This window comes from Bombina bombina, chromosome 1 (assembly GCF_027579735.1).
Source record: "Bombina bombina isolate aBomBom1 chromosome 1, aBomBom1.pri, whole genome shotgun sequence".
Lineage (NCBI taxonomy): Eukaryota > Metazoa > Chordata > Amphibia > Anura > Bombinatoridae > Bombina > Bombina bombina.
In genome coordinates, this window is record NC_069499.1 from 210,767,397 (window position 1) to 210,839,485 (window position 72,089).

The following is a 72,089-nucleotide window of genomic DNA, read 5'->3' on the forward strand; positions in this document are numbered from 1 at the left end:
TAGCTATATTAGGATTTATTTTACAGGTAAGTATTAATCTTTAAATAGGAATAATTTATTTAATAAGAGTTAATTAATTTCGTTAGATGTAAATTATATTTAATTTAGGGGGGTGTTAGTGTTAGGGTTAGACTTAGCTTTAGGGGTTAATACATTTATTAGAGTAGCGGTGAGCTCCAGTCGGCAGATTAGGGGCTAATAATTGAAGTTAGGTGTCGGCGATGTTAGGGAGGGCAGATTAGGGGTTAATACTATTTATTATAGGGTTAGTGAGGCGGATTAGGGGTTAATAACTTTATTATAGTAGCGGTGCGGTCCGCTCGGCAGATTATGGGTTAATAAGTGTAGGCAGATGGAGGCGACATTGAGGGGGGCAGATTAGGGGTTAATAAATATAATATAGGGGTCGGCGGTGTTAGGGGCAGCAGATTAGGGGTACATAAGGATAACGTAGGTGGCGGCGCTTTGCGGTCGGCAGATTAGGGGTTAATAAGTGTAGGCAGATGGAGGCGACGTTGAGGGGGGCAGATTAGAGGTTAATAAATATAATACAGGGGTCGGCGGTGTTAGGGGGAGCAGATTAGGGGTACATAAGGATAACGTAGGTGGCGGTCGGCAGATTAGGGGTTAAAAAAATGTATTCGAGTGTCGGCGATGTGGGGGGACCTCGGTTTAGGGGTACATACATAGTTTATGGGTGTTAGTGTACTTTAGAGTACAGTAGTTAAGAGCTTTAGAAACCGGCGTTAGCCCAGAAAGCTCTTAACTACTGACTTTTTTCCTGCGGCTGGAGTTTTGTCGTTAGATGTCTAACGCTCACTTCAGAAACGACTCTAAATACCGGAGTTAGAAAAATCCCATTGAAAAGATAGGATACGCAATTGACGTAAGGGGATCTGCGGTATGGAAAAGTCGCGGCTGAAAAGTGAGCGTTAGACCCTATTTTGAGTGACTCCAAATACCGGCGGTAGCCTAAAACCAGCGTTAGGAGCCTCTAACGCTGGTTTTCACGGCTAACGCCAAACTCCAAATCTAGGTCATAATGCGCAAATCAAGTTTAGTACATGAACATAATGGAACATTATGTCAATTACTCATAGAATGATATACACGAGATTTGTAGGAAATTAATTGTTAAAGATAGGATCAGACATAGAGGCAGCTACACAACATCATTGGTATGATATTTTCATGGGATATTCACCATCAGCTACTAAGATGCTAAATTGTATATTTCACCCTGTGTTGGTGATAGCAATTCTAATTTGTGTGTTAACTATATGGAATTAATACATGGCTTATCAAATGTTCTGCAGACCTTTGAAAGTCATGTCATATTCATATGGTCAGGAAAATATTGGTTCAAGTACCAAATGTGATACAAATATGATATGGCAGGCCATATATGAGTGAATTGTTGGATGAACCATTGTTTTAACTTATCTATATGTTAGTTGAAGACCTTAACTAGGTGTTATAATGCCCCATGCTTATATAATTATTAATGCTGACTGCTGACAAGAATTAAGTGCCTAACAGGAAACCACAAACACGTAAACTATTAAGATGCCAAGAACATTTGTCTGAATAAACTTGCAGTACAAATAATGACACATACACAGCTATGAAAAGAACTATATACACAGTATTATCTCAGCAACAGTATAAAGGAGAGCTGTGCCTTCCTCTTTTCTGATTCTCTGTTCATGGGCAAAGGTACCTCTTGGATATTAAGCTGAAACTCTCAGATCTCCTATATTGTTCGGGCTGCAGTGACGGGAATCCCCAGCCAAAGTGGTAAATATATGATACATGATCTGGTGATGTAGTATTTTATTTTATTTTTATGTTAACATGTTGTTATTATACATTATTGTTTAAGATTGTTTTTTTCTTTTGTGAATAAACTATTATATTTATTAACAATAGCAAACAGTTCAATTATTGCTTTTAGCATATGTATTAAGGTATACATTTTATTAGGCAATGCAATAGGAAACCGAAACTATCATCTGGGGTTGTCATGTTTCTTGTTCAGAGGAGAATTGTCTGGAATTTCGGGACTGGACTGACCTTACTTGAGGGATCAGACTGATACACTACAGGAAAGTTTTCCTATGTGAACAGCACACTGGTCTAAAATAGGCTGCTCCTGGATGTTAAATCGCCACAAAATAGTTGATGAGCTGTTGTTCGTTCCTGGCAGAGCGCTTCTCTCTTTGTATGCAGTATAATTACATATATATATATATATATATATATATATATATTAAAAAAGTTCATAATAGAGCGCACTCCCACCTTGACAGACAGCTACCAGGGTGCAGGCAAGCACAAATTACAGAATTAAAAAAAGGCATGCACTCGCTGAATTTGGGCAAATATGGTGCTTTATTGGCACATCAAAAACAAAAAGGTAACGTTTCGGGGATCAATCACCCCTTCATCAGACCAAGTGAAAAGTGAACAAAACACAGGTGTATATAACAGGTGTTAGCTCCACCCCCAATCAGAGAAGAACAGCCCCCAATTGACAAGGAAGTGACACATATGTAAACAAAACATCAAACTGGAATAAACCAAATTGTTTAAGATTAAATACTATAAAAAATAAAAATAAAAATTATATAGGAGGAAATAACATGATCGGAAGGAGCAGAGTCAAATATAAACATGTACAATATATGCTCAGTATTGGTAATACCTTTAACCACAGAACAGCACCTATAATCAATATAAACAACTCACACTGCAGCTACACACCATCATAGTTCACCCAAGACGTCACATATGTAAATCAAGTTGGCTACAACACTCTACTCTAAACCGACTGACAAGAATTCTATTCTATTCGCCAAAAGCGCTCACCCAAAAAGTTTGATAGATTCTATCCCCAAGGCTCAGCTGCTGAGAACAGTGTGCAATAACACTGACCGACTAAAAAACAGGCCCAGGTAGAGGACATGGGAAGATGTTTTATCCAAAGAGGATATTCCAGCACAGAGATTAATAAACTCTGTTAATAAATGCGGCATTTTACTCAAGCTGATGTTCTAACAACACAAAAGAGGAATAAAGATGTAAGTGCTGAAACCAAGAGAGTACTGTTTACTTCTGAATACTCTCCTGATAAAAGGCATTTTTATGAGGATCTTAAATGCCATTGGATGGTTGTTAACACTGATCCAACATTACCTTTTAAAGAATATGGTCCACCAAGGGTAGCTTTCAGGAAGGGCAGCTCTTTGAGGGACCAGCTGATGTTGACTCACCTGGTGCATTGTTATTAAAAAAACTGGCTGCGTAGTAAGAAGAAGGGTTGTTACAGGTGGTTAGGTTGCACCACATGCAACTCTATGATCCAGAAGACCCATTTTAGACACTCTCACACAAACCAGCGTTTTGACATCAAGTTTTATCTGATGTGCACAACTACTCATGTTGTATATCTCCTGAATTGCACGTGTGGTAGGTTTTATGTGGGGAAAACCAGTGATACCATCCGCACTAGGATGGCTAATCATAGACATTCTATTTGGGAGGCTATTGATAAACAGACGACTGAACTACCTGTAGCTAAACATTTTATGAAGCATAAACATATAGTCAGTGACTTGAGATTCATTTTGATCGACCACATACCGCCCCTGAAGAGGGGAGCGGACAGAAATCTACACCTGCTTCAAATTGAATCAAAGTGGATTTTCAAACTCAGAACTCTATATCCTAATGGCCTGAAATCTCAGTTGGATTGGCAATGTTACTTGTAATTTCTGTTTGCTGTATCGTTCCAGTTGGTGGGCCTCTTGTTGCCCTCTGACATTTGTTTACAGGTCTCACATACCCATTTCTGTCATGATCTGTCTTGTCTTCCTTGTTACGGGTCCAGGTCCCGGGATCCCCAGGCAGTACTGATAGATGCTCTAGCAGTGCCCTGGTCCTTCAACCTGGCCTATGTATTTCCACCGTTTCCTCTCCTTCCACGTCTGGTTGCCAGAATCAAGCAGGAGATAGCTTCAGTGATTTTGATAGCGCCTGCGTGGCCACACAGGACTTGGTATGCAGATCTGGTGGACATGTCATCTGTTCCACCGTGGACTCTGCCGATGAGGCAGGACCTTCTAATCCAGGGTCCATTTAAGCATCCAAATCTAATTTCTCTGCGTCTGACTGCTTGGAGATTGAACGCTTGATTTTATCAAAGCGTGGGTTTTCTGAGTCGGTCACCAGGAAAATCTATCATAAGATATGGCGAAAATATCTTTATTGGTGTGAATCCAAGGGTTACTCATGGAGTAAGATTAGGATTCCTAGGATATTGTCTTTTCTCCAAGAAGGATTGGAGAAGGGATTATCAGCTAGTTCCTTGAAAGGACAGATATCTGCTTTGTCTATTCTTTTACACAAACGTCTGGCAGATGTCCCAGATGTTCAGGCTTTTAGTCAGGTTTTAGTCAGGATCAAGCTTGTATTCAAACCTGTTGCTCCACCTTGGAGCTTAAACTTAGTTCTTAAAGTTCTTCAAGGGGTTCCGTTTGAACCTATGCATTCCATAGATATTAAGCTTCTATCTTGGAAAGTTCTGTTTTTAGTAGCTATCTCTTCGGCTCGAAGAGTTTCTGAGTTATCTGCTTTACAGTGTGACTCACCTTATCTTGTTTTCCATGCTGATAAGGTGGTTTTGCGTACCAAACCTGGATTCCTTCCTAAGGTTGTTTCCAATAGGAATATCAATCAGGAAATTGTTGTTCCTTCTCTGTGTCCTAATCCTTCTTCGTTGTTTGTTGTCTATTCTGGTAAGCGGAGAGGTCAAATGGCTACGGCTACCTCTCTTTCTTTTTGGCTGAAAAGCATCATCCGTTTGGCTTATGAGACTGCTGGCCAGCAGCCTTCTGAAAGGATTACTGCTCATTCTACTAGAGCAGTGGCTTCCACATGGGCTTTTAATCTGTTGAACAGATTTGTAAGGTGGCGACTTGGTCTTCGCTTCATACTTTTTCCAAATTTTCCAAATTTGATACTTTTGCTTCTTTGGAGGCTATTTTTAGGAGAAAGGTTCTACAAGCATTGGTGCCTTCTGTTTAGGTACCTGTCTTGTCCCTCCCTTCATCCGTGTCCTAAAGCTTTGGTATTTGTATCCCACAAGTATTGGATGAATCCGTGGACTCAATACATCTTGCAAGAGAAAACAAAATTTATGCTTACCTGATAAATTTCTTTCTCTTGCGATGTATCGAGTCCACTGCCCCCCGTGTCTATTTAAGACAGGTAGTATAATTTTATTTTAAAAACTTCAGTCTCCATTGCACCCTATAGTTTCTCCTTTTTCTTCCTAGCCTTCGGTCGAATGACTGGGGGGTGGAGCTAAGGGAGGAGCTATATAGACAGCTCTGCTGTGGGTGCTCTCTTTGCCACTTCCTGTTGGGAAGGAGAATGTCCCACAAGTATTGGATGAATCCGTGGACTCAATACATCGCAAGAGAAAGAAATTTATCAGGTAAGCATAAATTTTGTTTTCTGAATATATAGAACATATTCTCTTATGTAAAGAACATTGGAATATAAAATATTAATAGTTTCATGTTTGGTTAGAGCACATTAGAATATGCTATCAGGTTTGCGTGCGGGTTGGGTGTTCTCCATTGACTTCTATGGGGGAATACGTGAACGAGCATGCAATATTATAAGTTCGGCTTTCTGTGCTCATCAGGTTAACACAAGAGCGAAAACAGTTTATTTTCAACTCATAATACAAGCTCAACACAACAAACGCAAAACAAAAATGATTTCTAGCGCGGATAACGCTCAAGTGGGAGCGTTAATTAGCACCACAAAAATGTGTCAGAGATTAGATAAAAATATTCCTCCCACTGCAAAGGCATTTAATATAATTATGGTCTCATTAACTCTTTTTTTTATGTGCTCTAAAAAGGAGAATGTTGTGTTCTATATTTGATACATGTTTTCATTTCACATAACCAGGCATCTGCATAAGAGCACCTGGGATGCAGGGAGCCATTCTAGAGCAGTGTTTTACAACTCCAGTCCTCAGAGCATGGCCCCTATTTTCATGCTCGATTAGATGAGAGATATAAGTTAGGTAACACACATATCTTAAGAAGAGTAGATAATGCTTTTAGGGAGTATTGCACTAACAAAGTATACTTATTTGTGATTCCTATATAAGACACCAAAGACACAATTTACAGAAGAAAATATGTTATCCTTGTCCACTGCACCTTTAACAGATTATGGGATAGATTACAAATGGTGCAGTATTTTTTTTTTTTTTGCGTATTTGAAAACTCTGCTAGGATTTTCATTTTTGATCTTTTCTGGTTGAGTTCGTATTACAAGTTCACAAAAAATGTATTTCTTTTACAAGATATGACGAGTCCCCGGATTTCATCCTTACTTATGGGATATCGCCTCCTGGTCAGCAGGAGGAGGCAAAGAGCTCCACAGCAGAGCTGCATAAATAGCTCCTCCCTTCCCCTCCAACCCAGTCATTCTCTTTGCCTGTGTTAGTGATAGGAGTGAGGTAAAGTGAGGTGTTAGTTTAGATTCTTCAATCAAGAGTTTTTTTATTTTAAATGGTGCCAAAGTGTACTATTTTTCTTTGGAGCAGCTTCTGCAGTTATAGAATTTTGTCTATGGGAACTGGTGGGGTTTTATTCTCACTGTGTCTCCCATTCTTCTGCTGCTCTGCTGTGATGGCCTTAGATGAAACATAACTAAGACCCTTCTATTTTCACAGGACCTCAGGAGGATAAAGAGGACCTCTTGACAATGTGAATTATCATGCTATTCCTCAGCATGGAGGTAAGTGCAGTCTTTTATTCTGGGACAAAAATATCAGAATGACTGTACTTTGACTTTTTCTTATTTATTCTCTATCAGAGATTAGGGGCTAAAAGGCTTCTCTTTAACAATATGCTGATTCTCATTAATTAAAACGAGAACCGACACATTGCTTTTTTCCTGCAGACATTCTAGATGGAGTAAACTAGAAGTGCTGGGGAATGGATGGTGTTTAGGCACTGTAATCGTTATTGGGCACTTTATGTTTAATATAGGTGTAAAACATAAGAGGTGGCTGACGCGGGAGATTATGGCATATGTATTGGGGACTTGGCTTCAGTTAGACTCTGATTAATGGCGGTTCAGTTTGTAAATACGCCACAGAGCTGAGGGGTTATGTTTATGCCCACGAAGGCGGGGCTTCTTGTTTGCGCACTTGCTGCGCAGTATCCCTTCTGTTCAGGCACCGGATGGCAGCAGGTTTTACGGGCCCTATGTTCGCTTATGGCAATATTTAGGTGCACCGCATAAGAAGTGTCAGTGTCACGCAAGGCAGGTAGGAGCCGCAGCTGAGCTGCAGCGAGGTGACTTTTCTTTTTGATTAAAAGCTAACTACTCAGGGGCAATACATAGTTAAGCTACTTGTTTGCTAATAATTCAGAGGCAAGCGTAGTGATCATTCTTATTTGCTCACAGCTCAGGAGCGTGGTCAATCTACTCAGTTGCTTATCGCATAGTAGCAGACTTATTATTTAAAGACACAGTATTTTATTCTGATTTTTATATATCTGTGAATTGACCGAGTTTGCCTTGTTTGTTCTGTTATCATGGATGAACTTGAACAAAGCACGTGCCTTATGTGTTTAGATGCCATTGTGGAACCCCCAGTTACACTCTGTCCCCCATGTATTGAGAGGGCCTTAGAGTGTAGAGAGAATTTTTTTTTTAATAAAGATATGTCTAATGATTGTCCTCAGACTGATGAGACTCAGGGTATGCCGCTACTTTCTCCCAAAGCGTCAAAGCCTTTAACGCCCACGCAAGTAACACCATGTTCTTCCACGGCGTCTGTGTCATTTACTCTGCAGGATATGACGGCAGTTATGTCATCCACTCTTACAGAAGTTTTATCTAAGTTGCCTGTATTACAGGGCAAACGTAGTAGAAAAGAGACCCAGGTGGGCCATGCAACTTCTGATTCTTTGATGGCGATATCCGATGTACCCTCCCAGGGATCTGAGGGAGGGGGTAGGGAGGCTCTGTCTGAAGGGGAGCTGTCTGACTCAGGTAGTACTTTACCCCAGACAGATTCAGACGTGATGTCCTTCAGATTCAAGCTTGAACACCTTCGCCTGTTACTACGGGAGGTTCTGATGACTCTGGACGACTGTGACTCTATTGTGGTCCCTCCAGAAAAATTGTGTAAGATGGACAAGTATTTAGAGGTTCCATCTTATTCTGATGTTTTTCCTGTTCCTAAGAGAATTTCAGAAATTATTACTAGGGAATGGGAGAGGCCGGGTATCCCGTTCTCACCTTCCCCTATTTTTAAGAAAATGTACCCTATACCTGACATCGTTCGGGATTCTTGTCAAGCGGTCCCTAAGGTGGAGGGAGCTATTTCTACCCTGGCTAAGCGTACGACTATCCCTATTGAGGACAGTTGTGCTTTCAAAGACCCTATGGATTAAAAGTTGGAGGGTCTTCTAAAAAAGCTATTTGTTCACCAAAGGTTTCTATTATAACCGACGGCCTGCATTGTACCAGTCACAACTGGGGCTGCCTTTTGGTTTGATGCCTTAGAAGATTCTCTTAAGACCGAGACTTCTTTAGAGGAAATAATGGATAGAATTAAGGCCCTTAAGATGGCTAATTATTTTGTTATGGATGCCACCTTTCAGATAGCCAAATTGGCGGCCAAGAATGCAGGATTTACCATTCTAGCGCGCAGAGCCTTATGGTTAAAATCTTGGTCTGGGAGGTGGAGCCAACAGCCGAAGAGACCAGACATACTTATCAGTAGCTCCTGGCTTTCAGAATTAATTTTAAAGATCTTAAGTTAATTACAGATCTCCAACTTGGCTCAGAAGATCATAACTAAAACAATTGTGCGACCACCGATTGAGCCTGCCTTGGGATCACACTACCGGCTCATTTTTTTTTTTTTTCAGCTTCTCCGCAAGAGTAGTGAACCCCCTTATACAAGCATGGCAGAGATTACTATGGCATTGGTGCAATTGCAGGCTAAAATGGAGGAACAACTTTTGGACCTTAGGCAGGAGATAGCATACTTACTCCCGCTAACGCCTACAGCTGTTAAACAACTCCCTACGAATGATACCTCTATACAGGAGCAGATCACTTTACCGACATCACCTGATGAAGGCTCTCAATTGCGGGAAACAATTCAGACGGCTGCCTTGGACACCAATGGAACTTGGGGTATGTTTGAGTGCCTGGCCGCTCTTAGCCCATTGATCACAATACCTAGCGGAGAAGGCTTAGAGTCCCACTCTATTGCTGAGAAGCTCCAGTCCGATCCTGTGACGCAATCACCGGTGTTCAGTGATATACCAGTATATCCTAAACCACTTACTCATGCAACTGTGGGCCGTATACCCACCTCAGACTCGGACATCTACACTTTTGCTACAGTTAGCCTCCTACCGGATGATATGTCGACCGACGGAAGACGGCCAGAACCCAGAAGGGATTGCGATCTTTATCAGGCCGATCCTATGCAGCAGGGTGGTAATTCGGTCCCCTTTGGGGAAGGAGCCATGGGAGACCAGCATTTACTAACTTGGCTAAAAAGAAATAACACCGGATACAACAGATGCCTGAGATCTCTGGAGTCACTATTCTACATTGGAGCTCTGATGCCTTATAACCTCTTATTTAGTCTGATATGTGAACTGCTCCTGCTCTACTCCATACAACGCCAGAGGTGTTCGGGGGTTGGTTAAAATAGGAAACCATACAGGTTCACCATTACCAGTCTCTTTGGTTCACTAAGAGGACTGTTTGGGTTATGACTCTTGACTTGTTTACTGTTTGAACTTTTAGTGTGATTGGTTTTTGTCAGAGTTCCATGTTTGCCAAGATATGGTGTTACTTTCTCTCCCACATATTTGTCATTTATAGCACGCTACTATAACAAAGTACTATTAGTATAAAGGAGGCCTGATTCTAAACCAGCTATAGCGAAGAGCTTTGCTTAGGGGAGCTTTTGAGGATGTCATGTGAAATTTCCCTTTAGACAAATTACTATATCTCCTATTCAGCCCCTCCTGGATAAGACACTTTAACCCCTAATGCTTGCATATAATTTACAGTCTTCTATGTTAAACCTAGTAAAAGAGTAGGTGTGACATGGTACTTATCATTACTTGTTTGGTTGCTTGTGATCCCCCTGTTGGCGGACGAGCTAGTGAAGTTTATTGTGATTAGTTTTGAATACCTATAGTTAAACTGTAACTAACCTCTACCAAAAAATGTTAAATGATGAGCAGGCTCCTTCTAAAACTAACATGATATCCATTATAAATGTCTCTCTCAAATAGGAAATCCTGTCAGTAGTAGTATACTCCTTTGTCATCTTTCATGAGAGTACAGCTATGAAGTGACTAATTACCTATATAACTGTTCATCTACCTCTCAGAACTTAGTGTTAAGGTCATTTATACATCGGTATTTAGGCTATATAGTAATATATAGTGCTCTGCATAAAACTTATATAACTCTTATAGGGTGGCTCTACCTTTGAGATCTTAATTGGACTTACCCTATAATTTAGCAATTTACCCCCCCCCAAAAAAAATGGGACCAGCAGCCCACATCTAGGGTAGTAAACATTGTAGGAAATCATGGTCTAAGGTATATATATATTAGAGGGATCTACTTTATAGAATGTTATATTTTATGCAACCCTCATCTACCACACTAGTGGCTGTTTATATTATTTTCTCTTGTAATTAACATACTGATCTGAGAAAACTAGACTACTTTCCTATATAATGACACAGGATACATGAGTAAGGTCTGAAGACCCTGTCTAGCCCATAGTCTTTGAAATGTCTAAGGTATATCAGCACCTCACAGGGAGAAGCCTTCCTAATAGCCTTTATGTCATAACCTTGCAATGCCTTAATATACTTTGTTCACTACCCACTGCATCACACAATGTCCTAATTGTTTTTTTTTCTTTAGGTAATTAGGTCCAGGAGCACCAACCTCAAACAATAATGTTCCTCCTTTAGTTTACATAATTTTTGGTTACTCCTAAAACCATTCCCCTTGGTTAATGAGGGAATTATTGCATTCTGCTATATAAATTAGAGGACCCAGATTTTTCCCCATGATAGATAACTTGGCTGACATATTTTTTTTTTTATTTTTTTTTATATGATTTGGGTTAGATTTAATCTTCAGTAGATATGCTTCATACTCTCTACACTATTATAAGAAATTATAGGTTTTCCATTTCTAAGACCAGCACTATTATAACACATATTTGCACGTACTGCTCTTACTTTGATATAAACTATAACATAGGTAAAGTATCTGCAGGGCCTTCCCTTTCCACAAATAGCTACCTCATTGCAAAGCTACTCCTGCATCCTTACTACATGTCCTATTTTTACTCCCCTCATTGATCCACTTGACCATCTTAGTTGGCTCCGCCTCCTCCTCTTCCCTTTAATAATTAGAGTGGCTCGTGACCACTGTATCCACACCCCCTTTATATATTGTGGCCCGAGAGTGGCCACCTTAATGCTACCTCCTCGCGTAATAAATTAATTAGATTTGATGGGCCCAAGAGTAGCCCCTATTGCATCGCGAGGAGCAAATGATATATGATATAATATTAAAATGAAGTCCCATATCTCCTAGTCCAGACCGTTTGTCGCACAGTAACTAAGCTTCTCTGAAGATTCCACTTCTATACATCTACCCCTTATGGCACATTTTGATATATTTTTATAAATTCTCACTAGTTACAGCTCTACATACCACGATGGTGTCACTATCGCAGATCAAGCTATTTTTTTTATGGGTAACAAATGGCCCCATTGCCTAAGCTATTACTGTTTTATTGTCTAATTCTTTATGTTTGTGTGACAACAATGCTTATTAGATCGATGTGTTACTACAGCTCATGGACAATTCTTGTTTGTATTATTTCCTCTTGACTTCAATAAAAAAATATTTAAAAAAAAAAAAAAAATCTTGGTCTGCAGATGTGTCCTCTAAATCTAAATCTAAACCCATTCGGGCCTGATTTGAAAGAGATAATTTCTGACATTACGGGAGGTAAGAGTCACCTCCTACCGCAGGATAAAACATCTAAGCAGAGGGGTAGATAGAGTAATTTTCGTTCCTTTTGAAATTTCAAGGGAGTACCCTCTTCCTCTTCCGCTAAACAGGAAGGGAATTTTGCACAAGCCAAGTCCGTCTGGAGACCCAACCAGGCTTGGAACAAGGGTAAGCAACCCAAGAAGCCTGCTGCTGCTCCAAAGACAGCATGAAGGGGCGGCCCCCGATCCGGGACCGGATCTGGTAGGGGGCAGACTTTCTCTCTTTGTCCAGGATCCGTGGACACTGGATCTCTTTGTTCAAGATCCCTGGACACTGAAAATTGTGCCTCAAGGGTATTAGTTGGAGTTCAAAAATTCTTTCCCAAGAGGAAGGTTCCTTCTTTCACGATTGTCTGTAGACCAGACAAAAAGAGAGGCGTTCTTACATTGTGTAAAAGACCTCTCCACTATGGGAGTAATTTGTCCTGTTCCAAATCAGGAACAGGGGCAGGGCTTTTACTCAAACCTTTTCATGGTTCCCAAAAAAGAGGGAATGTTCCGTCCCATTTTAGATCTAAAGAGTCTGAACAAGTTTCTCAGATTCCCATCCTTCAAGATGGAGACTATTCGGACAATTCTCCTATTAATCCAGGAGGGTCAATATATGACTACCGTGGACTTAAAGGATGCATATCTTCATATTCCTATCCACAAGGATCATCACCAGTTCCTAAGGTTTGCCTACCTGGACAAACAGTTTCAGTTCGTGGCTCTTCCTTTCGGGCTGGCCACAACACCCAGAATCTTCACCAAGGTTCTAGGGTCTCTGCTATCAGTTCTCAGGCCGCGGGGCATTGCAGTGGCGCCTTATCTGGACGATATTCTGATCCAGGCGTCGTCTTATCAGCTGGCAAAGTCTCATACCGACATTGTTCTATCCTTTCTAAGGACTCACGGGTGGAAGGTGAATCTAGAAAAGAGTTCACTAATTCCACAGACAAGGGTTCCCTTCCTGGGAACTCTAATAGACTCTGTATCCATGAAGATCTTTTTGACAGAGATCAGAAAGCTAAAGATTCTGAATACATGCCGATCCCTTCAGTCCAATCCTCAGCCATCAGTGTCTCAGTGCATGGAGGTAATTGGATTGATGGTGGCGGCAATGGACATCATTCCGTTTGCTCGTTTTCATCTCAGACCTCTACAACTGAGCATGCTCAGACAGTGGAATGGAGATTATGCAAATTTGTCTCCTCAGATATATCTGGATCAGGAGACAAGAGACTCTCTTCTTTGGTGGTTGTCGCTGGATCATCTGTCCCAAGGGACGTGCTTCCGCAGACCTTCATGGGTGATAGTGACAACGGACGCCAGTCTACTAGGATGGTGTGCCGTCTGGAATTCCCTGAAGGCTCAGGGTGTATGGACTCGGTTGGAATCTCTTCTTCCAATCAATATTCTGGAATTGAGAGCAATATTCAATGAGCTTCAGGCTTGGCCTCAGTTGGCGCCAAAATCATCCGATTTCAGTCAGACAACATCACGACTGTAGCTTACATCTATCATCAGGGAGGAACAAGGAGTTCCTTAGCGATGACAGAAGTATCCAAGATAATTTGGTGGGCAGAGGTTCACTCATGTTATCTGTCGGCAATCTACATCCCAGGAGTGGACAACTGGGAGGAGGATTATTTGAGCAGACAGACGTTTCATCCAGGGGAATGGGAACTCCATCCGGAGGTCTTTGCCACCCTGATTCTCAGGTGGGACAGACCGGAATTGGATCTGATGGCATCTCATCAGAATGCCAAGCTCCCAAGATATGGATCCAGGTCCAGGGATTCTCAGGCCGAAATAATAGATGCCTTGGCAGTGCCTTGGTCGTTCAGCCTAGCTTATGTGTTTCCACCGTTTGCTCTCCTTCCTGGGTTGATTGCACGGATCAAACAGGAGAGGGCTTTGGTGATTCTAATCGCTCCTGCATGGCCTCGCAGGACTTGGTATGCCGAACTGGTGGACATGTCCTCTCTGCCGCCATGGAAGCTTCCATTGAGGCAGGACCTTCTCATTCAAGGACCCTTCCATCATCCGAATCTGGTTTCTCTGCAGCTGACTGCTTGGAGATTGAACGCTTGATTTTATCTAAGCGGGGGTTCTCTGATGCGGTCATTGATACCTTGATTCAGGCACACAAGCCTGTTACTAGAAAAATTTACCATAAGATATGGCGTGAATATCTTTATTGGTGCGAATCCAAGGGTTACTCATGGAGTAGGGTTAGGATTCCCAGGATTTTATCATTTCTCCAAGAAGGCTTGGAGAAAGGGTTGTCAGCAAGTTCCTTAAAGGGACAGATTTCTGCTTTGTCTATTTTGCTACACTAGAGTCTGGCAGATGTGCCAGATGTTCAATCTTTTTGTCAGGCCCTGACTAGAATCCGGCCTGTGTTTAGACCATTTGCTCCTCCTTGGAGTTTGAATTTATTTCTTAAAGTTCTTCAAGGGGTTCCGTTTGAACCTATGCATTCCATAGATATTAAGTTATTATGTTGGAAAGTTTTATTTTTGGTTGCTATTTCTTCTGCTCACAGAGTTTCTGAGCTTTCGGCATTACAATGTGATTCTCCTTATCTTATTTTAAATTCTGATAAGGTGGTGTTACGTACCAAACCTGGTTTTCTTCCTAAGGTTGTTTCTAACAAAAATATTAATCAGGAAATTGTTGTTCCTTCCTTGTGTCCTAACCCTTCTTCTAAGAAGGAGCGTCTGTTACACAATTTGGACGTAGTCCGTGCCTTGAAGTTCTACTTGCAGGCGACTAAGGGTTTTCGTCAAACATCTTCATTATTTGTTGTTTTTGCTGGGAAACGTAGGGGTCAGAAAGCTATGGCTATCTTTCTTTCTTTTTGGCTGAAGAGTATCATCCGTGTTGCTTATGAGACTGCTGGACAGCAGCCTCCAGAACAAATTACTGCTCATTCTACTAGGGCTGTGGCTTCCTCATGGGCATTTAAAAATGATGCTTCTGTTGAACAGATTTGCAAGGCTGCAACTTTGTTGTCTCTTCACACTTTTTGCAAATTTTCCAAATTTGATACCTTTGCTCCGTCAGATGCTGTTTTTGGGAGAAAGGTTCTTCAAGCAGTGGTGCCTTCTGTTTAGGTTCCTGTCTTGTCCCTCCCTTTCATCCGTGTCCTATAGCTTTGGTATTGTATCCCATAAGTAAGGATGAAATCTGTGGACTCGTCATATCTTGTAAAAGAAAAGGAAATTTATGCTTACCTGATAAATTTAATTCTTTTACGATATGACGAGTCCACGGCCCTCCCTGTGATTTTTAAGACAGGTATTTATTTTTTATTAAACTTCAGTCACCTCTGCTCCTTGGCTTTTCCTTTCTCTTCCTAACTTCGGTCAAATGACTGGGTTGGGGGGGAAGGGAGGAGCTATTTATGCAGCTCTGCTGTGGAGCTCTTTGCCTCCTCCTGCTGACCAGGAGGCAATATCCCATTAGTAAGGATGAAATCCGTGGACTCATCATATCGTAAAAGAAAGAAATTTATCAGGTAAGCATAAATTTCCTTTTTGCACTGGCGTTAACCCGAATACCGTGAAAAACCTAACTTAAAGGGCCATAATACCCAAATGTTTAAACACTTGAAAGTGATGCAGCATAGCTGTAAAAAGCTGATTAGAAAATATCTCCTGAACATCTCTATGTAAAAAAGAAAGATATTTTACATCAAAAGTTCCTCAGTAGCCACCTCCCATTGTAAAGGATTTCTAAGCAGCATATTAGTGTGTCTGTCCCGGGACAACTGAAAGGATGAGCTTCGTGCACTCTCATATTATTTCACCAATCAGGTAAAGGAAGCTTACTATGAAATCTCATGAGAGTTAAGTCAAATCTCATGAGATCACAGTAAGAGTTCATAACCTCAGCACTGCTGATGCTGATTGGCTGCAGTTCATTTCTTCATTTTTTTTATTTTTTTACCTGCAGCTGGGAGCAGCTGAGTATAACTTTTTACACAGAACTTACTCTGGTGAGCTGAAGAAATTGTGAGGTAAAATATCTTCCTTTTTTACATAGAGATACTCAGGTGATATTTTCCTGTCAGCTTTTTACAGTTATACTGCATCAGTTTCAAGTGATTTGGCATATGAGTATTATGTCCCTTTAAGTTTTCGTGTGCATGTATTGCCCATAGAGATCAATGGGGGGAAAACATTGTTGAAAAAAAACACCAATAGCGCAAACATCATAGCATATTCATATTAGTAAAATATTTACAGTAAATTCATATCATGTTTTATCTACTTAATGGCAAAGGGATATAATGCATATATATATACTGTATATATATACTTATATATATATGTGTACATATATATTAATGTTTTTTATGTGTATACATATGACTGTAAATACATTTATACAATTATAAATAAATTAATATATATGTACATACATATAAATATATATATATATATATATATATATATATATACATAGATACATACATGCATACAAATACATCTTTAGCATTGTATATGTATGTTTCTCAATGTTAAAGCCATTTGCCTGTTTTTTTTTCCTAACACCCGAGATCTCCTATCTTTGAGCCCTTATAACTTTTTTTGTAATATTTTGTTGAATAATTTATATTAGTGTTAAAGTGAAGGTCAATTTTTGCATATTGCAATACACCATAGTAAACCTTAATATACAAATAATACAGTCGCTAAGTTTATATTTTTATAAAACTCTTCTTTTTCAAACAAAATATATATATAAAATACCTCCGTTATTCTATTCGCTCTGCCCCTACCACACTTCCTTATTTAGCTGTAGTTCCTACAAGCGGACTACGCTCGTGCACAACAGTATCTTCTAAATGCGCATGCGTATCGTACACTCAGTAGCGCAGAACAGTAGCTCAGTAGCGCAGTTTTTTTAACGCATGCGCAGAACGTTGTAGTGACGCGAGAGAAAAGGGGCTGGACGCCACGGGGTTAGACGATATATTGGATACCAGAAATGTCAATCAATAACGGGAGTATGGCGGGCGGTTAATACGACGAAAACGGAGATGAATTAAAAGGTGAAAATTAATAATGATAACAATATTTATAAATAAATTGATGAATGAACATAATACTTAATTTTAGTCAGCTATTGAAAAATGTTAAGCAATGCGCCAGACTTGACCTTCACTTTAATATGAGTGTAACTGTACTTTGTAATGTATTTTTTAAGTGTTTTGTTCAACTTTTTAGTTTTGGAAAACATTTAACCACAGCTCTGAGATAGCGATAAGGATTGAAGCGTAAAAGGGTGATTGTGCTAGCAATTGCGATTTCGAAATGAAAATGGCTCGCAAAAACACGGTTGCTCCAGCACAAAACCGTTTGCGTCTCACTTTTAATCTAGCCCTAACTGTTATACCAGCAAATCAATGCAAGTAACTACATTATTTAAAAAAAAAAAAAAACTACAGTTAAGAAATATTTATACAGGAATATAAAGCATCACTTTGTTTGGTATTATCTTTTTTGCCATTAAAATAAGCACATTTTTAATTTCTATACTTTTTCCTCCTTGAAATGTTGTGCAGTTTATTTAACCTCACTTGGTGTCACCAATATGGTATCTTTCTTGCTATAAAATTAAATTTAAATCACATATTATTCAGTTGTGCCTTTCCAATTTTTACATTTTCTACAGTAGGATAGTTTTGATAGTATATACTCACACTTATAATGACTATCAGGAGGATGTCGGCTTCCACTCAGGTATTTTTTTTTTTAAAGAACTTTACTATTTCTCTAATAAATCCTCTTACTGTTTTGAGCCTCCAACTTCACTGTGGTTAGCACAGGATTCATGACCTTGTGTTCTTTTCTGTGTCAATCTTCCTATATCTAATTCTGCAAAATGTTTACTGATCTTAATCTCAAAATATAGTCTGTGCCCTTTTTATATTTATAGTTGGATAATACAGAATGCTGATTTAACATGTATTATTTAGATATATCTTAAAGCAATTTCTGTTTTCTCTGTGGATTTAATAAAAGACAGAATGAAGTGGTTTCCATTGATTTTGCAATCTGATCACTGTGACATTTTCAGTGAGATAAACCAGCCATCACACACAGGAAGCAGACAGTACTGAAGATATAACTGTATTGGAAAGATAACGTGAAGATCAACTTTGAAGTGATCAACAGAGCAGACAGTTACATCTAACCTTCTGATAACAGTTATGCCACTGGACTTATTAAAGGGACATTACCCATTAAATAAATGCAAGACGTATTTAAAGCAAATATAAGCCTTAGAATAATATAGAGATGCTATTCTTTAAATATATAAGTTGTTTAGTTGTTGAATAAATAAGTGCAAAATATAATAAACAATGTTAGTGTCTATGCAGTTTCATTATGTGTATTATATGTGCAAATCCTCAAATCCGGAATTCCAAAATCTAAACTTATACTGAAAGCCAGACTTTTTAATTTATATATATATATATATATATATATATATATATATATATATATATATATATATATATATATATATATATATATATATACATATATATTATATAGTATATATATGTATATATATATATATATATATATATATATATATATACACAATTATTTTATATATATATATAAATTTATGAAAAGTTACAATCTTCTATGCCAGTATCTTTGGGTCTTTGGGGTTTTTTTGTGTTCCAAAATGAAAATAATGGTCTATATAATGTTTAAATACAACAAATATTACCTTCCTTTTTAAAGTGCTGTACTATCTTTCTGAGGGTACTACTATGTATTCAAAAGTATTAAACATTATATAAAACTACCTTTATGCTAGATTTATAAGATGTATTATGAGATGTAAATATTGCCTAAATGGCATAATATACTGTTTGTTTATACTTGGTTCCATCCAAACTGTCCCATTTTACAGGTGCAAATATTCCAAAATCCAAACTATTCCGAATCCCAAACCTTTTCCAGTCTCAAGCAGTTTGGATAAAGGGTTTTCTACCTGTAAACAACTTTGCAGCATATTTGCAATATTTATTTAGCTCCTTTTAATCCTGTAATGTATGTTAGAAAATTGAGAATCTTTCAATTCTAAAAACCATTGTACGTGACAGGCTTCACAAACATAACCCTGCAACATCTCTGTCACTAATGGCTTCAGCAGAGATAATCTTATAAATCACTGCAAAACAATGGTTATTTTGCTACAATAATGACCATGGCTAGATGTGTCTATTTCAGTAACACGTCCTGATTAGATTTTCCAACTAAGGCAAGTGATGAATTGAGTTTGGTTTTTGAAAACCAGTGGCTGAAAACTTGGTGATATACATTTCATATGTTTTAAAATGTTTTAAAATTGCCCAATAAATTAGCTTATTCCAAGATTGCAGAAAGCTGTTATAACTACAAGGTGCTAACTGTTCTTTAAGGGGCCACTGTTAATTAGAATTAAGGGATTGAGGTTAATATTGATTATAGAGAACTAGGCTATTCCCAGTTAGGGGCCAGTGATAATTCTAATTCTAATCACATTGAAATGGTACAGGGTTACTTGAGGTCATATTGGTTAGACATGATAACTATTATTACAATTGTTGGGTGATTGTTTAGTCCCACTGGGGTCAATCACAATAATTTAAATAAAAATATCAAGGGCAAGATTACAAGTGGAGCATTATTTATTGCTCCTGCACGAGCATTAACTGTGCTAGAAGCTTTTTGCGCCTGTTGGGTTGCACTTGTAAAACAAGATAAAAGTAAAATGTTTTTGCTTGTGTGCTGATGAGTGTAAAAAGCTGAACATTGAATATCACACAACCTAAAAAACCTAAACCTCCACCTAAAAAAGTGGAAAAAAACCCTAACATCCTACTGCCACACAGACATTTGTTGATTGCATAAGTGTTCACCCTATTGCTGTAAATCCTTTAAAAGGACAGTAAAGTTAAAATTAAACATTCATGATTCAGATAGGGCATGTAACTTTAAACAAATTTCCAATTTACTTTTATCACCAACTTGGCTTTGTTCTCTTGGTTTTTCTTTGTTGAAAGTGTAGGCTCAAAATAATTTCTTAACGGTTTAAAACTACCTATTTTCTTAGTAAATATTACAGTTTTTCGCAGTTAGACAGTAAAAGTTCATGTGTGCCATAGAGCTATCATTGTGTTCAGGCCTGAGGAGTTATTTAAGAGTAAGCACAACATAGTACTAAATGCAAGTCAATAAATAAAAAGTTATGTGATCAGGGGGCTGTAAGAAGATGCTTAGATACAAGTTAATCAGAGAGGTAAAAAGTATATTAATATAACTGTGCTGGTTATGCAAAACTGGGGAATGGGTAATAAAGGGATTATTTATCTTTTTAAATGATAACAATTTTCAAGTAGACTGTTCCTTTAAAAGGACACTGAACCCATATTTTTTTCTTTTATGATTCAGATAGAGCATGACATTTTAAGCAACTTTCTAATTTACTCCCATTATCAATTATTTGTCGTTCTCTTGCTATCTTTATTTTAAAAGCAGGAATATAAATCTTAGCAGCCAGCCCATTTTAGGTTCAGCACCATGGATAGTGCTTGCTTATTGGAAGCTTACATCTACCCACCAATAAGCAAGCATAACCCAAGTTCTCAACCTAAAATGGGCCAGGTCCTATGCATCACATTCCTGCTTTTTTTTAAAAAAGATAGCAAGTGAACAGAGAAAAATAGATAATAGGAGTAAATTACAAACCGCTAGATTTAGAGTTCTGCGTTTGCCATCAAAACCAGCGTTAGGGGCTCCTAACGCTGTTTTTTTCCGCCCGCTGGTATTTAGAGTCAGTCAGGAAAGGGTCTAATGCTCACTTTCCAGCCGCAACTTTTCCATACCGCAGATCCCCCTACTCCATTTGCGTATCCTATCTTTTCAATGGGATCTTTCTAACGCTGGTATTTAGAGTCTTGGCTGAAGTGAGCATTAGAAATCTAACGACAAGACTCCAGCCGCAGTAAAAAGCCAGGAGTTAAGAGCTTTCTGGGCTAACGCCGGTTCATAAAGCTCTTAACTACTGTGCTCTAAAGTACACTAACACCCATAAACTACCTATGTACCCCTAAACCGAGGCCCCCCCCACATCGCCGCCACTCTATTAAAATTTTTTAACCCCTAATCTGCCGACCGCACACCGCCGCAACCTACGTTATCCCTATGTACCTTTAATCTGCTGCCCCTAACATCGCCGACCCCTATATTATATTTATTAACCCCTAATCTGCCCCCCCCAACGTCGCCGCCACCTACCTACAATTATTAACCCCTAATCTGCCGACCGGACCTCACCGCTACTCTAATAAATGTATTAACCCCTAAAGCTAAGTCTAACCCTAACACTAACACCCCCCTAAGTTAAATATAATTTTTATCTAACAAAATAAATTAACTCTTATTAAATAAATTATTCCTATTTAAAGCTAAATACTTACCTGTAAAATAAACCCTAATATAGCTACAATATAAATAATAATTATATTGTAGCTTTTTTAGGATTAATATTTATTTTACAGGTAACTTTGTATTTATTTTAACCAGGTACAATAGCTATTAAATAGTTAATAACTATTTAATAGCTACCTAGTTAAAATAATTACAAAATTACCTGTAAAATAAATCCTAACCTAAGTTATAATTAAACTTAACACTACACTATCAATAAATTAATTACATAAAATACCTACAAATAAATACAATTAAATAAACTAACTAAAGTACAAAAAATAAAAAAAGAACTAAGTTACAAAAAATAAAAAAATAATTTACAAACATTATAAAAATATTACAACAATTTTAAGCTAATTACACCTACTCTAAGCCCCCTAATAAAATAACAAAGCCCCCAAAATAAAAAAATGCCCTACCCTATTCTAAAATACAAATAGAAAAGCTCTCCCTACCTTATCTTCACCATGCCGGGTATCACCAATCCGTCCAGAGGAGCCTCCGAAGTCTTCATCCAAGCCCAAGCGGGGGCTGAAGAAGTCCATCATCGGGCTGAAGAAGTCCATCATCGGGCTGAAGTCTTGATCCAAGCGGGCGCTGAAAAGGTCCATCATCGGGCTGAAGTCTTGATCCAAGCGGGCGCTGAAGAGGTCCATCATCGGGCGGAAGTCTTCTATCAAGTGGCATCTTCAATCTTCTTTCTTCTGAATCCATCTTCATCCCGCTGGCGCGGAACATCCATCCTGGCTGACGACTTCCCGACGAATGACGGTTCCTTTAAGGGATGTCATTCAAGATGGCTTCCCTCGAATTCCGATTGGCTGATAGGATTATATCAGCCAATCGGAATTAAGGTAGGAAAATTCTGATTGGCTGAAGGAATCAGCCAATCAGATTCAAGTTCAATCCGATTGGCTGATCCAATCAGCCAATCAGATTGAGCTCTGATTGGCTGATTGGATCCTTAATTCCGATTGGCTGATAGAATCCTATCAGCCAATCGGAATTCAAGGGACGCCATCTTGGATGAAGTCCCTTAAAGGAACCGTCATTCGTTGGGAAGTCGTCGGCCAGGATGGATGTTCCGCGTCGGCGGGATGAAGATGGATTCGGAAGAAAGAAGATTGAAGATGCCGCTTGATAGAATACTTCAGCCCGATGATGGTCCTCTTCAGTGCCCGCTTGGATCAAGACTTCAGCCCGATGATGGACCTCTTCAGCGCCCGCTTGGATCAAGACTTCAGCCCGATGATGGACCTCTTCAGCCCGATGATGGACCTCTTCAGCCCGATGATGGACTTCTTCAGCCCCCGCTTGGGCTTGGATGAAGACTTCGGAGGCTCCTCTGGACGGATCGGTGATACCCGGCGTGGTGAAGATAAGGTAGGGAGATCTTCAGGGGCTTAGTGTTAGGTTTATTTAAGGGGGGTTTGGGTTAGATTAGGGGTATGTGGGTGGTGGGTTGTAATGTTGGGGGGGTATTGTATGTTTTTTTTTACAGGCAAAAGAGCTGAATTCTTTGGGGCATGCCCCGCAAAAGGCACTTTTAAGGGCTGGTAAGGTAAAATAGCTTTTCTATTTGTATTTTAGAATAAGGTAGGGCATTTTTTTATTTTGGGGGGCTTTGTTATTGTTACAAAAGCATTAGTTATTTTGTTGTGAAGAGCTTATTTCCCAGCAGCAATGCCTGAAACAGCCAAGCCAGCGCCTAAGAAGGGCTCCAAGAAAACCGTAACAAGTATCATTTCATAAAGAGTTAACTTTTTTTCAGCTTTTAGAAACTATTCTCTAAATACAAGTTTGCTGGCCTCAGCTCTAATTAAGTTTAGTGATAAAACATTCCCATTGTCTAATCACCTCCGGAGTCAGACTGCTAATTGATAAGATGGACTGCATTGTTTTTTTATGTGTAACTTGTTATCTGAAGTACTGTAATCCTATTGCAATGCCTGAACCAGCCAAGCCAGCGCCTAAGAAGGGCTCCAAGAAAACCGTAACAAGTATCATTTCATAAAGAGTTAACTTTTTTTCAGCTTTTAGAAACTATTCTCTAAATACAAGTTTGCTGGCCTCAGCTCTATTTAAGTTTAGTGATAAAACATTCCCATTGTCTAATCACCTCCGGAGTCAGACTGCTAATTGATAAGATGGACTGCATTGTTTTTTTATGTGTAACTTGTTATCTGAAGTACTGTAATCCTATTGTGGCCTGTCAAAGGACATTGTCTCTCTATCTAAATGTGTGATGGGGGATTTTATGCTTCCCCCCCTGGGAGTGCCCTGTGTGCATGTAACCTCAATAAAAAGCAGGCTGGGCATCCCAGTCCTGAGTTCTTGGTTGACCCTCAATCGCAGTGTTGACTCGTTTTTGTGGGCAGAAGGGTATCCTAGCTGTACTACAGCTAAGGGGGATTATTCTACATTTGCGAGACTCATATAGAATACTATGGAAAGCAGCTTCTCCCCTCTTCAGCAATAGGGATCCAGGCTACTAAGCGGTCCATCTCTCAGCAAGACTAAGGGTAACCGTAACATTTGGCGGCAGCGGTGGGATTTTCCTGGATTTCCTAGGAGAGGTACAGAACGGATGGAGAGCGCTTACGAAAAATTGAAGCGTACAACCCTAAAGGATTTACTTGAAAGCAGAGGGGGGTACACCAGCAACCGGCCGAGGAGAGAGCTGATCGCAGAATTGACCGAACTGGATCAGAGCTTCACAATGGCGGAAACACCGACCACGATTAGTGATGAAAAAAACAGGATTGTTCGGGAGAGGCTCTCACTGTACGGGCCGAACCCCTCCATGGAATTGGTACAGCAGTTGATGGCGGAAGCGGACAAGGATATACGAGAGACTCCAGCCCGCAAACTCAACCTAGCGAATGCACACCGCAATGCTGAAGCCCCGCAGGTAATCATCCCTGTCGAAAATGCTGGGAGGCCCAAGATACCCTATGCAGCATTTCGACCCTTCCTAGAGAGCGAGACAGGGATTGATGAATATTTGGCGGACTTCGAAAGGCAATGTGCCCTGCACCAGATTCCCAACAGAGAGTGGTGCACGATATTGTCTGGGAAACTATCCGGGCGAGCCCTGGAAGCCTTTCGTACTCTGGGTGCTGAGGAAGTGACACAGTATGAGCTAGTTAAGGAGACACTGTTGCGACGGTACGCGGTAACTCCGGACACGTATTGCCGACAGTTTCGGGGCACGAAAAAGAAGCCTAACGATACCCATATGGAATGGGCGCACCGAATGCGGAGAGCGGCAAATCACTGGATGAGCGGAAGTAAAGCGGTGACTGGTGAGGAAATTTTACAATTGTTTCTCTTAGAACATTTTTATAATGGCATGGAACAGCAAGGGAAGGAATGGCTGCGAGACAGGCAGCCTTCTACCTTAGAAGAAGCCGCCAAATTGGCCGATGAACATTATGACTCCCGTCTTCACGAACCCACGAACTACCGAGCTCCAGCACGGGTCGAACCCAGAGAGGTTTACCGTGCACCCCCTCGTGCTGAATTCCGAGCCCCGGTGCCCACAGGGCCCGCCCGACACTCAGGATCAGCCAATAACAGCTCTGAGCGTCCCAGACCGACTTGCCACCGATGCAAGCAACCAGGGCATTTCATGGCTAGTTGCCCCCTTAATACGCACCAGACACCCAGGAATTACAATTACCCCTCTGGGTCATATCGTCCGGCCCGGGCCCTCTGTGTTAACCAAGAGGCCCCTATGGAGGAATATTTGGGGCCGCTTCATGAGGCGGACCCTGTATATGCTGCCTCAGATAACCGCCAGCACCATCGGCAGAAGGTATGGCTCGAGGGGCGCTCTACCGAGGGATTGAGAGACACAGGGGCTACTATCACGCTGGTACAGAGTCATTTGGTGCCGGAGCACAAGCGATCCGGACAGACTGTGGCCGTTAGAGTGGCGGGGGGGATGTGTACAAAATTCCAACAGCTAAAGTGCATCTTGATTGGGGAGCGGGAAAGGGGGCTGTGAACGTGGGCATAATGGATAATTTACATGCCGAAGTACTACTGGGCAACGATTTGGGCCCCATGACTTCTGCCTATGCTCCAGTATGCAACAACGAGGCGGACCCAGTGACTACACGGGCCCAAGCCCAGACAGAGCGAGAGCTCTCACCAGTGCGGGAGACACAGGTAAGACCTACCCCGACCTTGCCTGACATGTTAGGCCCCATACCCTGGGACACCCCAGATGCTTTCGAGACAGAGTCTAAGACTGATCCGACCTTACAAAAGTACCGGGAACGAGCAGAGACCGGAGGGGCGGGGCAGATAATGAAACATGTGTGTCAACGAGTAGGAAGGCGAGGCGATCACCCTAAAGCCCATCTAGTAAATATGCCCATTGTAGAGGAACCCTTCAGCCGGGTTGCTATTGACCTAGTGGGACCACTGGCTACCCCTAGTCCCTCCGGTAAGCGCTACATTCTTACCGAAGTGGACTACGCTACCAGGTACCCAGAGGCTGTCGCCCTATCCAACATACAAGCGGATACGGTAGCGAATGCACTAGTACAGGTGTTCTCCCGGGAAGGATTTCCAAAAGAAGTCCTATCCGACCGAGGCACCCAATTTACGGCTGAATTGACCCAACAACTCTGGCAGGTTTGCAAAATTAAGTCCCTCTTGAGCTCCCCATACCACCCCCAGACGAACGGGCTGTGTGAGAGGTTCAATGGGACCCTCAAGCAAATGCTCAAGACGTTCACTCAGGAATACCGAGACTGGGAACGCTTCCTGCCGCACCTCCTATTTGCTTATCGGGAGGTGCCCCAGGAAACGACAGGGTTCTCTCCCTTCGAGTTGCTCTATGGAAGAAAGGTACGGGGACCCCTAAACCTGATCCGGGAGCACTGGGAGGGAGAGATGGACACTGATGGTGTCCCCATTGTGCCATACGTGCTGGAACTCAGGGACCGAATGGAGCAATTAGCCAAATCCATGCTAATCTCCAGTCAGCCCAGAGAAGACAGAAAGTATGGTACGATCGGGGGGCCCGAAAGAGAATCTTCACCATAGGACAAAAGGTGTTAGTACTTAAGCCGGTGAAGACAGACAAATTGCAGGCTTCCTGGCAGGGTCCCTACCAGATCGTTGAGAAAAGGGGAGACACCACTTATGTGATAGCTAGCTGCCACGACAACAATCTTAGAAAGACATTCCATGTAAACATGCTCAAGGAATATTTTGAGCGACCAGAGAACGTGACGGCCGTATGTTGTTCCCCTCAGGAAGACCCCGACAGTCTACCCATTCCAGACCTATTAGAAAAGAGTCTCCCCACAGGTATAGTGGCTCAGGTTCAGATAGGAGACCGACTTAGCCCCACTGAAAGGGAGCAGCTCAACCAACTCCTACAGTCCAAACACCTCACCTTCTCCCCGAAGCCAGGGTATACTACTTTAACCACCCACCAGGTAGATACTCCGGGACAAGCTCCCTTGCGCCAGGCTCCGTACCGAATCCCTGAAGCAGTTAGGACAGGAATGAAGAAGGAGATCGATGAGATGCTCCAACTTAGGGTAATTGAGCCCTCCGATAGTCCCTGGGCCTCCCCAGTTGTCTTGGTGCCCAAGAAAGATGGGACCACCCGGTTCTGCGTAGACTATCGGAGGCTCAATGAAAAAACCGTGACGGACGCTTACCCTATGCCCAGGGTAGACGAGCTACTCGATCGTATATCCAGGGGAAATTACCTGACCACTATTGACCTCTACAAAGGTTACTGGCAGATTCCCCTGGCCCCGGAGGCTATCCCCAAGTCGGCATTTGTCACCCCATTCGGCTTATATCAGTTTAGGGTAATGCCGTTTGGGATGAAGAATGCCCCAGCTACATTCCAGCGCTTGGTGGATAGGCTCCTGGATGGCTTCCAGAGTTTTGCTTGCGCCTACCTGGATGACATAGCGATCCACAGTGAGTCCTGGGAGGACCACTTAGCTCACGTAGGAATGGTTCTGGATCAGATCTGGGCTGCTGGCCTGACTCTGAAGCCAGAAAAATGCCACTTTGGGATGGCCGAGGTACAGTACCTGGGTCACGGGGTGGGGTGTGGAAAGCAGTGACCAGAGCCGGCCAAGATAGAAGCTGTCGCCAATTGGCCCACCCCCATCACTAAGACTCAGGTCCTAGCCTTCCTGGGCACGGCAGGGTACTATAGACGGTTCGTACCAGACTACAGCACACTTGCCAAACCCCTGACTGACTTGACCAAGAAGAACTTCCCCCGACAGGTCCTGTGGTCTCCCCACTGTGAAACGGCTTTCCAGGCTCTCAAAAATGCTGGCGGCCCCAGCCCTTAACAAACGTTTTATCGTCCATACAGATGCTTCCATGTTCGGGCTGGGAGCCGTCCTCAGCCAAGTAGGCGAAGATGGAGGGGAGCATCCAGTTGCCTACATCAGCCGGAAGCTCCTGCCCCGCGAAGTCAGCTATGCAGCGGTCGAAAAGGAGTGTTTGGCTTTGGTGTGGGCATTAAAGAAATTGACTCCCTATTTATATGGGCAGGAGTCACCGACCATAACCCATTGGTGTGGCTGAACCGGGTCTCTGGAGATAACGGCAGGCTATTACGTTGGAGTTTATCGTTGCAACCCTTCAATTTCACCATTACTTACAGACCTGCGAAACAGAATCTAAATGTGTGATGGGGGATTTTATGCTTCCCCCCCTGGGAGTGCCCTGTGTTCATGTAACCTCAATAAAAAGCAGGCTGGGCATCCCAGTCCTGAGTTCTTGGTTGACCCTCAATCGCAGCGTTGACTCGTTTTTGTGGGCAGAAGGGTATCCTAGCTGTACTACAGCTAAGGGGGATTATTCTACATTTGCGAGACTCATATAGAATACTATGGAAAGCAGCTTCTCCCCTCTTCAGCAATAGGGATCCAGGCTACTAAGCGGTCCATCTTTCAGCGAGACTAAGGGTAACCGTAACAGTTATTTTATTAGGGGGCTTAGAGTAGGTGTAATTAGATTAAAATTGTATAATATTTTTCTAATGTTTGTAAATTATTTTTTTATTTTTTGTAACAGTTCTTTTTTTAATTTTTGTACTTTAGTTAGTTTATTTAATTGTATTTATTTGTAGGTATTTTATGTAATTAATTTATTGATAGTGTAGTGTTAGGTTTAATTGTAGATAATTGTAGGTATTTTATTTAATTAATTTATTGATAGTGTAGTGTTAGGTTTAATTGTAACTTAGGTTAGGATTTATTTTACAGGTAATTTTGTAATTATTTTAACTAGGTAGCTATTAAATAGTTATTAACTATTTAATAGCTATTGTACCTGGTTAAAATAAATACAAAGTAGCCTGTAAAATAAATATTAATCCTAAAATAGCTATAATATAAGCTATTTAGCTTTAATTAGGATTCATTTATTTAATAAGAGTTAATTTATTTCATTAGATAAAAATTATATTTAACTTAGGGGGGTGTTAGTGTTAGGGTTAGACTTAGCTTTAGGGGTTAATAAATTTAATAGAGTAGCGGTGAGGTCCGGTCGGCAGATTAGGGGTTAATACTGTTTATTATAGGGTTAGTGAGGCGGATTAGGGGTTAATAACTTTATTATAGTAGCAGCGAGGTCCGGTCGGCAGATTATGGGTTAATAAGTTTAGGTAGGTGGCGGCAGGTGTAAGGGTCACCTGTTGATTTGTTACTTTTGTCAACCAATAAGAAACTCTAAACCAAAATCCTCTCAGCTTGGGGCAATCCCACAATAAGTGAATCCAATCTGGGGATGGGTACCTACATCTATTGCAGATATTCTCCGCCCCCGAGACCCATCTATCTCGAATGCCAGGTGTGATGTAGGACTGGTGGATAAATTTCATATGTGTCTCCCTTAGATTGGCTGAGATTGTACTAGCATGTACTTTCCCGAGGCTCCCTGTAATGAGGTCAGAGTCCACCGTCAGTTCTCTACTGTTTGCCCATTTCGTTACAAGTCCCTGTCTAGTGTGCCCTTCACAGTGTTTAAGCAATAGGTCATAAGTGTGCGATATCTTATAAGAGCCCTGCTTAGCTAGAGCACACAATTTATCAATGTTGGAAGGCTCGGTAGTCAACAGCTTGTCCGAGATGAGTTTATACAGATAATGCCTGCATTGAAAATACGCAAACCTATGTGTCCCTGGGAGATCGTGTGAGCTTTGCAGTTCAGAAAAGGGTATGATGTCTAAAGTGAGTGGGTTAAAAAGTTGGTGAAGTCTTGTAAGATGTCGGTGGTGCCATGTAGCAAACACTTCAGTCGTGTAACCAGGGATGAACTGTAGATTGCCCTGAATCGGCAAATATTTAGTCACTAGATGTTGTGTCCCCCATAGCTTACAAATCCCGGACCACGCCCTCAAAGGATCTTTGAATAATATATGAGATTGTATGGATAAAGGAAGCGATTTGAGAGGTGAGTGGGACAGGAAAGCAAGATGTAAAGGCCTAATAAGACCACCCTCTAACTCAGGGACGGTGAAATATGTATTCCCTACCATCCAGTCCAAGACAATCTTAGACAATGTGGACCAGTTGTACCAGATAATGTTTGGAAGGCGGAGCCCACCCTCACTCGAGGACATAAATAGATACTTTTTACCTATCCTATGCTTTTTTCCTTGCCAGATAAAGTGACCCAATGAGGTCTGGAGAGAGGCAGCATCTTTATGTGTCAATAGAAGAGGCAGCATCTGTAACGGATAGAGGAGCTTAGGAAGGGCGATCATCTTAAAAAGCTGAACCCTCCCCGAAAGGGACAAGGGGAGCCTTGTCCAACCTGACAATAATTGTTTGATGTTTGCAATGACTCCTGTGAGGTTGAGGTGGTATAGTTTCGTGGGATCAATGTGTAAAAGGATCCCAAGATATTTGAAGGATCCCTCTGTGACCCTGAGGCCACTGCCCGACAGTGTGGTGTCACCGAGGTTCTGCAACCAGGTTACCTCCGATTTATCAACATTGATTTTATACCCCGAAAAGGACCCGAATATCTTGATGGTATCCAGGAGGGGCTGGAGGTTGTTACTGGGGTCACCCACAAACAGGAGCAGGTCATCTGCGTATAATGAGAGATGATATTTATGTCCAAGCACATCAAGTCCTGCACAATGTTGTCTAATGTATGAGGCCAGGGGCTCTATGGCCAGATCAAACAACAGGGGGGAAAGGGGGCAGCCCTGTCTAGTTCCCCTTTGAAGTGTAAAAGAGGGGGAAAGCTCTCCATTGACTATAAGGGATGCCATAGGGACCTGATACAGTGTACGGAGGAAGTCAGCAAAGCAACCCGAAATTCCAAATCGTTCTAGGGAGGTGTGCAAATGATCCCACTCAATCCGATCAAATGCCTTTTCCGCGTCAAGTGCCAGAAGGCACGCATCTGGCAATTTGGATGGGGTTTGAGATGTTGCATTATACCAATAATGTGAAGAGATGGCTAGGACTTTCCAGATATTAAGTACCGAGGACCTCCCTTTTACAAAGCCTGTCTGGTCCATGTGTACGACAGACGACAAGACCGTCGCTAGACGGTCAGCCAGGATCTTTGTAAGAAGTTTGTAATCTCCATTAAGAAGGGAGATTGGGCGGTATGATGAGGTCTGGGTATGGTCCCTGTCAGGTTTAGGAATCAAGCAAGTGTTCGCTTCTGAGAAACGCTTATCTAATCGTGATGCCCCTTCCAGATATGCTGAGAACAGAGAGGCTAAAGTGGGAGCCATTTCCTCACTCAAAAGCTTGAAATATTCAGATGGCAGCCCATCTGGGCCTGGGGCCTTCCCTAATTTGCTATGTCGTATGGCTTTGATGATCTCTTGTACATGAATCGGGGCATTAAGGGCCGATTTTTGCTCCTCAGAAATAGTGGGTAACTGCACCGAGCCCCAGAATCTCAACTTTGCCTCATGGTCTATTGTCTGGCTAGTGTATAGTTCCTTATAATACTTAACAAATTCCGACATAATGTCTTTATTGTCTGAAGTCAGTTTGGACTGGGAGTTTATAGCCGCTATATAGGATTTGGGGCGGTAAGAATGAACCAGTTTGGCCAGGAGCTTACCAGATTTATTACCCTGGCGAAAGTATCTACCCTGCCTATGTATGTCAAATTTGAGATGTTGTTGAGTTAAAAACGTGTCCCTGGCCTGCTTAAGCTCGTAGTACTTTTTTTGAGATGCGAGGGAGGGGTCAGAAAGGTAGTCATTGTACGCCGCGGTTAACTGCGCCAGAAAGTCACCATCAATTCGTCTGTTGTTTTTGTTGTATTGGGCCGTAAAGGCCGTGATACAGCCCCTCATTACCGCCTTAGAGGCATGCCAGAATAGGTCGGGGGTATCTTTATGTGTATTATTGTCTGACGTATAGTGTACCCATGAGGACTTTAGGTGATTGCGAAAATTTATGTTGTTATAGAGATACGTGGGGAATCTCCAAGATTTCTTAGGGGGGGTCCTTGGTGTAGGTTGCAATAGTAGTATGATAGGGGCATGGTCCGAGATTGTAATCTGTGCTATGGTACTAGTGTGAACTTGAGGTGTTAATGTTGAAGAGGTAAGGAAATAGTCTATCCTTGACATTGTATGGTGTGTCTTAGATAGGCAAGTAAAGTCTCTTTCCTCTGGATTTTTTGCTCTCCAGACATCTACCAAGTCTAGTGTCTCTTTAAAAGAGCTAATTAGAGTTACCTCTCTACTATGTGGGGCACGTTGTGTCATGTGACCTAGCACTGATGGATCTTTAAATCTATCTAGAGGAACAGCCTGGGCCAGGTTAAAATCCCCTCCCATAATCATCGGGGCATTGTAGGTTAATAATTTTGCCAGTAAAGTTGACCAGAAATTGGGGTTAACCTCGTTCGGGCCATAAATATTACAAATGGTGTAGGTAAATTGATGAATTTGCAACAGAGCTATAATATACCTGCCTTTCTGATCAATGTCAACCTGCGAGAAGGAAATTGGGAGACCCTTCCTAACCAAAATAGCTACCCCTCTCTTTCTGCCCTCTGTTGGAGAGTATAGTGCCTGACCTACCCAACGCCTCTTTAGCTTATCGTGTTCGTCTGCCGTCAATCTAGTCTCCTGAAGCAATGCTATGTCAGCCTGTAGTGAATTTAAATGTTGCAAGATAGTACCTCTCTTTGCAGGTGATGTAATGCCTCCCACATTCCAAGAAACTATTCTAACAGGTACTGCCATAGAAATAGTGTAAGAATGCTAATATTAGGCAAAGAGTTACCTTATGGTCGTGTGTTAGACTGTAAAGAGAGTGTGCTCTATTGTCGTCTTGAGTGGGGAAGGTAGCGTGTAGTGCGTTCCTGCAAAGAAGAAGGAATAGCAGCCCCCAAGCACCATATTGTACCCAAGGTGACTCACTGTGATAAACCGTTAGTTGTAAGAGTGTGTCAGAAGTCCTGATGAAGTGGTCTGCGGAGGGCAAGCCCAGAGGGGCCCGGGACTCCCCATGATAGAAGCTGGAAGGGAGACAAAAAAAAGGCACATGTAAGCAGTACAGTGACATTTCTGGCATAAACATTTTAGTATGAAACAGTGACCATATCGCATGAAGAACATGACAACCAAGATAAAAAGACATTAGCAGGGTATGCCCTAAGTAGGGTATGGGGCATTTAGGATTCTGAGCCAAAGGGTGGCAGTGGCTCCAATGAACTATAACATGGGATAGTAATTCTAAATGAGCAATAAAAAGGAACTGGGATATGTTAACCAGCATGCCTACCAGGCAAAGAGGAGAAGCCCTGATCAGACTACACAGAACTATTAGGTGCCCAAAACTAGAGGGGGGGACCAAAGGGGAATTAGCGTGCAGAAAAGGGCACCCCGGGTATTCTCCAGGAAATGGGTTCAGCCAAGGTAGGTAGGAGAGTTCAGGCTGACAACTTTGGGCTGGGAAACCTAAGCCAAAATGTGGTATTAGAGCATGGATTTGATCTCCCTTGTCTATAATAACAAGGGGAAAAAGAAAAAGCAATACCTGAAAAAGAAAAGTACACATCATGTAAAGACACACGAATTATGTTTCACAGATACAAAATACAAACTATCATTAGAGAATATTTCAGCCATTGTCCTGTCTCCGTTCAGACGATAAGTAGGCCTGTACCGCTGCAGGGGAGTGGAAAATCTTAGGCCCAGAAGACGTCTGCAACCTAAGCTTAGCTGGGTACAGGAGAGCAAACCGACGACCATTTTCATGAAGGAGAGAGCAGAGTGGTGCAAAGTCTTTGCGTCTTCTAGTGACTTCCACAGAGAAGTCTTGAAAAAGTAAGAGACTGTGATCCTCATATTTGACTTCTTTTGTACCTCTATAAGCGTGTAGTATCGTGATCTTGTCTTGGTAGTTTAAACACTTGAAAATCACCTGACGCGGCCTTTCTTTAGAGTTCTCCAGATGTCTGTCAGGACCGATGCGGTGGGCTCTCTCTATGTCAAGGGGCAGGCAATCTTGAGGCATGCCAAGAAGTGCGGGGAGGGTGGAGGCAGTAAAATCCAGCAGGTCTTTATCTTTAATCGTTTCTGGTACCCCTACTATGCGCAGATTATTTCGCCTGCTGCGATTCTCTAAGTCCTCGACCTTGTCTTGTAAGTATTGGTTTTGCTTCAGAAGATTCTTCAGAGATACTTCGGATTCCTGTTGCCTGTCCTCCACCTCAGAAATTCTTTGCTCCGCATTATTCAAGCGAGTAGAAAAGGCACGCACTTCAGTAGTAAGCGTGTCTACCCCTGCCTGTAGGTTGTCCATTTTAGGTAAGAAAAAAGCCTTCAACTCTTGCAATAAGGCAGCATGGTCACTTGATGAGCTCCCCTCACCCTCCTGTTGGGAGTTATGAATGATGGTTTCAGCAACCTGTTTCAGCCGCTTTTCTTGTGTTTTTGACCTGCAACTCATATTGTCTGTCCCAGAATGGGGAATTCTGTGGAAATATTCGTCAACTTTCATAGAACAGAGCGCTGGCAAGCTGTGTGTGCAACAGGAGGTCTCAATAAGCCCAATTTAGGAAGGGCGAGGTATAGGGCCCACACAAAGTGAGATACGATTAAGGTCTAAGTCCTTGTGTCTAAAACAATGATGTTTAGTAAGATTGTAGTATTTGTCCACTGTTGTAGGTAGATGTTGTCTGATGCCTGCATAAATGAGTTGTTATAATAAGTTTAAAACAGCCATGTGCGTCAGCAAGTGGTAAACGGACAAATGCAAACTTCGTTATCTCTCCAGATTCCTCTGTCTCACTCCCTCCCTTTAAGTTAGCAAGGAAAAGGACAAAAGGGGGAAGAGGCATACAGTGCTATTAAGTCGCACCCAACACAGTGGTATATATATGAGGCAAGTCTCTAGGCAGGTGATGTGTGCATTTAACTCCAATGATGCAAAGAAGGAAAAACAAACAAGCTGTTGGCAGGGTTATTAGAGTGGTCAAAATTAGCCGATCAGTCCCATCTCCTTAGCTCCTGAGTGTTTACCTATTTTCAGTAGTTTGTGTTTGAGACAAGGTAGCCTGCAGTGTGTTATGTGCGTACTCACAATTATCCTCTGGCTCCGAGGCCCACAAAACTTGGGAGCAAAGTACTGAGCCCTAGGGCCATTCACCTCCGCCTGCGGTGCCTGTCTGTATTCAATTCTAGAAGGATTGATGTTGCCCAGGGGAGAGGAGCTCTCTGCTGCACTGCCAAAGGCCGAGGTGTCAAGATAGTTGAGCAGGGATCAGGAACCAGACAGCTCTGTGACCCCTGCAGTGATGGCGTCTGTTCGCGCCCTTTTCCTTTTTCTTTAAATTTGCCCCCGGGGACCAGGACCGGATGACAAGTCCTGCGTGTGGGAGATCAGCCAAGGCACTAATAGACAGCCCGGCAAGAAAAGAAGTCACGGGGAGTGGAATATCAGCAGCGGAGACACTTATTAGAGCTGTGTGTATACGGAGCTCTTTACCGCTGCTGCTACTCGGTCGTCCCGCCCACCGGAAGTCGATCGTTAATTTATTTTAAAAAAAAGCATGACTCAACATAAAGACCTTAACCACTTCTTTGGGAAGCCTTGGCCTTATAACTGATCAGCATCTGTAAAATAATTGATAAATTGGGTTTGTTTGGCAGAATGGTTTTTAAATTGAGGAGGTACATTTGATTGGGATTTCAGAGACCTTTCTCCCAATGGCTGGTACTTTAAATGTATTTAAGGACATTAGAAAACATAATCTGTGATAAAACAAGTTCAAATTTGAAAAATGTATAAAATTAGTGTGCACGCCAAGATTCAACCTCACAAACTACCAACAATAGGTAACCTAGAATTTACACAATAAAAAGACAATCAGCTAGATTGCAAGTCTGTGCGTTCATCTTTTAACGCCAAAAATATGGTATTTTCAGCGTTAAAACAGCAAAGCAGCCATTACAAGTCTTGTCGGTATACCGCAAGCCTTTTAGCTTGTAGCGCAACGTCAGTCCCGCACTTGTAAAAATGATGTTTTTTCATGGGATTCCCATAGCGCTCACATTATGAGTTTTGCGTTCTGGATAAAAAAACCTGCGTTACAGCCTAAAACGGCAAGATCCATACCGCCATCTAAAAGCAGTAGTTATGAATTTTATGCTACAAATCTATAACATAAAACTCATAACTAAACTGCTACAAAGTACACTAAACAACCATACACTACCTATCAACACCTAAACTGAGGCCCTATCGCATCGCAAACACTAAATTAAATTTATTAACCCTTAATCTGCCACTCCCGATATAGACGCCACTAATAAAATGTATTAAACCCTATTCCGCCACTCCCCGACATTGTCCGCCACTTCCCGACATAATAAAGTTATTAACGCCTAAACCGCCACCCTCCCACATCACAAACACTATTTAAATATTATTAACCTCTAATCTGCCGTCTGCCCACATCGCCCCCACTAAACTAAAGTTATTAAGCCTTACACCGTAGCTACTATAATAAACCTATTAACCCCTAAACCGCAAGCCCCCCACAATGAAATATACTAAAGTAAACTATTAACTCCTAAACTGAATGCCACCCACATCGCAATAAACTAATTTAAAACTGGTAACCCCTTAACCTAATGCCTCCCTAACTCTATATTAAAATTACAATTTCCCTATCTTAAATTAAATTAAAACTTACCTGTCACATGAAAAAAACTAATTTTAAACTAACAATTAAACTAATATAATTATTAAACTAAAACTAACTACCAATTAAATAAAACTAAACTACACATTTTAAAAATCCTAACACTACTCTAAAACTTACAAAGTATCTAATTACAAAAAAATACTAAATTACAAAAAATAAAAAGAAATTAAATTACGGAAAATAACAAATGAAATTATCAAAAATAAAAAATAATTATACCTAATCTTATTGCTTTATCAAAATAAAAACTACCAATAGCCGTTAAAAGGGCTTTCTATGGGGCATTGCCCCAAATATATTATCTCTAATACCTGTAAAAAAAATACAAAGAACCCCCCAACAGTAAAAGCCACCACCCAACCAACCCACCAAAATAAAAAAAATCTAATTCTAAAAAAAACCTAAGCTACCGATTGCCCTGAAAAGGGCATTTGGATGGGCATTGCCCTTAAAAGGGAATTTAGCTCTTTTACATGCCCAAACCCTAAACTAAAAAAAAAAAACCCACCCAGAAAATCCATAAAAAACATATCACTAACCCCTGAAGACCCACTCACAGTTTTTGCAGTCCCGTTTGAATGATCTTCATCCAGGCGGTGAAAAGTCTTCATCCAGATGGCCTCTTCAATTTTCATCCCGGTGGTGAGGTCCTCATCCAAGCAGCGTGAAGTCTTCATCCAGGTGGCCTCTTCAATCTTCATCCAGACGGCATCTTCTATCTTGATCCCAGCGGCGCGTAGGGGATCCATCCTAAAGACATCCGGCGCGGAGCATCCTCTTCATACGGTTTCCGCCGTACACTGAACCTTCAATGCAAGGTATGCGATTCAAGATGGTGTCCATTGCATTCCTATTGGCTGAATTTTTTTTTTTTTAATATTTTTTATTGAGGTTTAGCAGACCAAACATAATACGCCTTTTTGATAACAGGAAAAAGTACAAACAAAATTAAGTGAAACATTTCAGCAGTTATATAAGACATTACTATTAGGCCAATGTAACCTCAGTTTTTCAGTAAGATAGTATGAATGACTAGTCAGTTGATAACATAGCTTTAGGCCCAATGGACCATAATTATAAAAAGTAGAAAATGCATATATAGTGGGGGGGAGATTCAGCGGATAAGCACCGCTATGCCTATAGGGAAAAGGGTGAAGGGTGGGGGGCGGAGCCATATATGAATGTGGGTAGTTTAAGGTACGTGGTGGGATCTTAGAAGTGTTCAAGCAAAGGGACCTCAGGACTGTCAGAACAAAATTATATCTTGCGAATTAGAGTGCAGATTAAGTTAGTCTCTGTCATTAAGTTTCCCCTCTAATAATATGGTTATAGCCATAAGGTTGAGGTAATAATAACTAGTAAGGGAGCTTTATCAGGGCTTAGAATGTCTTAGCTCTATATTTATAGTAAGACTTATAAACTATGGGACAGGAGATTAGGGGAACATGCTGGCTTTAGCCATAGTAAAGTTAAACAAACAGGTAGGAATTCAAAACCAGCAGTTGGTACGCATCAACCTATTAATGTATTGATTGTACCTGTTATAAGAGTAGGCATAAGATACAGAAAAAAACAGATACAGGTTACTGCAACAAAGTACTCCCCTTTATAATGAGCGTGAGTGAGCTGCGTGCCTGAGGTAGTACTGCAGCTTAGATATGGAAAGTAGTAGTGCTACATATGCTCATTAGCAATCAAATGGGAGGTATAGCTTTATATCTGATTAAATGTATAATGGCGTTTTACCAATAGGCCTTAGTTAGCTCAACTAATGAGTATTGGGGACTAAATATTTATACTAGCTCCAGTAGACTTAAATATATATTAATAGTACTAGTACCATAGGGGAGTATTCCATTATATAGGAGGGAGGAATAGACATAGTAAGAGCATGACATAACCAAGAACAGTATAAAAGATACCAACTACTGTGTACTATTAGGACCCTCTACAAAACCCTTATGTGAATACACCCTTATACATATAAACTACAAGTGATGATAACAGGGTGAAATATTATATGCTAGGGGCAATGCTTTCCAATAAACTGTATTACAGACATCTAAGCCACATAAAAAAATAAAAACAGTTCAAGGATTGTGAACAAATAGAGCAGGGATATAAAGGAGTCTGTCTCCCCTCAGGGCAAATCTTTGTTATATTACAGAGTGGGAAGTTAATCAACAAAAGTTCTTGTGAAATATAAACCAGGGAATGTTGAGTCGCCATATGGTCTGCTAAGTCAGGTAGTGCTAGTCATAAAATGTGAAGTTCAATCTTTCCCTGCTAAGTATAGGTTAATAAAATACATAGGTCTCCTCTCTTTCTCTGTGAAATGAAATATAATTATTATCATGTCCAGTAACACAAAATCCTAACAAACTGCTAAAGTAAACTATGGTAAACGGATGATAGGGAACACACTACTAAAGCGAAGACCAGTAGCCAATTTTATCACACAGAAAAGCTGGTAATATTATTTAGCTAGTAACCATAATCTAACTGGGTCTGATATCACCAGCATAAACCTAGGCAGTTTTGACCAATGTATGTAACTTAACAACAATAATATGACTACAGTCGAGGGGGGAAATAAGAGTTAGCGTGGCACATTACAACATAATCCTCTAATCGCATGTTCTGGATAAAACGTATGACAACTTGTTAATAAATTGACTGTACTCCCTGTAGGACCATATACAGAGCACAATAAGAACATGCACCCCATATTAATGAAAATAGAGCTCTAAACTATGGCAGTCGTGGGTGAAATATATCCACTAGGCATTACCCCTATTTAGGTACAAAAAGTAGTAGTATCCTGCATGAACATTAGTGTATTAGGTGAAAAAGCATAGGTTAGCATTAAACAGTTAATGCAGTATAAAAGTTTACATTGCAGACAGCTTCAGACACATTAGAACTAGTGCTAGTGAAGAGAGAAAATGTAAAAATTAAATAACGTCATATCAGTGATCGGCATAACTAAAAAAAAAACATAGCTGTTGTCTGCTAGAAAAACAGCAACAAGAGACTCGATCCTACCAAGACATAACTCACTCATATAATAACTAATATTGTAGGAAACTATATGGATTAGTAGCTGCAAACATGTACAAAGACAGAATAGCATAGGCAGTAGCTATGGTTATTTATAACTCAGCCCTATTAACAAGCTGTGAACTATCTCAAGTATTTGAGCGAGGTCTGAGGACAAATATGTTTATCCTACTACAGAAGCCACAAGTTCAGTTCGATGATGTAGATATGGACACAAGTATAGAGTCTGGCTTGATCGCTGGTTGAACCATCGTCTGGCACAGCTTCCTTGTAAAAGATCCAGCCCCCCTAAAGTATTTTGTCCTTTAGCCCACTGTGACTCAAGGTAAATAGAACCTTGCAGGGAACTTCGTAGTCCGTGTGTTGCTAATAGCTGACTGCCCGTCTTCCTTATGTTAGTGTGAATAGCGCTCTGTATAATCCTGCAACAGTTAGAGTGATTCTCCGAGTCTAGGAGTGCCTGGAGTCCTGCAGTAATCTAAAAAGACAAGAATAGACAGAAGCGCGACATGGCCCAATATTGTCTGGTCCAGAAGATAAATCTGTGTGAATATACAATATCAACTCACATTCAGGAAAGCACTTCAGATAGTGCTATAGCAGCAGTCTGGGATTTCTATTAGTCACCCAGGAGACCAAATTCCGGTGTAGATGAGATATTTTATCAGATACAAGAGGTCTCTCACATTGCTGTCTCATGATGATGACAGCAATGTGAGAGACCTCTTGTATCTGATAAAATATCTCATCTACAACAGAATTTGGTCTCCTGGGTGACTAATAGAAATCCCAGACTGCTGCTATAGCACTATCTGAAGTGCTTTCCTGAATGTGAGTTGATATTGTATATTCACACAGATTTATATTCTGGACCAGACAATATTGGGCCATGTGGCGCTTCTGTCTATTCTTGTCTTTTTAGATTGCTGCTTTGGATCCCGGCCTGGATCTTCACAGATAGCTGCCTGTGCCCATCCCAGTGATTATCCAACATCACTATTACCATTATCATAGGACTCATTGCCCTCTACTATCCTCTAATACTGTTATTGGACTATATAATTTATACCGTGGTTACTCCATTTTTGAGTGTTGATTATCTAACATTGTGTGTTATATATTTATGCATATTACTACACTTTGTCTCCCTCTTAGGAGGTGCGCATATATAATCTCTGAGATTTGCATACCAACTGGTTTATTACTATCACCCGTAAAGCTCTTAGTTCCATCCCTTGATAGGGCGCCCCCTATGTTTGTTTTTTTGTTTTTTTGGAGTCCTGCAGTGTCTGGGCAGTCATCCCCGCACTGACGGGACCTGTCTGGGGTGTGAGCACTATGAGTCGCTTCCACAACAGGCAAAGTGGGTGTCATCCCAGGGGTCTGCTCAGGCGTAGATAGATTCTCAGCTGGTGGTGTAGGTTCGTCAGCCAAAGCTTGCGCAGCTGGCTGCAAGAGCTCTGAGAGTTCTTTGAAATTCTCCTCCATCCGCCATGTTAAATTTAGTAGCAGGGATTGCACCATGGCGTAGAAGTTTTCTTCGTCATTAACAAGTGTCATCTTTTTTTTCCTTGTTTTGCAGATACTTTCGGGTGCATAGGAGAGATTGTTATAACAATAGCCCAGAAACCAAACCAGTACTAAGATTTTAAAAGTTGCAACAAAGCTCTGTGACCTCGTGGCGTGTAGGAAATATGCAGTGCAAAGTAAAGTTCCACTCCCTTACTACTTAGCTCCAATCTTTACTTAGTTTCCAAAAAGAACTTGACAGTGGTAGGCATTTTGGAATTTCCAAAAGTTGACAATAATCCTCTAATAAGAACATTAAAAGCCAGAGCTCTTGCTGTATGCGACCGATCAGCTTGGTAGTTGGCTCCGCCCCCTCCTATTGGCTGAAAAATTTGAATCAGCCAATAGGAATTAGAGCTGCTAAAATCCTATTGACTGTTCAAATCAGCCAATAAGTTTAAAGCAGCTCTCATTCTATTGGTGGATTCAAATCAGTCAATAGAATGAGAGGTTTTGTTAGGTTTTATTTCACAGGTAAGTATGTATTTAGTTTTAAATAGGAATTATTTTAGTTTAGCTCTGTGGTGGCGATATCGGGAGCGGCAGATTAGGGGTTAACAACATTATGTAGGTGTCGGCAATGTTGGTCGGGGCAGATTAGGGGTGTTTAGACGTGGGGTTTATGTTAGGGTGTTAGGTTTAAATGTAACTTTTCTTTTCCCCATAGACTTTAATGGGGCTGCGTTATGGAGCTTTTCATTCCACAATTGCAGGTGTTAGACTTTTTCAGACATTCCTCCCCATTGATGTCTATGGGAAAAGCGTGCATGAGCATGTCAAAACAGCGCTTGTTTTGTGTGCGGTATGGAGCTTAAAAACCCCATATCCTAGGCACAAGCCGGGTTTTTAAAAACTTGTTATGGCTGCGCTGTAGGGGGTTAAATAACGCAACTTTCGCTGAGTTCATTAATTTCCCTATAGCGGGCATAATTTGTAATCTAGGTGAATGTTTTTTACAACATTTTTGACTTGTTGCAAGTTGGTACACAAACAATCAACCCTTTGCGCTGATCGTACCTAGATATACACAAATTGGTACACAAACAATTAACCCTTTGCGCCAACCGTACCTAGATATACACCATGCAATACATAACCCATCGTACTACATAATTTACAGTATATCTACGCCCAACCTTTGGTGACAAGCAAGACTTGCTCTTCCTGGGCTGTAGGCACCTGCCTTCATATGGTTACAGAGCACAATTTCTACTCCGTTACCATGTGTATGAAGACTTCCTGATCATTACAGACAGTGACATGGTCTGTGTCACTGTTTGTAATAATCTCTGTTTATGCTGGTGGGATAGAGAGAGGCAGTCAGCGGCACAGTGGCGGAGGGAGGGGAGAGACCCTACCTAAAGAAAGTATGGATGGGAGAGGGAGGGAAAGGACCCCACAATAGTGATAGAGATAGGGAGTGGGGGGGCTGCTACACTAACAAAATAAATAAATAATAATAAATACATTTAAAAAAAAAAAATCTATTAACTGGGTACAGGCAAATTGCCAGTACCTAAGATGGCAAGCAAAATTGGGAGGGCACAGGGTTAGAGATTTGTTAGGGAGGGATAAGAGAGGGGGGGGGGTCATACACTGCACTAAATAAATAAATACAATTAATTTATTAAAATAAAAAAAAATAAAAAAATCCGCCAGTACCTAAGATAGTAATCAGGAGTGTGGGGGTGGGGAGAGCTATTTAGGAGGGATTCGGGAGGTTGGAAGTGTCAGGTAGGATGGTAATCCCTGCATTAAAATATTAATACGCTTACCAGCTAATTAATTAACCCCTTCACTGCCAGGAGTTTTAGAAGTATGGTGCACAGTTGCAATAAGTGGCCTTCTAATTGCATACCCATGCATGTCTGCTATATTTGGACAAAAGGGACACCAGAGAAGCTTTTCCAACCATTTGTCTTATGACTGCCATAGTTCTGTGTAAATTAATTCAGTGAAAAACCAAAAGTTTGTGAAAAAGTTAAAAAAAACTTAATATGATTGCATTTGGCATCGAAACAGTGACATGAAATATACAAAAATTAGTCTAAATTAATACCTTGGGTTGCTTACTAAAAGATATATATATATATATATATATACTGTGTATATACTGTATATATACTGTATATATACTGTATATAAATCAATATAAATATTTGCATAGGAAATTAACACATCTAGGCAAGATTCCCTGCTTGTTTTTTCCCATAAATACTTCATATACAATGTTACCAATGCACAAGAGAATTCTGGGTAAGATATGCAAATTAGATATGCAAACTCTCAGTTTTTTGCTTCAAATACTGTTTTAACACAGCAATCCTTTTAACAGGATTATTGCAGCAATCCAGAAATCCCTCAATAGACTGCCTGTTTCGTTCTTTTTGGAACTCATCAGTAGGAGATAGATTTCTGGTTGTGCATTGGTAACAATGTATATGAAGTATTTCTGGGAAAAAGCAAGCGCGGAATCTTGCCTAGATGTGCTAATTTCCTATGCAAATATTTATATTGATTTAATTTTGAGACATGGAGGATTTTAATTTCAGTTTTTTATCTCCAACATAATTTTAATGAATTTTGGTTTAACCCTGAAAGTAGCTTTACCAATGCAGCAACCAGATATCTATCTCCTACTGATGAGTTCCAAAAAGAACGAAACAGGCTGTCTAGTGAGTGATTTCTGGATTGCTGCAATAATCCTGTTAAAAGGATCGATGTGTTAAAACAGTATTTGAAGCAAAAAAACTGAGAATTTGCATATCTAATGTGCATATCTTACCCAGAATTCTCTTGTGCATTGGTAACATTGTATATGAAGTATTTCTGGGAAAAAGCAAGCGGGGAATCTTGCCTAGATGTGCTAATTTCCTATGCAAATATTTATATTGATTTAATTTTGAGACATGAAGGATTTTAATTTCAGTTGTTTATCTCCCCCATCATTTTATAATTTTAATGAATTATATATATATATATATATATATATATATATATATATATATATATATATATATATATATAGTTTTGGGAGGTAATGTATAATATACAATATAATATACTTCTGTTTAAATGGAGTAATAGCTAAAATGCTAAAAAGTACTTCTGTATTTTGGGCAAGTTATTCTCTAAAATTCCTGGTAGCAACAGGGTTAAAACATTAACTTGAAGAGCACCCTGCTGATTTATCAAGGCTAACCCTGCTATTTAGCTTTCCCTAAATTGTGTTTACTGATAAAAACTGCAAAACAAAATACTTTTATACTAATATTATGAATTGTCTGCAGACTTAAGACCAGATTGGTCCAGGTGCTGGGGGGCCTATAGCAGCCAGTCTATAAATTGGTATGTGCAGATTATTTGAAATTATTGTGCAGGGAAGTATTTAATACCTTTAATAGCTGACTAGTGGATACAATTGCCAGCATTGCAAGCTTTCAGGACACTGAGGTCCCTTTGTCAGGCCTGATAAACAAGTGAAGCTCAGTCATATTTGCATGCAGTATACAGGTTAAGGTAAATGCATTTAAAATTACATCTGTAAACCCTGAACATTTGATATGTTGTATGGGACTTTGGGAAAGAGATGTGTAAAGATGTTTGTTAAGCATATCTAAGTAGTCATGTTCAGGAATCACTGTGCAGGATGATGGTGTCTCTTATGTGTGAAGAAATTGTCTGTCTCGTCTGTGTAGAGGTATTATACTAATCATCTGAATGATAAATAGTTCTGAGTGAGTGTTTTAATTTCAAGAAATTCGATTTACCATGTCCTACGGAATATAAGAGTTAATATAGCCACAGGTCAGGTTCCATCCTACATTGAAAAAGTCAAACAGGCTTTTGAATTTGTCCTTCTTTCCCTTTGGGATCTGAAGTTTCCTTTAAGTACTGTTATTTTAAAATCCTGGTCATTGTTATGTGGTCTGTTGAAATGTTTCCCTACTGGTGTATCCATTATTTTGTTGGAGATTCATTATTTTCCTTGGTTTTTTCCCTGTTTCTCCAATCTAGTGTTAACCTTTTTTCATTATTTACATGTTATGAGGTACACCACATTTGATGAGGGGCAAGTAAAACACCCCTGGATTTTGTATTCCTACTTTTCACTGGGTAGTGAGATTGGGCAGGTTTTGCATTACATTTGGTTGCAGGGAAATGTACCATTTTTTGTGGGATATCCTAGTTGGCTTTTTATTAACAGTTTGATCAGGATAGACTGGGGTAATTGATAATCCCTGCTCTCATGCAGTTGGATGTGCAAGAGCAGGGAGCGGCTGCACAAGCATTTTCTTGTGCCATGATAACTGCAGGCAGCAGATTATGCCCACTCACATTGATGCCAGACGGCAAGCTTCCCATCAGGATTTTTTTTTTTAAATAAAATTTTTATTGAGATTTGTTAGCATGAACAAAAACAAAACAGTATATGCCAATGTACAACAGGAGCAGATGCAGAGAAACATTACATTGGTTTAGGAAATATATACGTATGTATGATCTAGCAACAGGTACACAAGACTCTTCTGCATAAGTTAAAAATGTATCACAGTATGATAGTAAATTGCAGGTAAACAAAGATAGCTCTTAGATAGTAGTCCAGGTAAGATCCTCGAAGGGACCATCACATGAAGTGCTTTTACATTAGGGATGTAGACGGACATTTTAGTAAGAAATCTAATTTTAAGTAGAGTTACTTAATCTCAAGTCTTAAGTGGTATATACTGTCGCTCCAAGGCCTATTACTGAGGCTACTAGGATGTGCTCTAAATAGATATAGGATACTGAAATACACAGTTGAATTTAAAGGTCATGTAGCTTAGATCCACATGGAAGAACTGGATATGAGTACATCACAAAGTAAAATAATTGTGATAAAGTTGATGAACATGTAAATAATTTTAACACAAATATATAATTATATACAGGAGATCATTAAGGTTAGTGTGAAAAAACACCTTCATTTAAGGTCTGGTAGTGACTCCGTAAGCATATAGACCAAATAAGGGTGTCTATAGATCACATTTCCAAATTATCTAGGGTAAATTAAAGAAACTTAGCTAGGGCTTGTGTTACAAACAGAGTAAACATCAGTATGTAAAACATATGCTAAGGGCAGTCGATACAATTCAGTACAGACAATATACCTATGAGCCCTTATCCTGACCTCCTAATGAACTTCTAAATGTGCTTAGTAGAGAAAGAAATTAAGAACTAAGGGGAGCCTTGGAAAAAGTGTCAGCCATGTATATATATTTAGGTCCATATATGTAAAGGGAAAAGTCTCCTCGATCATGTAGGGAACTTTTCTAGCCCACTCCTATTTGATAATCAGACTGCTTGTCACGATCGACACTTGGATTAAACCATATGATTCAGTAGGGCTTCTGTGGCAGAAACCCATGTAGAGCATTCAATTTTTATGTGAGTGACAGTCCTGCGATCCAGTTTTCTCTCTCCTGCCCCGTATATTACTTAAATGAAGAGTGAGAATTTTCTGGTATTCGCCCGTGGGAGTCAGCCGCACCTCCCGAGACGTGATCACAGGTAAGGGATCATGTTTCCGTTCATGTCAGGGACACAGGCCGGGAGGGAGAGGATGCTTGAGGTGCTGCAGTGCTGGGTGGTGACCGGGATAGACCCTGCTGATACTGATCCCTCGTCAGCTAAGCATGGTGAGCTAAACATATGAAGCGGTGTTGAAATGTAGGCATCATCTCACTTAGAATCTTCCTCAAAAGTAGTAGTTAGAAGTGCATTGCAGGATGAGATGTTAGAAGGGAGATGGTCAGTGGATTGCCTAAATGAGCTCAAGAGCTACTGAAAACAGCGTCCGACCATGGCTGCGGCTTAGACCCCCCCCCCCATCAGGATTTTGATCAATGGAAATCTATATGTATTATTGCAACTATTTTAATTTGTTTTCTACTACTGTATTCAGATATAACATAAATCCACATTATAGAGTGATTTAATTTTTCATAATACTAATTGGAATAAAGTTTGCAATCAAAATTCATTTTATAATTTATTGTGAGTGTGTAGGAAGAAAAACAATTTAAAGGGATATAAAAGTCAAAATTAAACTTGCATGATTCAGATTGAGCACGTTACATTAAATTTACTATTTTCAAATGTTCTTTGTACTCTTGGTATCCATTGTTGAAAAATAATATGTACATACAGTATCTTACACTAGTGGATTGGTGGCTGCACACATTTGTCTCTTGTGATTGGCTGGATAGAAGTGTTTAGTTAGCTTTCAGTAATGCTCCTTCAGCAAAAGATATCATTGGAATAAAGCAGATTTAATAAATAAAATTCAATGGAAACATTATTTAAAATTGTATGTTCTGTCTGAATCCTGAAAGAAAAAAAATAGAGTTTTATGTCTCTTTAAATAGTAATAAATATATAGATCCATAGAGGCCCATTTATCAAGCTCCGTACGGAGGGCCCGTGTTTCTGGCGAGTCTTCAGACTCGCCAGAAACACAAGTTATGGACCATAACCCTGTCTGCCTGCTCTGATGAGGCAGACAGGAATCGCCACAATTCAACCCGATCGAGTATGATCAGGTTGATTAACACCTCCCATTGGCCGCGAATCTGCAGGGGGCGGTGTTGCACCAGCAGATCACAAGAGCTGCAATGCTGAATACGGAGAGTGTATTGCTCTCTGCATCCAGCGATGTCTGTCGGACCTGATCCGCACTGTCAGCAGACACTTGATAATTCGGCCTCATAGTTTTATTAAATGCAAAAGACAACAAAAACATTAAATGCACATTCATGCTCTAATCAGTTGCAGTGATTATTCTTGCCTTCTACTCCAGAAATCAAGTGAACAACACAAAAAATAGCTTCTGAATTTACTGTAGTCTCTTTTTTTTATGAATCTCACAAAGGACCTTGCAAACTGAATGAGGTAGATCATTTTTCAGGCAAGCTTTATTACACGTATGCCATTCTTTTAATGACAATTTTGATAATGAATGACTTACAACCAACTGATTGTTATGCACAAACTGAAAACATCAATATACCAATATATGTCTATCAATACAAACAAACATTTGTCTTATATAGGGCTAAACAATGTATTGATTTGAGATGATGTGCCATTTGTAAATTGTTTATTGATGGTTTCTTCTAAGTAATGTGCCAGAAAGTATACAGATTGTCATTACAGGCATGGTAATACTCATTTTCAAAATCAGAAGGAAATGCAGCAGTTTTGATACTTATCAGTGTTATGTATCAAAGTCAAACATGTTATCAATTACTTATTTTGTAGATGGATGGAAAACAGATTTAAATGATCAAAAGTAGTTGAAGAGTATTACATTTTTTTATTTTTATTTTAAATACAGTAGAAATAGATATCATTGAATTCCAAACTTTCTTTATACTTATAGACAATGATTGGGATTATTTGGCTTCTACTACAACATTTTTTTAGCTTAAATAATTTTAAAAGTATACAGAAAATTGGGAGGGTTTGGTGATTCCTTCTACAGTACAAGCAAGGAAACAGTAAGAACAATTGCTTATAGTAACATATTAACATAGTAGATGAGGTTGAAAAAAGACCGAAGTCCATCGAGTTCAGCCTATACAAATCTGCATATACTTACAATTAGTGATGTCGCGAACATAAATTTTTCCGTTCGCGGACGGCGAACGTGAACTTCCGCAAAAGATTGCGAACGGGCGAACCGGGCGAACCGCCATAGACTTCAATAGGCAGGCGAATTTTAAAACCCACAGGGACTCTCTCTGGCCACAATAGTGATGGAAAAGTTGTTTCAAGGGGACTAACACCTGGACTGTGGCATGCCAGAGGGGGATCCATAGCAAAACTCCCATGGAAAATTACATAGTTGATGCAGAGTCTGGTTTTAATCCATAAAGGTACATAGACAACCTCATCTTTATATGGAGGGGATCAAACGATCTAGTACCTAAACACTAACTCCATAGGACTCTCGTTTACATTTGAATTACAACATACCAACATAAATTATCTTGATCTAACACTCACAGGCACAGGAGAGAGAATAATAACTAAAACATACAGGAAACCAATATCAGGCAATTCCCTTTTACATGGGAGTAGTTTTCACCCCAAACAAACAGCAGCTGTTGTAGCCAAATGTGAATTTATTCGCCTGAAACGTAATTGTACGCAAGAGTCAGAGTATCAAAAACAAGCTAATGAATTGGCAACTAGGTTAAAGGAGAGAGGATACAATAAGAATACTATCATTAGAGCCAGAAAACAATGTAATAAAATTAACAGAGTAAGTCTCTTTGAGAATAAGATAAGAAGGAGTTAATTTTGTAACAACTTATAGCTCTCAATAACAACAGATTACACAAATTGTAAAAAAACACTTTCCCCTTTTAGCGGCAGACGACAAACTGACAGAACTAGTTAAGGAGGGAATCAGATGTAGTCCCAGAAGAAGTCCCACTCTAGGGAATATACTATCCTCTACATTACTAAAACAACAAGCCAGCAATACCAGTAGTTGGCTTAGTAGTAGGGGTATGTATAGTTGTGGACACAACAAATGTAAACCCTGTGATTATATGGATAAAACCAGGGAGTTCACCTCTTGTGTCACAGGAGAGGTTTTTTTTTTAATTAAATAACTAATGAACTGCATGTCGAAAAATATAATCTATATGATTCGATGTACCAAATGCAATGTCCAATATATAGGACTCACATCCAGAGATATGAAATCTAGAATTAGAGAACACCTCTCCACTCTGGAGAGGGGCAAGTCAACGACCCCCCTCATTCGGCATTTCTCTGAACTGCATAATGGAAATCTAAAAACCACGAAATGGTGTGCTATAGAACAGGTTAAGGTGCCGAACAGAGGGGGGGGATGTAGACAAATTACTCGCCAAAAGAGAGATATTCTGGATATTTAAGCTTCAGACAAGGCATCCACAAGGTCTAAACTCAAAATACGATATTATTAACTTCTGGGAATAAATTTGGATTTATTTTCCTCAATATACATTTGTTTACTCAGGTTATAACATTATACCCATGCCCAGATATTTAATACAAGGAGTTCAAATAATATCACACATATATTACATGTCTAATTAATTTTGTTTAGTTTAAATTTGAAACATAAAATTTAAAATTTAAATGTAATCACTATCATTAACAATATACTTTGTATATATTAAGTTAGGCAATAAGTTTGAAGTTATATCTAATGTTCCTAATACATATAATGTCTTGTAATAACACTATGTATTCTCTAGAACTAGGGTCAGGGTTTCTTTCTATACACTATAATCTTAGAGTGTTAGTATATATATCCACATACTTATTAATAAGATTATTAATTCTTAGTGTTTAGACAGATTTTCCCATACCATATTAATTCTCTTTATTATTTCACAGGTAAACACACAAAAAAAAAAAAAAACAACAATATCTCAGAAATATTATATTAAGAAATAGTAGGTATGCAAAAATTAAGAACTACCAGAGGGTAAGTTAAAAGATCCAACATAAACTATTTGTATTTATAATATATTTGCAGTGTTTATATTCTATTGTGTATTTAGTTGCAACAGAAATATATCTTTTTTCCTCTTGAATTTTAAAGGACACACACTATTTGTCTTATTGTGCATTTTTCAATTGCATTTTAGATTCTGGTAATCACATAAAATTATTGCATTTTTTATAAAAGAGGGATTCTCTATAGAACAGAATATATGTGACAAATAAAAGCCTAATATATATGTGGTAGACAAATGTTGTCCCTATTTTCATAGGCTTATTTAAAGGCATACACTTATACTATTGAAATAAATATACTACACGTAGACTCCACACTGTAGACTGTAGATAATAATTAATTATAGTATAAACATTCAGGTTTGACAAAATAAGATCCTTATGACAGTTTTTCCTTAGTTATCACCAATGCTCAGTACATTTTGTATTTCAAGTGATAATGAGTGCATATGCTAACTTAGTAATGACTAGACAGTGTTAACTTTGTTTTTATCCAATTACCATCTAGCGAGGGGTTTTTAAATGCAATAGGCATCTCACATCATTAGGCTATGATTACGGGCAACGCCCGAAACGCGTAAGCCAGTGTGCCACGCTTACTAGCAATCCGAATTTGACCGCTGTACATACAACTTTTAACGATAGAAAATAAATGTTATGTTTTACTCTAATACAAGGAGCGTGTTACCTTTTTTCTGATCTTCTTTAATCCATAAAGGGCATAAATCACCTAACATTCCTAAATTGTTTGGAATAACATGCTTTAAAACATCAGGTATGATGTTGTATCGATCAGGTATTGTAAAGGTTACGCCCGCTTCACAGTGACAGACCAAACTCCCCGTTTAACGCACCGCAAACAGTCCATTTACACAACCGCAAACTCCCCATTTGCACAAGATTGGATACCAAGCTAGCCATGTCCCGTTCCTTGTCCTCACTGATGTCATTGAAGGTCTCTTCCTCCACCCAGCAAAGTACAACACCAAGGGTCCCCGAAAGGTGACAACAAGCCCCTAGAACGCCTGCTGTGTTTGGTCTTCCACCTCCTCAAAGCCACCTTCCTCCTATGACTCCTCTTCTTCAGACTCCTCTCTCTGCGTTGCCTCTCTCTGCATTATTATAAGGTGTGTTAAGTAGTACTATTCCTATCAGTTTAATCCCTGTTACGTCCCCTATCAGGGAACGTGTATATGGCATCGATTTTAGGAACCGGGAGATGGAAAAAGATGCTTGGTCGGCCCTCCTACTTCAAATTTGGGGCACTGCACGTGCAATCTAATGTGCCACCAGATAGGAGTGGTGTGTTAAGTAGTACTATTCCTATCAGTTTAATCCCTGTTACATTCCCTATCAGGGGACGTGTATATGGCATCGATTTTAGGAACCGGGAGATGGAAAAAGATGCTTGGTCGGTCCTCCTGCTTCAAATTTGGGGCACTGCACGTGCAATCTAATGTGCCACCAGATAGGAGTGGTGTGTTAAGTAGTACTATTCTTATCAGTTTAATCCCTGTTACGTCCCCTATCAGGGGACGTGTATATGGCATCGATTTTAGGAACCGGGAGATGGAAAAAGATGCTTGGTCAGTCCTCCTACTTCAAATTTGGGGCACTGTGCGTGCAAGCTAATGTGCCACCAGATAGGAGTGGTGTGTTAAGTAGTACTATTCTTATCAGTTTAATCCCTGTTACGTCCCCTATCAGGGGACGTGTATATAGCATCGATTTTAGGAACCGGGAGATGGAAAAAGATGCTTGGTCGGACCTCCTACTTCAAATTTGGGGCACTTCGCGTGCAATCTAATGTGCCACCAGATAGGTGTGGTGTGTTAAGTAGTTCTATTCTTATCAGTTTAATCCCTGTTACGTCCCCTATCAGGGGACGTGTATATGGCATAGATTTTAGGAACCGGGAGATGCAAAAAGATGCTTGTTCGGTCCTCCTACTTCAAATTTGGGGCACTGCGCGTGCAATATAATGGGCCACCAGATAGGAGTGGTGTGTTAAGTAGTTCTAGTCTTATCAGTTTAATCCCTGTTACGTCCCCTATCAGTGTTGTTTTTTTTAAATGTACACTACTGTTACAACAGATATGAGTGGTGGCACTGGTGTGACACTGTGCCCTGGCAGACAGGCACTGAAACGCACACGTGTGAAGGAAACTGACTGCTATTATTTAACACAGTCAAAAAAGTGTTGTTTTTTTAAATCTACACTACTGTTACAACAGATATGAGTGGTGGCACTGGTATGACACTGTGCACTGGCAGGCAGGCACTGAAACGCACACGTGTGAAGGAAACTGACTGCTATTATTTCACAGTCAAAAAAGTGTTGTTTTTTTTAAATGTACACTACTGTTACAACAGATATGAGTGGTGGCACTGGGAAAGTGACACACATGCTGGCAGGCAGACAACTGCAATTAGATTACACAGGAAAAAAAAAGCAGACTGATGTTCTAGCCCTAAAATGGGCTTTTTGGGGTGCTGTCCTTACAGCAGAGATCAGATGAGTCCTTCAGGACTGTAGTGGACACTGAATACACTAGCCTAGCTATCGATTTCCCTATTAAATCAGCAGCAGCTACACTGTCCCTCCTCTCACTAAGAATGCAGCTTCCGAATGAATGTAAAATGGATGCTGTCCTGGAGGTGGGAGGGAGGGTCTGCTGCTGATTGGCTGGAATGTGTCTGCTGACTGTGAGGTACAGGGTCAAAGTTTACTCAATGATGATGAATAAGGGGCGGATCGAACATCGCATATGTTCGCCCGCCGCGGCGAACGCGAACAAGCTATGTTCACCGGGAACTATTCGCCGGCGAACTATTCGCGACATCACTACTTACAATATACTTACAATGCCATTAAAAGGTGAACCATTTAAGATAAGCAATCATATCCCTGAATTCTGTTTCTAGCCAGAAATGTATCCAAACAATTTTTTTTATGTTATTATTTTATGGCTAACTCATTCAAATAAATAAATACAAAAACAGCCAAACATACAAGTAAACAAAAACATAGCTCATTTAAATATAGAATCAGGCGTTAGAGGCTGTCCTTAAAAGAGGAAACAGTAACGAGTTGTAGAATTCTGGAGATCAGAGATCTATAGGTGAGGCAACATCAAGAGAGGTTCTAATGATAGAATAGTCTAAACAATTAAAAAGATATTAGATTAAAAAGGGTGGTTCTCAGAATAGTGATGCACAATGTAGCAGAGAACTAGAACTATATTAATATGAATGTTACAAACTAAATGTATATGGATGTTTTATTTTCTTCTTTTTTTTAGGGTATAGGTGTTCATGGATATTAGTAAAAGATGTAGGGGTTAAATGTTTATGAACCTTATAATAAGCTTTAAAAACATAATTTAACCCCTTAACGACACACGATTCACAAACTTGTCTTTAAAGACCAGCGACGTACCCTGTACGTCGTTAGGGGTTTAAATCGCCTGGAAGTGATCCTGATCGCTTCCAGACGCTTTCAAGGTATTGCCGTTATGCCTTGATATTGAGGCATCACTGCAATACCTTTTTTGGCACACCGATGCAGAGAGGGCCACAAGGTGGGCGGGAACGCACGTGCGCGGCCCATCGATCTCAACAATCAATGCTGCTGAATCTATGGGAGAGGGAGGAGGGGGAGGGGAAATATTGTTTGGAAAAGGGATCTGGGAGGGGGTAGGATATTGAGGGGGGGCAGCTACACTACAGAAAAATTGGATGAAATAAAAAAATAAAATAAAAAAAGCACATTTGTTTAGATGTGCAGGAAGCTGCCGGTACCTAAAATGGCCACAAATAGGAAGAGGTAGGAGGTTGAGCTATTTGGGGGGAATAGGTTGGAACCTACACTGCTGAATCTATCGCCTAGATTACGAGTTCTGCGTTAGCCTTAAAAAGCAGCGTTAAGGGGTCCTAACGCTGCTTTTTAACGCCCGCTGGTATTACGAGTATGGCAGGTACAGGTCTACCGCTCACTTTTCTTCCGCGACTTTTGGCTACCGCAAATCCCCTTACGTCAATTGTGTATCCTATCTTTTTAATGGGATTTGCCTAACGCCGGTATTATGAGTCTTGGAAGAAGTGAGAGGTACAGCCTCTACCTCCAAGACTCCTACCGCATAAAAAAGTCAGTTTTATGGGCTAACGCCGGAACATAATGCTCTTAACTACAGTGCTACAAAGTACACTAACACCCATAAACAACCTATTAACACCTAAACCGAGGCCCCCACATCACAAACACTATAATAAAATTATTTAACCCCTAATCTACCGACCGGACACCGCCGCCACCTACAATATAGCTATGAACCCCTAATCTGCTGTCCCTAACATCGCAGACACCTATATTATATTTATTAACCCCTAATCTGCCCCCCCCCAAAGTTGCCACCACCTACCTACACTTATTAACCCCTAATCTGCTGACCGGACATCGCTGCCACTATAATAAATGTATTAACCCCTAAACCACTGCAATCCCACCTCGCAAAAACTATAATAAATTTTATTAACCCCTAATCTGCCCCCCCCCAACGTCGCCTCCAACTACCTACAATTATTAACCCCTAATCTGCCGTCCCCAACATCGCCGCTACTATAATAAAGTTATTAACCCCTAAACCTAAGTCTAACCATAACACCCCCCTAAGTTAAATATAATTTAAATAAAACAAAATAAATTTACTATAATTAAATAAATTATTCCTATTTAAAAATAAATACTTACCTATAAAATAAACCATAAGATTGCTACAATATAACTAATAGTTACATTGTAGCTATTTTAGGATTTATATTTATTTTACAGGCAACTTTGCATTTATTTTAACAAGGTACAATAGCTATTAAATAGTTAATAACTATTTAATAGATACCTAGTTAAAATAATTGCAAAATTACCTGTAAAATAAATCCTAACCTAAGTTACAAATACACCTAACACTACACTACCAATAAATTAATTAAATAAATTAACTACAATGATCTAAACTAAAATACAATTAAATAAACTAAACTATAGTACAAAAACCCCCCCACTAAATTACAAAAAATAAAAAAATATTACAAGAATTTTAATCTAATTACACCTAATCTAAGCCCCCTAATAAAATAAAAAAGCCCCCCAAAATAATAAAATTCCCTACACTATACTAAATTACAAAAGTAATCAGCTTTTTTACCAGCCCTTAAAAGGGCTTTTTGCAGGGCATTGCCCCAAAGTAATCAGCTCTTTTACCTGTAAAATAAAATACAAGACCCCCCCAACATTACAACCCACCACCCACACACCCCTACTCTAAAACCCACCCGATCCCCCCTTAAAAAAACCTAACACTACCCCATTGAAGATCACCCTACCTTGAGCCATGTTCACCCAGCCGGGCACCGATGGGCCAGAAGAGGACATCCGGAGCGGTAGAAGTCTTCATACGATCGGGGCAGAAGAGGTCCTCCATCCAGCAGAAGTCTTCATCCAAGCGGCATCTTCTATCTTCATCGGATGGCTGAAGATAGAAGATGCCGCTTGGATGAAGACTTATGCTTGATGGAGGACCTCTTCTGCCCCCGATTGGATGAAGACTTCTGCCGCTCTGGATGTCCTCTTCTGGCCCATCGGTGCCCAGCTGAGTGAACACGGCTCAAGGTAGGGGGATCTTCAATGGGGTAGTGTTAGGTTTTCTTAAGGGGGGATCGGGTGGGTTTTAGAGTAGGGGTGTGTGGGTGTTGGGTTGTAATGTTGGGGGGGTATTTTATTTTACAGGTAAAAGAGCTGATTACTTTGGGGCAATGCCCCGCAAAAAGCCCTTTTAAGGGCTGGTAAAAGAGCTGATTACTTTTGTAATTTAGTATAGGGTAAGGAATTTTATTAGTTTGGGGGGCTTTTTTATTTTATTAGGGGGCTTAGATTAGGTGTAATTAGATTAAAATTCTTGTAATATTTTTTTATTTTTTGTAATTTAATGTTTGTTTTTGTAATATAGTTTAGTTTAATTAATTGTATTTTAGTTTAGATCATTGTAGTTTATTTATTTAATTAATTTATTGATAGTGTAGTGTTAGGTGTATTTGTAACTTAGGTCAGGATTTATTTTACAGGTAATTTGTAATTATTTTAACTAGGTAGCTATTAAATAGTTATTAACTATTTAATAGCTATTGTACCTAGTTAAAATAAATACAAAGTTGCCTGTAAAATAAATATAAATCCTAAAATAGCTACAATATAACTATTAGTTATATTGTGGCTATCTTATGGTTTATTTTATAGGTAAGTATTTATTTTCAAACAGGAATAATTTATTTAATTATAGTAAATTTATTTTGTTTTATATAATTTATATTTAACTTAGGGGGATGTTAGGGTTAGACTTAGGTTTAGGGGTTAATAACTTTATTATAGTAGCGGCGACGTTGGGGGCAGCAGATTAGGGGTTAATAATTGTAGGTAGGTTGCGGCGATGTTAGGGAGGTCAGATTAGTGGTTAATAAATATAATATAGGTGTCGGCGATGTTGGGGGCAGCAGATTAGGGATTCATAGGGATAATGTAGGTGCCGGCGGTGCCCAGAGCAGCAGATTAGGGGTTAATAATATAATGTAGCTGTCAGCGATAGCGGGGGCGGCAGATTAGGGGTTAATAAGTGTAAGGTTGGGGGTGTTTAGACTCGGGGTTCATGTTAGGGTGTTAGGTGTAGACTTAGAAAGTGTTTCCCCATAGGAAACAATGGGGCTGCGTTAGGAGCTGAACGCTGCTTTTTTGCAGGTGTTAGGTTTTTTTTCAGCCAGCTCAGCCCCATTGTATCCTATGGGGAAGTCGTGCACAAGCATGTTTTTCCAGCTTAGAGCTACCATAAGCAACGCTGGTATTGAGGGTAGAAGTGGAGCTAAATTTGGATCAACGCTCACTTTTCTGAGGCTAACGCAGTCATTCAGAAAACTCATAATACCAGCGTTGGCTTAAGGGAGCGCTAGAAAAAAAAGAAGTATTAGCTCCGCAAGTTTTTAACGACAAAACTCGTAATCTAGGCGTATGTATTTATTTAAAAAAAAGCTAAAAAAATAATTTATTTTAGTACTGGCAGACTTTTTGCCAGTACTTAAGATGGCGGAGACAATTGTGGGATGGGGGAGGGAATAGAGCTGTTTGTGAGGGGTCAGGGAGAGATCAGAGGGTGGGATGTGTCAGGTGGGAGACTGATTGCTACACTAAAGCTAAAATTAACCCTGCAAGCTCCCTACAATCTTCCTAATTAACCCCTTCACTGCTGGACATAATACAAGTGTAGTGTGCAGCGACATTTAGCTGCCTTCTAATTATCAAAAAACAACACCAAACTCATATATGTCTGCTATTTCTGAACAAAGGGAATCCCAGAGAAGCATTTGCAACTATTTGTGCCATAATTGCACAAGCTAATTGTAAATAATTTCAGTGAGAAACCTAAAGTAGGTAAAAAAGTGAACGATTTTTTTTATTTGATCGCATAAGGCGGTGAAATGGTGGCATGAAATATACCAAGGGCGCGATTAAATATACGGCACAGGCTTTGGCGCAAGCGTTGAAAGCTGGGGAGTCTGTAATTTCACCTTGCACATCGAGGTATTACATATACTGCGCCGTTAGATGCTAATCTGGCGTAAGTAGGACAAACTGGCATCTTCTGAATTTCGCGCAAATACATTTTAGTCGTTGCAAGTAACTTACACCAGTCCTGTGCCAATGGAAAGTGTCAATAAAGAGTAGTTTTATGCAAATTAGGTTAACACGTGGAAAAACGAACCCGGAATTCAAATAAAAATGTCATAAGTAATTACAATATTCAAATTCATATATAAACCCATGCGCAGCCGCCATTTTATTCAGTGTGTTTGGATTGTTCGTTGAGCTACAACTGTCAGAATCTACAGTGTAGCTTATGCTGTCTCTTTAAGCAATTGTCCTTACTCCCTATATAACCTCCCACTTCTCTTACCTCATTGCTGGATTAATGTTTTCACATCCCTGCATGAGAAAGCTTCTCAGCCAATCTGCTATCTGACATAGGGGAATCATTCTTCTGCTACACAGAGCAACCACTTCCTGTGCTGCAGCTCTCTCCCTTTCACACAGAACCACCTGTGTGCAGGACTGACATCATCAGCTACTGCCACAGCTCTCACCTCTCACTCTCATGCTTGTTACCTGCAGTTCAGCATTCTCATACACGCTGAACTCTTCTGTTCCTGGGAAACCTGTAGCAGCACTGGACTCTAACTGACTAAGGTCTAAGGCAGGTTGTATAACTTATTATCTTATGCTAAGTCAATTTAGCTTCATGCTTAGTAACCTGTGAATTGTTACTGAAATCTCTCTCATGTATACCTGATTGTATTTGTATGGTTACCTTCTGCTTAAAGCTATAACCTCCAAGTCTGCAGTGACTCTGGAGAAATAGTTTATAGGCAAACATTAAGACAGATAGTTTAATATTGCCAATTGCATATTGTAATTAAGCTATCTGTAACATCTATCACTTTGCTTAAGTTAACCTATTCAAGTAAGCTGCATAAATTCTACAGAACTGCTTTCAGGAAATCCTCACAAAAACAAGTACACTCACACTTTTTGTTCAGGGTTATAACAGATTAATCCAGCATAAAGTTGTAGAGGTTGAAAGCAGTTATGGAATTAACTGAAATCACTAATCAAGTCACAGCACTTTCACAGCGTATGGATAACGTTACTCAGTCAATTAGAGAATTGCAAACTGAGTATCAATTCTTGAAAGATTGTGTTAGAGAAATGTACGCTTCAAAAACCGCTCAACCTGAACCGCAAGTGTCATTACCTGATAAATTTAGCGGTAATAGGTCTAATTTTAAAGAATTTAGAAATGCCTGTTTACTCCTGTTTGAGCTCAAGCCTAAAACCTATAGCACTGATCGCCTTAAGGTTTTAACCATGATTTCCTATTTAAGGGGAGAGCCTCGCAGTTGGGCTGATAGTTTATTTGAAAACCAAAATACCTTATTGGATTCTTTTCAAGACTTTCTAAAAGCACTTTCTTCTCTGTATGACGATCCTTTCAAGCAGGAATCTGCTGAGGCTTCACTCAGGGCCTTAAAACAAGGCCGGAATCCTGTGGAGGATTATATTTCACAATTTAAAATATTTGCCATTGAGTCAAAATGGAATGAGGCGTCACTGAGACACCAATTTAGAAGTGGGCTTAGTGAAGATATTAAGGATGAGTTGTCCCGCACAGGTGTACCCCAGAGACTGGAGGATCTTTGCAATCTCTGTACCACTATAGACTGACGACTACGTGAGCGTAAACATGAGAGGTCTAATACGTCAGCTCCCTACAAAAGGTTCACCCCCTCTCCATCAAGTTCCAAGGAAACCGAATCACCTATGGAAATAGGTATTATGCGTGGTCCTCTCTCCACTGACGAGAAAAGTAGAAGGCGGGCATTGAGACTATGCTTGTACTGTGCCTCCCCAGAGCATGATGTGTCATCTTGTCCACTTCTTAAAAAGACAAAAGCTGGTAAGATAGAATTTAACACACATAGGGGGGTAGTTATCAAGCCGTCTACTTTTCTGCCTTCGCCGGCCCAATACGCCCGCCTAAGCTCGCCTACCTTCGCCGCCGCGGACCTGAAAAAATATGCCTAAGTTATCAAATAAAGCTATCAAAAAGCCGCGGGGCGATGAGCAGCGGACTGTGAGAGTTATCACTCATCCGATCTCGCTGCTCTTCGGCTTTTTTCCAGCTTTATTGCTAGCCTGTCACTAAGCACTCACACTAAACTACACTGTTCTATCCCTATACCGGCGCCCCCGGAGCCTCCCGCAACTCAATAAAGTTACTAACCCCTAAAACGCCGCTCCTAGACCCTGCCGCAACTCTTATAAAAGTATTAACCCCTAAACCGCCACTCCTAGACCCTGCCGCAACTCTTATAAATGTATTAACCTATAAAACGCCGCTCCCTGAACCCGCCGCAACCTATATTAAACCTATTAACCCCTATCCTGCCCCCCCTACACCGTTGCCACCTATAATAAATTTATTAACCCCTAATCTGCCCCCCCCTACACCGTCGCCACCTATAATAAATTTATTAACCCCTATCCTGCCCCCCCTACACCATCGCCACCTATAATAAATTTATTAACCCCTATCCTGCCCCCCCTACACCGTCGCCACCTATAATAAATTTATTAATCCCTATCCTGCCCCCCACTACGCCGCCGCCACTGTAATCAAATTATTAACCCCTAAACCTAAGTCTAACACTAACCCTAACGCCCCCCTAACTTAAATATTAATTAAATAAATCTAAATAATATTTTTATTATTAACTAAATTAATCCTATTTAAAACTAAATACTTACCTTTAAAATAAACCCTAATATAGCTACAATATAAAATTTGTTGGTCACTTAGACCACTTCACACTAAGTATTGATTTTCACTTGAACAATAACCGATTAGCAGAGGTATTATCTTACTGTACACCTTATTCAGTGGAAACTATCAACACTGATTCACACGAGTTTGCATATTCACACGACTTCACGATTTTGGTTTTTTTTGATTAGTACCAACATCCACCTGTTGAATACATACCACTAGATCACTGTGTATATTACATATTTTTATTATTACGATATATCGTTTACACACATATATATATATATTTTTTCATATATAATTATATATTTTTCTTTATAAAAGCACATCACTTAGTAGTAAAATGCAGAGTAAAGATCAAAGGATCAATAATAGAAAAGCCTTAAGTTGCAATGAAAACGCTATAGACATGTGTAATGAATCCACTAATGATCTGTCTATGGTTCAATTATTTCATAAACTTGAGGAAGCTCTTAATAATGAACACAGACATTGGTGGGACATAGATACACTTCGTAAATACAAAGAGAGGGGACATTTACCCAGGGGTTTAAGGATATCTAAACAATGTTCCTTTAAACAGGACCCTGAACTTACTACTAAATGGCTTAGTATTTTAACTGATTGCTCATTCAAACTTATAGATCTTTTAATTGAATATCGGGAGACTCTTTTGAATAAAACTGAGACAGAGATAGAGGAAATCCAAAAGAACTTACTTAAGTTTGAGTCTAGTACAGATTATGTAAAATTTACCCAAGAAGTACAAGATAAGTCTGATGTTTTCCAAAAGAAAATTATATCCACCAAAATTAAAAAGTTAGCAAGGGATGAACAAGATTATCTAGAAGACAGAGTATATGAGGTACATTCTAGTAATAAAGCAGAAGAACCTGAAAACCAGGAGTCTACATCTAACAAAATTAGGGCAGACACCTGGGTTAAAGTAAACTACAGGAAACCTAAGGACAAAAAGAAAAATGTCCATTTTAGAAATAATAACCCTAATGGAGATAGGAGGACTTCTGCTAGTAATAGTAATTATTCATCCAACTATTGGAATCAGGCCTCCCATCAAGAGAGAGGGGTTGATAATCATTATTATATGCCTAAAAGTGATTACACTAATGACTGGAGACATTGGTCCAATAGGGATCATCAAAATGAATTTGGTCACCAACAATATAGACCTCACCAATTTTCTGATAACACAAGAGATCATAACACCTATATACCTAGAAATAACCATCACAAGGAGGTCAAAAGCCATATGGCGAATAACAGTAATTTTACACAAAGACACGAGAGAGAACACACAAACAGCCCGCAGGTTTTTCACCAGGCACAGGGATTACCACACAACTCCCCGCAGGTAAGGCATACACCAATACGACTGAAACAATTAGAAAGAGGCCCAGAAAGAGAGAATGTAACAACTACTCCGAAAAAAAGATCATACGCCAACGTGGCAGCAGAGGGAGAGCTAAGTCATCCCAAAAGGAGAAATTTAAACGAATGAGGGAGAATATCTTTAATCTATCAGATCATGTTTTAACCAATGAGGAGGTGAGAGTTCTTAACAGAGGACTCTCTTTTTGCCCCTCTAAGAATCACAATTTGTTCGAATTATTCGTAGACCTGAACAAATTTGTGCGAAAATTGTCAATCCAAAGATATTTTTGTGATAAAAAACTTAAAGGCACTGGTCAGGTACCGATTTTGTGCCATTAAAGTCTTATACATTTTAAGATTGCAGCCACGAACTTTCTTTTCTACCTTTGGTAAAGTTTCATTTTGCCAAAGTTTTATTTTGCCATCTCATTACCAACTCCAAATTTGCCTTGCGGTCTAAAATCCTCTTTGGAGATTACGGATCAGAACTGTTACATTCAGAATCGAGTGGATCTTCAGTCAGTTCCCTTACAACACTGACTGCAACTGAGATCACCAACACAGCTGAGACCACCAGCGTAGCTACCTCGATTGGCAGTGACGAGCGGTTTCTTACTACCACAGTGGAGTGGGAGTTAGCTGGACGACTCTGAGGGTCCAGGATGCACTTGTGACACTTTTCAAGTGTCTTTTATCTTGTGAGTATATGATTTTACTTGCACTGCGTGTTCCGTATCATTGGTAATCGCACTATGTTGGCGCCTTCTTTTATCTCCTTATCTATTTAGTATCTACCCCTGGGTTACCAACAGGGATCGTTTGAAGAAGTGCTTGCCTCCTGTGATTTGGACATTACATCCACCACAATTATAATCACAAGAAATTTATTTTTGGGACGTTATTATTACAACTTTGTGTCTAACATACGACCATTGCTTTGCTTGTTATGCTAGTACCCCTTTTTTGATAAGGGTTATATTGTCAAAATCACATTTACACACTAACACTCACTGTTATTTGAGTTTTTGGCCTAGGAATCACTTTATTTTTTATTTAATATTCCTTAAATTATCACTATTTTGATCATTTATATACACTATATATTTATATTTATAGTGTTAGCTTCAATCAGACCACTGGCGCACTAATTATATATTTTTATATTTTTTGATTACACTTTTGGGAACTGATTAGGCTGCGACAGGGTCCGATTGGTATACAATAAGTATTGGTATTTGTTGGTCACTTAGACCACTTCACACTAAGTATTGATTTTCACTTGAACAATAACCGATTAGCAGAGGTATTATCTTACTGTACACCTTATTCAGTGGAAACTATCAACACTGATTCACACGAGTTTGCATATTCACACGACTTCACGATTTTGGTTTTTTTTTATTAGTACCAACATCCACCTGTTGAATACATACCACTAGATCACTGTGTATATTACATATTTTTATTATTACGATATATCGTTTACACACATATATATATATATTTTTTCATATATAATTATATATTTTTCTTTATAAAAGCACATCACTTAGTAGTAAAATGCAGAGTAAAGATCAAAGGATCAATAATAGAAAAGCCTTAAGTTGCAATGAAAACGCTATAGACATGTGTAATGAATCCACTAATGATCTGTCTATGGTTCAATTATTTCATAAACTTGAGGAAGCTCTTAATAATGAACACAGACATTGGTGGGACATAGATACACTTCGTAAATACAAAGAGAGGGGACATTTACCCAGGGGTTTAAGGATATCTAAACAATGTTCCTTTAAACAGGACCCTGAACTTACTACTAAATGGCTTAGTATTTTAACTGATTGCTCATTCAAACTTATAGATCTTTTAATTGAATATCGGGAGACTCTTTTGAATAAAACTGAGACAGAGATAGAGGAAATCCAAAAGAACTTACTTAAGTTTGAGTCTAGTACAGATTATGTAAAATTTACCCAAGAAGTACAAGATAAGTCTGATGTTTTCCAAAAGAAAATTATATCCACCAAAATTAAAAAGTTAGCAAGGGATGAACAAGATTATCTAGAAGACAGAGTATATGAGGTACATTCTAGTAATAAAGCAGAAGAACCTGAAAACCAGGAGTCTACATCTAACAAAATTAGGGCAGACACCTGGGTTAAAGTAAACTACAGGAAACCTAAGGACAAAAAGAAAAATGTCCATTTTAGAAATAATAACCCTAATGGAGATAGGAGGACTTCTGCTAGTAATAGTAATTATTCATCCAACTATTGGAATCAGGCCTCCCATCAAGAGAGAGGGGTTGATAATCATTATTATATGCCTAAAAGTGATTACACTAATGACTGGAGACATTGGTCCAATAGGGATCATCAAAATGAATTTGGTCACCAACAATATAGACCTCACCAATTTTCTGATAACACAAGAGATCATAACACCTATATACCTAGAAATAACCATCACAAGGAGGTCAAAAGCCATATGGCGAATAACAGTAATTTTACACAAAGACACGAGAGAGAACACACAAACAGCCCGCAGGTTTTTCACCAGGCACAGGGATTACCACACAACTCCCCGCAGGTAAGGCATACACCAATACGACTGAAACAATTAGAAAGAGGCCCAGAAAGAGAGAATGTAACAACTACTCCGAAAAAAAGATCATACGCCAACGTGGCAGCAGAGGGAGAGCTAAGTCATCCCAAAAGGAGAAATTTAAACGAATGAGGGAGAATATCTTTAATCTATCAGATCATGTTTTAACCAATGAGGAGGTGAGAGTTCTTAACAGAGGACTCTCTTTTTGCCCCTCTAAGAATCACAATTTGTTCGAATTATTCGTAGACCTGAACAAATTTGTGCGAAAATTGTCAATCCAAAGATATTTTTGTGATAAAAAACTTAAAGGCACTGGTCAGGTACCGATTTTGTGCCATTAAAGTCTTATACATTTTAAGATTGCAGCCACGAACTTTCTTTTCTACCTTTGGTAAAGTTTCATTTTGCCAAAGTTTTATTTTGCCATCTCATTACCAACTCCAAATTTGCCTTGCGGTCTAAAATCCTCTTTGGAGATTACGGATCAGAACTGTTACATTCAGAATCGAGTGGATCTTCAGTCAGTTCCCTTACAACACTGACTGCAACTGAGATCACCAACACAGCTGAGACCACCAGCGTAGCTACCTCGATTGGCAGTGACGAGCGGTTTCTTACTACCACAGTGGAGTGGGAGTTAGCTGGACGACTCTGAGGGTCCAGGATGCACTTGTGACACTTTTCAAGTGTCTTTTATCTTGTGAGTATATGATTTTACTTGCACTGCGTGTTCCGTATCATTGGTAATCGCACTATGTTGGCGCCTTCTTTTATCTCCTTATCTATTTAGTATCTACCCCTGGGTTACCAACAGGGATCGTTTGAAGAAGTGCTTGCCTCCTGTGATTTGGACATTACATCCACCACAATTATAATCACAAGAAATTTATTTTTGGGACGTTATTATTACAACTTTGTGTCTAACATACGACCATTGCTTTGCTTGTTATGCTAGTACCCCTTTTTTGATAAGGGTTATATTGTCAAAATCACATTTACACACTAACACTCACTGTTATTTGAGTTTTTGGCCTAGGAATCACTTTATTTTTTATTTAATATTCCTTAAATTATCACTATTTTGATCATTTATATACACTATATATTTATATTTATAGTGTTAGCTTCAATCAGACCACTGGCGCACTAATTATATATTTTTAATATAAATTATAATTATATTGTATCTATCTTAGGATTTATTTTTATTTTACAGGCATCTTTCAATTTATTTTAACTAGGTACAATAGCTATTAAATAGTTATTAACTATTTAATAGCTTACCTAGCTAAAATAAAGAGAAATGTACCTGTAACATAAAAACTAACCTAAGTTACAATTACACCTAACACTACACTATACTTTAATAAATTATTCCTATTTAAAACTAAATACTTACCTGTAAAATAAACCCTAATATAGCTACAATATAAATAATAATTATATTGTAGCTATCTTAGTATTTATATTTATTTTACAGGTAACTTTGTATTTATTTTAGCTAGGTAGAATAGTTATTAAATAGTTATTAACTATTTAATAACTACCTAGCTAAAAGAAATACAAAATTACCTGTAAAATAAATCCTAACCTAAGTTACAATTAAACCTAATACTACACTATCATTACATTAATTAAATAAACTACCTACAAATAACTACAATTAAATACAATTACATAAACTAACTAAAGTACAAAAAATAAAAAAGCTAAGTTACAAAAAATAAAAAAATAAGTTACAAACATTTTAAAAATATTACAACAATTTTAAGATACTTACACCTAATCTAAGCCCCCTAATAAAATAACAAACCCCCCCAAAATAAAAAAATGCCCTACCCTATTCTACATTAAATAAAGTTCAAAGCTCTTTTACCTTACCAGCCCTTAAAAGGGCCATTTGTGGGGGCATGTCCCAAAAAGTTCAGCTCTTTTGCCTGTAAAAGAAAAATGCAACCCCCCAAACATTAAAACCCACCACCCACATACCCCTAATCTAACCCAAACCCCCCTTACAAAAACCTAACACTAATCCCCTGAAGATCATCCTACCTTGAGTCGTCTTCACTCAGCCGAGCAGCGATGGAACCGAAGTGGACATCCGGAGCAGAAGAAGTTAATCCTCCAAGCGGCGCTGAAGAAATCTTCCATCCGATGAAGTCATCATCCAGGCGGTGCTGAAGAAGTCTTCGATCCGGGCGATCTCATCTTCCAAGAGGCGCTGAAGAGGTCTTCTATCCGGGCAATGTCATCTTCCAAGCCGGGTCTTGAATCTTCCTCCCGCCGACGCGGAACCTCCTTCGACGAATGAAGGCTCCTTTAAGGGACGTCATCCAAGATGGTGACCCCTCAATTCCGATCAGCCAATAGAATGCGAGCTCAATCTGATTGGCTGATTCCATCAGCCAATCAGATTTTTCCTACCTTAATTCCGATTGGCTGATAGAATCCTATCAGCCAATCGGAATTGAGGGGACGTCATCTTGGATGACGTCCCTTAAAGGAGCCTTCATTCGTTGTAGTCCGTCGGTGAAGAAGGAGGTTCCGCGTCGGCGGGAGGAAGATTCAAGACCCGGCTTGGAAGATGACATCGCCCGGATCGAAGACTTCTTCAGCGCCGCCTGGATGATGACTTCATCGGATGGAAGATTTCTTCAGCGCCGCTTGGAGGATTAACTTCTTCCGCTCCGGATGTCCACTTCGGTTCCATCGCTGCTCGGCTGAGTGAAGACAAGGTAGGATGATCTTCAGGGGATTAGTGTTAGGTTTTTGTAAGGTGGGTTTGGGTTAGATTAGGGGTATGTGGGTGGTGGGTTTTAATGTTGGGGGGGTTGTATTTTTCTTTTACAGGCAAAAGAGCTGAACTTTTTGGGGCATGCCCCCACAAATGGCCCTTTTAAGGGCTGGTAAGGTAAAAGAGCTTTGAACTTTATTTAATTTAGAATAGGGTAGGGCATTTTTTTTTTATTTTGGGGGGGTTTGTTATTTTATTAGGGGGCTTAGATTAGGTGTAGGTAGCTTAAAATTGTTGTAATATTTTTAAAATGTTTGTAACTTATTTTTTTATTTTTTGTAACTTAGCTTTTTTTATTTTTTGTACTTTAGTTAGTTTATGTAATTGTATTTAATTGTAGTTATTTGTAGGTAGTTTATTTAATTAATGTAATGATAGCGTAGTATTAGGTTTAATTGTAACTTATGTTAGGATTTATTTTACAGGTAATTTTGTATTTCTTTTGGCTAGGTAGTTATTAAATAGTTAATAACTATTTAATAACTATTCTACCTAGCTAAAATAAATACAAAGTTACCTGTAAAATAAATATAAATCCTAAGATAGCTACAATATAATTATTATTTATATTGTAGCTATATTAGGGTTTATTTTACAGGTAAGTATTTAGTTTTAAATAGGAGTAATTTATTAAAGTATAGTGTAGTGTTAGGTGTAATTGTAACTTAGGTTAGTTTTTATTTTACAGGTACATTTCTCTTTATTTTAGCTAGGTAAGCTATTAAATAGTTAATAACTATTTAATAGCTATTGTACCTAGTTAAAATAAGTTGAAAGATGCCTATAAAATAAAAATAAATCCTAAGATAGATACAATATAATTATTATTTATATTGTAGCTATATTAGGGTTTATTTTAAAGGTAAGTATTTAGTTTTAAATAGGAATAATTTAGTTAATAATAAAAATATTATTTAGATTTATTTAATTAATATTTAAGTTAGGGGGGCGTTAGGGTTAGTGTTAGACTTAGGTTTAGGGGTTAATAATTTGATTACAGTGGCGGCGGCGTAGTGGGGGGCAGGATAGGGGTTAATAAATTTATTATAGGTGGCAACGGTGTAGGGGGGGGCAGATTAGGGCTTAATAAATTTATTATAGGTGGCGACGGTGTAGGGGGGGCAGATTAGGGCTTAATAAATTTATTATAGGTGGCGACGGTGTAGGGGGGCAGGATAGGGGTTAATACATTTAATATAGGTTGCGGCGGGTTCAGGGAGCGGCGGTTTAGGGGTTAATACATTTATTATAGTTGCGGTGGGCTCCAGGAGCGGCGGTTTAGGGGTTAATATGTATAGAGTAGCTTGCGGTGGGCTCCGGGAGCGGCGGTTTAGGGGGTAATAACTTTATTTAGTTGCGGCAGTGTAGGGGGGGCAGATTAGTGGTGTTTAGACTCGGGGTACATGTTAGGGTGTTAGGTGCAGACAGCTCCCATAGAAATCAATGGGATGTCTGTCAGCAGCGAACTTGTACTTTCGCTATGGTCAGACTCCCATTGATTCCTATGGGATCCGCCGCCTCCAGGGGTGGTGGTTTGAAAACCAGGTACGCTGGGCCGTAAAAGTGCCGAGCGTACCTGCTAGTCATTTGATAACTAGCAAAAGTAGTGAGATTGTGCCGCACTTGTGTGCGGAACATCTGGAGTGACGTAAGAATCGATCTGTGTCGGACTGAGTCCGGCGGATCGAAGCTTACGTCACAAAATTCTACTTTTGCCGGTCTCGAGCCTTTGATAACTAAGGCGAATCAGCCTCGCCACAAATACGCTGCGGAATTCCAGCGTGTTTGAGGTTGACGGCTTGATAACTACCCCCCTCTGTCTCTATCTAAACATACTCATTCTCATATAACGTTACCTTTTACTTTGCACTGGGATCGCCACCACATAGAAGTTGAAGCTCTTATTGACACAGGAGCGTTATATTGATATTCATTTTGTCAATTTAAATAAAATTCCCTTCCTAGCAAAACAGTCTCCTGTCTCCATTAATTTAGTTGATGGCTCTTCTCTCTCCACAGGCTCTATTACACATGAAACAACACCTTTATTACTCTGTACTAGATCTGGACATAGGGAATCGATATCTTTCGATTTAATTCCAAGTCCTCTATACCCAATTATCCTTGGGTTGTCTTGGTTACACATACACAAACCAACCTTTGACTGGCAACGTATGACTGTTGATTTAACTTCTTCCTACTGCACTCAGACTTGTTTTCAATTACCTCATATTTTACTCACAAAGGATGTTATATTACCTAGTGATCTAGAGGATTTTCAGGATGTGTTCAACAAAACAGAGGCACAGGTTCTACCGCCCCATAGGTCATACGTTTGCCCCATTGACCTTTTGCCTGGTGCAACAATTCCCGTTTGACACATATATCCTCTATCAAGACCTGAATTAGATCACTTAAAGTTATACCTACAAGAAAACCTAGCAAAAGGTTTTATTAGACCATCCACGTCCCCAGCTGGAGCTGGAATCTTTTTTGTTAAAAATAAAGACCAGTCACTTAGGCCCATAATTGACTATCGGGAGCTAAATAAAAGAACAAAGAAAAACCGTTACCCACTCCCGTTAATACCCGAACTTATTGAGAGGTTACGCACTGCCAAGATATTTACAAAATTGGATCTCAGGGGTGCATATAACCTCATACGAATGAGGGCTGGAGATGAATGGTTGACAGCATTTACAACTCGATATGGCCTTTACGAATATACTGTCATGCCATTTGGTCTTTGTAATACTCCAGCAACATTTCAATGCTTTATTAATGACATCTTTCATGACATCTTAGAAAATTTTGTAGTCGTGTACCTAGACGATATACTTATCTTCACTGAATCCCAACAACAACATTTAACTCATGTTAGAACAGTATTAGCTCGTTTAAGACAACACAAATTGTACGCCAAATTAGAGAAATGTGAGTTCAACAGGCCTAAAGTGACATTTCTGGGTTATGTTATCTCAAGCACAGGAATCACTATGGACGATTCAAAAATACATGCTATAACACAGTGGCCAACTCCTAAAACCAAGAAACAGGTACAGAGGTTTCTTGGCTTTGCCAACTTTTACCGAAAATGTATACATAATTTTGCACACACGGCTAAACCTCTAACTGACCTAACTAAGGGAAAAAACTCATTTGACTGGACTAAGGACTGTGAAATGGTATTCGAAAAACTAAAAACAGATTTCACCACAGCACCCATTCTGCAGTGCCCAGACCCCAATTTACAGTTTATTGTCGAAGTGGACTCATCAGATTATGCTCTCAGGGCTATACTCTCGCAAAAAATATCTTTAACAGATAAGTTACATCCAGTAGCATATCTCTCCAGACTCCTGTCTCCTGCTGAACGCAATTATCCCGTGGGGGAAAAAGAATTATTGGCAATTAAAACTGCATTTGAACAGTGGCGACACCTTCTAGAAGGTGCTACTTTCCCTGTTATAGTTATAACTGATCACAAAAACTTTTAATATTTACAGCAGAACAGAACCCTATCTTCCAGACAACTACGATGGAATCTATATTTTTCTCGTTTTGACTTTCTGATTATGTACAGTCCAGGAAGTCGTAATGGTAAAGCGGACGCACTATCCAGATGGGATTCTAGACCTTCTTCTGAAGAAGTTCCATCCACAGTCATTCCTAGTTCTAAAATTCTGGGATTACTTATATCCCCACATCCTGAATTCCAAACCTGTCAAACCCAGGATTCCTCAAAGCCACTGCATCTCTTGCAAGCAAAGGCGGACGGCTTATACTACCATTGAAACCTCCTTTACATACCACCGCAATATAGGTTACAACTCCTTTA